At 46.5% G+C, this 72,089-nt stretch overlaps 1 protein-coding gene across 1 annotated transcript; it reads left to right on the forward strand.

The window, feature by feature from the left end:
- Positions 1 to 28,423: 28,423 nt before the first annotated feature.
- Positions 28,424 to 54,663, forward strand: LOC140403358 (probable G-protein coupled receptor 139). The gene is made up of 2 exons (XM_072491265.1): positions 28,424 to 28,708; positions 53,752 to 54,663. The coding sequence occupies exons 1-2, from the start codon at positions 28,528 to 28,530 to the stop codon at positions 54,648 to 54,650; spliced, it is 1,080 nt and encodes a 359-aa protein (XP_072347366.1). The 5' UTR covers positions 28,424 to 28,527; the 3' UTR covers positions 54,651 to 54,663.
- The last annotated feature ends 17,426 nt before the right edge of the window (positions 54,664 to 72,089 follow it).

The raw sequence follows: 72,089 nt of genomic DNA on the forward strand, positions 1-72,089 counted from the left end.
TTTAGGAAAGTGATCATGAAGGGATCACTGGAGTCGAAATCGGAGTCGCTGGGTGTGGGTCCGGTTGTATGGGGATAGTCGGGAGGCGTGCTGTGGCTATCGTCCGAGTCACAGTCGCTGTCTCTGCTGCTGCAGTCTGTGGGCGATCCGGGGCGGAGTGTAGATTTTGGGGGTGGAGTCGAGGGCGAGTCTGTGTCTGGGCTGGACGTGGAGGGGGTTGGTCTGGTAACGTTGGCTGTGGGTGGGGTGTGGTCTGCTGCGTCAAGCATGACGTGGTGGGCGTGGTTTGACTGTGTTCCATAAGCCTTTAACTGGTTTATATGAAACCACGCAGTCTTACCATTTGGGTATTTTATTTTGTATACCGATGGGCTTACTTTATCCGTACTGGAGTACGGACCTGAGTATTTTGGAGACAGGAGTGTGCTGGGGTTATATACAGACAATATCACTTGCTGTCCTATATCATACATCGTTGCATGCACTGCCTTATCAAAACAAGCCTTGCTCTGTTTCTTTTTGGTGCCCAATTTAACTGCGGCTGCTAACTGAGCCGTTTTTACATTAGCAACTAATTGCTCCACGGCTTTCTCGTGGGTGAGGGCCGTAACTTCAGGGCTAGTCAGGTCTAAACCTAACAAGTATTCTGTCCCTTTCATGGGGCGTCCGGTCATAAGAGTGTGTGGGGTGTAACCTGTGGAGGTGGAAACAGTGTTACGCAAAATCATCAGCGCAAAAGGGAGGACTGAGTCCCAAGTGGTGTTGTTCTGCTGGACCATTTTTCGGAGGGTGGTTTTTAGGGTCCGATTCATGCGCTCCACTATACCACTCGACTGTGGGTGGTACGCAATGTGGAATTTTTGGGTGATGCCAAATATCGTGAGGACGTTCTGCATGACCCGTCCTGTAAAGTGAGTACCTTGGTCCGATTCAATACTGCGGGGGAGTCCCCATCTTGTAAAGATGTGGTGGGTTAGGATTTTGGCTGTGGTTTTTGCGGTGTTGGTGCGGGCTGGAAATTCTTCCACCCACTTTGTAAAAGTGTCTATGACCACCAGAACGTATTGCGAGCCATTCCTGCAAGGGGGCAATGGACCTATAAAATCAATCTGGAGATTAGTCCAGGGGCCGTTAACGGGTCGGGTGTGGCTGAGTTGGGCCTTTTTGGCATATCTATCGGGGTTGTTCTGCGCACAGATGAGGCAATTCTCAATGTAATAGCTTACATCTTCCTTCAGATTTGGCCACCAACAAAGCTGTTTGAGGTGGGCTGTAGTGGGATCGATTCCCTGGTGTCCATGACCATCATGGAATAAACAAATTAATTGGTTCCTATCCTGCTCAGGAACTACATAAAGGGTGTCCTTTAACACCACACTGTCATGTGTGGTTATTGTCTTTCTGTACCTCCCGTATGAGGCTGGAAACTTCCCTTTCGCAATCTCAGTGAGAGCACTATCCTGCTTCTGGGCCTCTACTAGATCCTCGATCCTAGTCTGCGTGACCTGAACTGCACTCACTGGCGCACTCACTGGGGCGCTTTCGGGGGGTTTCCAAAAGTACCCATGCCTGGATCCTGCCTTAGCCAGCGCGTCGGCTTTTACATTTCCAGGGGGGGAGGAACGATGGTGGCTGCGGACTTTTATAACGCCAAAAGTCCTGCTCTGGGCTTTTTGCAAAATATGGCGGAGTAATGGGGCTGAGGGGAGGGGTTTCCCATCCGCGGAAACAAATCCTCTCATTTCCCACAGGGGCAGAAATTCAGTGAGGCTGTTGCACGCGTATAGACTGTCTGAGTATATGTCTGCTGGGCCGGGGAAGGAATCTGGGTGCTCTACTATGTACGCGATGGCCGCAAGCTCTGCTGCCTGCGCGCCTAAGTGTCCGGGTAATTTTAATGCTATCTCCTCGAGGGCGCGTCCCTGTGCGTCCTCAACTTAAATCCCACAACCTGTTATGCGTTGCCCATCTAAGACTGTGGAAGATCCATCCACATAGATCCTAATGGGGTCACACGTGTCCGGGTGAGGGGGGCTCCGAGATGGATTTGCTAATTTTCTGGGGGGTGTTTTAGCTACAAAGGGGTCTGTATTATGGTGGGGCGAGATGATTTCACACTCATGGGGGGTTCCGGGTGACTGTAAATTGTCCGCTAAGTATGTGTGAGTCTTTGTCCGTTTTACTGTGATGCCCTGTCCTTGCAAGAGAAGGGTCCACCTAGCAGCGCGGATTTGGCTGACGGTACCGTCCTTGAGTCGTCCGTCCAGTAAAAGTTGGGTGGGGGGGGTGTGGTCAAAATGGTGATGGGGTTCAGTCCGGTAATGTATGAGAAGTACTGGACTGCCCAGAAAACTGCGAGCAGGTGCCTCTCCCAGGCTGAGAATCCCTGCTCCACAGCATCTAAAATCCGGGAGGCATAAGCCACGGGTCTTAACTGGTCGTGCCGTTCCTGGAGGAGCACGGCTGAAAGGGTGCGGTCTGTGGTCGCTACCTCTATGGCGTAAGGGGAAAGCGGGTCTGGAACTTGTAGTGCTGGGGGGGCTATGAGTGCCTGTTTTAAAGAGACCACAGCATCCGTATGCTGCGGAAGCCATTCCCAGGGGGCTCCTTTCTTTAGGAGGTCTGAGAGGGGTGCTGCCTTGCTGGCGAAACCGTCAATGTGGTTTCGGCAGTAGCCAACCAGTCCTAAAAACGACCGGAGGGCTGAAATGTTCTGGGGAAGGGGCAATTTAGCGATCGAGTCAATTCTTTTATGCTCAATCTCGCATTTACCGTGTGTGATAATTGTACCCAAATATACCACCTTTTCTTCCAATATCTGGGCCTTTTTGGGGTTGACTTTACAGCCAATGGAATGTAACAATTCCAGGAGTTCGGACAGAAGCTCAATGTGCTCTTCCTTAGTGTCTGTCTGCAGTAGTAGATCGTCTACATACTGTACCAGACATTCGGGGCGAGAAAGATTTGCTGGTCCATTTGCCAGCTGTCGGTGGAAAATGGAGGGGGAGTTGTGGAAGCCTTGTGGCAGGCATGTCCACGTGTACTGCTGCGCTCGGAAAGTGAAGGCAAATTTATACTGGCACGCCTTTGCCCATGGAATGGACCAGAATCCATTACTGACGTCCAAAACCGTGAAATATCGGGCATGGAGTCCCTGTTTGAGCATGGTCTCGGGACTTGTTGCAACGGTGGGGGCTGCTGCGGGGGTGACTTTATTGAGTTCCCGATAATCAATGGTCAAGCGCCATGATCCGTCGGGCTTTCTTACTGGCCAAATCGGGGCATTATTAGTAGAGGCTATCGATCTTAGGACGCCCTGCTCTAATAAGCTCTCTATAACTTTTAGGATTTTTCCCTCTGCTTCTAGGGGGAATCCATACTGCTTTTGGGGTCTAGGGTCCGGTCCTGTTATTTGTACGGAGCCAGTCATCCGTCCACAGTCATACTTGTGGGTCGCGAATGCTGCCCTGTTCTTTTGCAGGACTGCCCTAACCTGTCAGTCCGTGCTGAGCGTGGTGGGGTTGAACCAAAACTCGCCTACTGCGCTAATCCTGTTCATATAGTCCCCTATGTTGAGCGTTGCAGGGGCTTTAGTGGATTTTGCCATCTTCCAGACACACTGGTTGACTGGATCGAAGGAGAGGTGGTGGGAATTCATAAAGTCGATTCCCAGAATGTGTTCTGCTGTGTGGGGCAGGTCGACTAAAACTATGGGGTGTTTTGTGGTTATGTTTCCTATCTGAATGGGTACAGGGGCTGTGATGTGTCCCTGCTGTGAGTGGCCTGTAAAGCCGCTGAGGGTGATAGTGGCTGTAGTGGGCCACGTGTCCTGAAAAAGGGTGGAGGAATTTATGGTGGTGCGGGACCCTCCTGTGTCCCAAAGAAACTCAATAGGCTGTCCCCGAATTTTCGCTGCGACTACGGGTCGTCCTGACCTATCCCAAAGGGTTGCGCAGACCCAACTGGGGGAGCCCGTACACCGTCAGTCCGTTTCGGTCAGGTCCGTCTGATCCGAACGGGCGCTAACGCTATGGATGGGCTCTGCCTTTTTCTTAATCAGAGTGCCCGTCTGCTGGGCTCTCTGTGGCTTTTTAGGAGCATTGCACTCTTTTGCAAAATGTCCCAAATGTCCGCAGTTGTAACATTCTTGTGATTTTGTTGGGGGGCTATTCTTTCCCTCATTTACCCTGGCAGGGTTGTGAGGTGTGGCTTTTACTGCCTGCATGTCTGCAGCGGCTTGCTTTTCCTCGGTGGTTTTAGCGGTGGATTTATTGTGAACAGACTGCTCCCAAACGCGGGACAATCTTTTAACCACCCACGTCTCGTTAAGAGCCTCCTCCGAGGGATCATATCTATTACAGGCATTCTGTCCTGCCTCTGTGACATGGGAGATAAGGGTGCGGGTCCATTTGGCCATATTGTCTGGGGACAAATGGGCACGGTCTACGTCTCCAAAAACGGCTTCGAAGTGAATCCACAGGCGTCCTGCAAACGCTGTGGGGTGCTCAGACTTCTTCTGCCTACACTTATTTAGACCATCTACGGGGTTACCCTGGTTATACCCGATCGCATCCAGGATCGCGGTATGCATTTCTGCAAGGGTGCCTCCTCCTACGTTCTGTGGGTCGGGAAGGGCTGCTGCTACCGATGGATCCAAACTTAGAACCATGAGCTTTACATGCTCTCTCTCATCCAGGCCGTACATGGTCGCCTGATGTTTGACGGTGGCAAAGAAATGGTGTGGGTCTGAAGCGGGGAGGAACGGTGTGATTTTTGCACACGCGTCCCGTAATTGGGTCACTAAGAGGGGGGTGGAATATAGGAATTCCGCCTCGTCTGATGTGGCTGTGCGGTGGGTTGTTACAGGGTTCATCGGAGCCTGTATTATCTGCTGTGTGGGGGGTGGGGCTGCTTTTCTCCTTTGGGGCTTTCCCTGCGCACATGTTCCCTGAACATATCTCTGCGCTGTTTCCTGTAATTCTTCCCAATCAGGGCCGTCTTCCTGGTCTAATTTTTCCCCAAAGGTTTCTTGAAATCCCTTTTGGACAGAAAGCAGTGATTGCAGGTCTGCAATTTGCTTTCGGCACTTTGCATGGTCTAAGGTGCTCTGTCTTTGTTCTATGGTTGCAGCGTGGAGCGCTCTCAAGGCTGCCTGGAGATCACTACATTGTTTCTGTGTCGTCTCCACCTGCTTCTCTGTTTCGTTCTTTACCAGGACTGCACGCTGCGTGTCCTGATAAGCCTTTTCATACTGGGACTGGAAACTTCTCAAATGCGCCAGACAAGACTGGTGACCCCGTTTGGCGTCAGCCACCTCTTCGTCCTTTGCTGCTAATTTCCGCCTTAATTCCAGATTCTCTTTCTCCACCTCGCATACATCGACTTTACTCATACGATGTATGCCCTCTTCTTCTTTGCGGAGCGTCCTGACGACCTCCTCTGTGCCTCGCAATTGTGCCAGACAGGACACAATTGCCATCGGCTTGCGAGCTTTTGCTAAGCTCTTTTTATGGATCTCACTCATGTTCTCCCACCAAGTATGCCCTATACTTCCGGGACCTGAGTCGTCATTATTACAGAAATCATTCCACATGGGCCATCCTTTGCCCTTGAGGTATTTCCGAATTTCCTCTTCCCAAGTGGGGCACTGTCCCACTCTCCTGCTGCTGGTCGCTGCGACCGCAAATTCCTCGGGGTTCATGAGGCGTTGCATTGCCTGCATGGCCATCTCTCCTATCCTCTTGCTTCGTTTAAATTTGGAACCGGGGGATAAGTTGGTGTTGTAGATGCGGGTACTGCTTGCGCTAATTTCCGAAAATACAGACTTCCGACAGTTTTGACGCGACAAAAATCTATCAGTTTTACCTTATAGCCCTGTTAGTTTTGCATGCATGCACACACTTCCGAATTGTGAATTATTAATCAGAACCGCTTGAACACTTGTGGTTTTTTGTTTCCAATTGGATTCTAATTCAAAATTTCTTGGGTTCTCCCGGAGTGGTTTTCCCTTTGCTCACGAGTCGCCAGGTATACCACCATGTGGTTCAAGCGCAAGTAATGATTAATATTGCAGCAAACCCTTAGTAAAAGTTAAATCAACGATCATTTATTATATACAGCAATAAATACTTATACAATAATCCTACCTCTAGACTATTACCTACCACTAAAGGCCAATACTTAACTTTGGTGATGGCCCACCAGGTCAGGGAAACGAATGATCTATCGAATTGGGCCTGGCCTGCGGGATTCAAAAAGGCTGGTATGAGTCGATAGTCTGGAGCACCTATCTGGTAGCGATTGCTGGAGTAACAAAGAACAAAGAACAAAGAAATGTACAGCACATGAACAGGCCCTTCGGCCCTCCAAGCCCGTGCCGACCATGCTGCCCGACTAAACTACAATCTTCTACACTTCCTGGGTCCGTATCCCTCTATTCCCATCCTATTAATGTATTTGTCAAGATGCCCCTTAAATTTCACTATCGTCCCTGCTTCCACCACCTCCTCCGGTAGCGAGTTCCAGGCACCCACTACCCTCTGCGTAAAAAACTTGCCTCGTACATCTACTCTAAACCTTGCCCCTCTCACCTTAAACCTATGCCCCCTAGTAATTGACCCCTCTACCCTGGTGAAAAGCCTCTGACTATCCACTCTGTCCATGCCCCTCATAATTTTGCATACCTCTATCAGGTCTCCCCTCAACCTCCTTCGTTCCAGTGAGAACAAACCGAGTTTATTCAACCGCTCCTCATAGCTACTGCCCTCCATACCAGGCAACATTCTGGTAAATCTCTTCTGCACCCTCTCTAAAGCCTCCACATCCTTCTGGTAGTCTGGCGACCAGAATTGGACACTATACTCCAAGTGTGGCCTAACTAAGGTTCTATACAGCTGCAACATGACTTGTCAATTCTTATACTCAATGCCCCGGCCAATGAAGGCAAGCATGCCCTATGCCTTCTTGACTACCTTCTCCACCTGTGTTGCCCCTTTCAATGACCTGTGGACCTGTACTCCTAGATCTCTTTGACTTTCAATACTCTTGAGGGTTCTACCATTCACTGTATATTCCCTACCTGCATTAGACCTTCCAAAATGCATTACCTCACATTTGTCCAGATTAAACTCCATCTGCCATCTCTCCGCCCAAGTCTCCAAACAATCTAAATCCTGCTGTATCCTCCGACAGTCCTCATCGCTATCCGCAATTCCACCAACCTTTGTGTCGTCTGCAAGCTTACCAATCAGACCAGTTACATTTTCCTCCAAATCATTTATATATACTACAAAGAGCAAAGGTCCCAGCACTGATCCCTGTGGAACACCACTGGTCACAGCCCTCCAATTAGAAAAGCATCCTTCCATTGCTACTCTCTGCCTTCTATGGCCTAGCCAGTTCTGTATCCACCTTGCCAGCTCACCCCTGATCCCGTGTGACTTCACCTTATGTACGAGTCTACCATGAGGGACCTTGTCAAAGGCCTTACTGAAGTCCATATAGACAACATCCACTGCCCTACCTGCATCAATCATCTCAGTGACCTCCTCGAAAAACTCTATCAAGTTAGTGAGACACGACCTTCCCTTCACAAAACCGTGCTGCCTCTCACTAATACGTCCTTTTGCTTTCAAATGGGAGTAGATCCTGTCTCGAAGAATTCTCTCCAGTAATTTCCCTACCACTGAAGTAAGGCTCACCGGCCTGTAGTTCCCGGGATTATCCTTGCTGCCCTTCTTAAACAGAGGAACAACATTGGCTATTCTCCAGTCTTCCGGGACATCCCCTGAAGACAGCGAGGATCCAAAGATTTCTGTCAAGGCCTCAGCAATTTCCTCTCCAGCCTCCTTCTGTATTCTGGGGTAGATCCCATCAGGCCCTGGGGACTTATCTACCTTAATATTTTTTAAGACACCCAACACCTCGTCTTTTTGGATCTCAATGTGACCCAGGCTATCTACACACCCTTCTCCAGGCTCAACATCTACCAATTTCTTCTCTTTGGTGAATACTGATGCAAAGTATTCATTTAGTACCTCGCCCATTTCCTCTGGCTCCACACATAGATTTCCTTGCATATCCTTCAGTGGGCCAACCCTTTCCCTGGCTACCCTCTTGCTTTTTATGTACGTGTAAAAAGCCTTGGGATTTTCCTTAACCCTATTTGCCAATGACTTTTCGTGACCCCCTTCTAGCCCTCCTGACTCCTTGCTTAAGTTCCTTCCTACTTTCCTTATATTCCACGCAGGCTTCGTCTGTTCCCAGCCTTTTAGCCCTGACAAATGCCTCCTTTTTCTTTTTGACGAGGCCTACAATATCTCTCGTCATCCAAGGTTCCCGAAAATTGCCGTATTTATCCTTCTTCCTCACAGGAACATGCCGGTCCTGAATTCCTTTCAACTGCCACTTGAAAGCCTCCCACATGTCAGATGTTGATTTGCCCTCAAACATCCGCCCCCAATCTATGTTCTTCAGTTCCCGCCTAATATTGCTATCATCCTAGGACCACTCTTATCCTTGTCCACCAGTACTTTAAAACTTACTGAATTGTGGTCACTGTTACCGAAATGCTCCCCTACTGAAACATCTACCACCTGGCCGGGCTCATTCCCCAATACCAGGTCCAGTACCGCCCCTTCCCTAGTTGGACTGTCTACATATTGTTTTAAGAAGCCCTCCTGGATGCTCCTTACAAGCTCCGCCCCGTCTAAGCCCCTGGCACTAAGTGAGTCCCAGTCAATATTGGGGAAGTTGAAGTCTCCCATCACCACAACCCTGTTGTTTTTACTCTTTTCCAGAATCTGTCTCCCTATCTGCTCCTCTATCTCCCGCTGGCTGTTGGGAGGCCTGTAGTAAACCCCCAACATTGTGACTGCACCCTTCTTATTCCTGATCTCTACCCATATAGCCTCACTGCCCTCTGAGGTGTCCTCCAGCAGTACAGCTGTGATATTCTCCCGAACCAGTAGCGCAACTCCGCCTCCCCTTTTACATCCCCCTCTATCCCGCCTGAAACATCTAAATCCTGGAACGTTTAGCTGCCAATCCTGCCCTTCCCTCAACCAGGCCTCTGTAATGGCTCTAAGTTCATCTGCCTTACCCATAATACTTCTTGCATTAAAACATATGCACTTCAGGCCACCAGACCCGCTGTGTTCAGCAACTTCTCCCTGTCTGCTCTGCCTCAGAGCCACACTGTCCCTATTCCCTAGTTCTCCCTCAATGCTCTCACCTTCTGACCTATTGCTCCCGTGTCCACCCCCCTGCCATACTAGTTTAAACCCTCCCGTGTGACACTAGCAAACCTCGTGGCCAGGATATTTATGCCTCTCCGGTTTAGATGCAACCCACCCTTCTTATACAGGTCACACCTGCCCCGGAAGAGCTCCCAGTGGTCCAGATAATGGAAACCCTCCCTCCTACACCAGCTGTTTAGCCACGTGTTTAGCTGCTCTATCTTCCTATTTCTAGCCTCACTGGCACGTGGCACAGGGAGTAATCCCGAGATTACAACCCTCGAGGTCCTGTCTTTTAACTTTCTGCCTAGCTCCCTGAACTCCTGCTGCAGGACCTCATGCCCCTTCCTGCCTATGTCGTTAGTACCAATATATACAACGACCTCTGCCTGTTTGCCCTCCCCCTTCAGGATGCCCTCTACCCGTTCGGAGACATCCTGGACCATGGCACCAGGGAAGCAACATACCATCCTGGAGTCTCTTTCACGTCCACAGAAGCGCCTATCTGTGCCCCTGACTATAGAGTCCCCTATTACTATTACTCTTCTGAGCTTTGACCCACCCTTCTGAACATCAGAGCCAGCCGTGGTGCCACTGCTCTGGCTGCTGCTGTTTTCCCCTGATAGGCTATCCCCCCGACAGTATCCAAAGGGGTATACCTGTTCGAGAGGGGGACAACCACTGGGGATTCCTGCACTGACTGCCTGCCCTTTCTGGTGGTCACCCATTTCTCTGCCTGCACCTTGGGTGTGACCACATTTACATAACTGCAATCTATGACGCTTTCCGCCACCTGCATGCTCCTAAGTGCATCCAATTGCTGCTCCAACCGAACCATGCGGTCTGTGAGGAGCTCCAGTTGGGTGCACTTTCTGCAGATGAAGCCATCCGGGATGCTGGAAGCCTCCCGGACCTGCCACATCTCACAGTCAGAGCACTGCACCCCTCTAACTGACATTGCGTCAATTAATTAAAATTAAAATTTAAATTTTTTATTTTTAAAAAATATATATATTTTTTTAAATGTCAAAGTTACTGTTAACTATCTGTTTCCTAGCACTAGATTTCTAATAGAAATGCGAAAGCTAAATATAGTACTCTCCGATCTCTGGCTTAGATATCCCTCTAAATTATAATTAAGTAATTATGTTTAATTAGTTACCAATGCTTAATTTTTTAAATTTAGTGTAGATTCCCAACCAGCCACTCAGGCCACAGCTTTTCTGTGATGTCACTTCAGTTTCCCCCCCGACACACACAATTTGAAAAAGGTATAAAAGTAAAAATGTGTAAAAATCACTTACTTACCTTCTTACCCTCTGAGTGTCTTAGATGTTCTCAGGTTCTCTCCCTGACAGAGACTGCTCCTCCTCCTCCGAATGGCTCCCGAAACTAGGCCGCGATCTTTTAAAATCTCCGCTCCGACTCGCAGCTCCCGCGGTTTTTAAATCTCCCACGCTGTTTTCACTGTCCCGGCTCACTCACCTCCCGCGCTGTTTTCCTTCCTTGTTTCTTCGTCGAAGGGTCTCGAAGGTTGCGAGTAGGAGAAGAAGGGTCGATCTGAACTTGGCCCCTATTTTTATCGTTCCCAGGGGCTTCCCGCCTCTTGGGGCAGACCTTGACCCTGGTTCCAAGTGATTGGACCTGGTCCCAATCACTTGGTTCGATATGCTCTAATAATGGGGTGATTCCTTGATCGGGGGGTGGTCATCCACCTTTCTTTGTCTCAGCCACTGCTGGCGCCGAAAAGTCTGGATCGGCTTTATGTTGCTAATGTGTAGCAATTGTTCCCGGGGATCGCCGATTAAACTGCAGATGGCTGGGTTGATGTGCTGCTAATGGTTGCAGTTATCGGTCTGGGCCGATTTCCCCAGAGCCGAATACACTGTTTTGCCTGCAGCTGTCCGTTTGAGTCCTGTTGGCTGATTTTCCCATCAGCCTCTTTCATTCGCCATTTTAGATCGGGGTTTGACCATTTTACTCGGGAATCAGCCATTTTAGGTGGCTTCATGAGGCTTCTGTGGTTCCAGAGTTCTATGGACACAAGCATAGTTTCTGTTATTATCTTGTTTCAGATCTCGTATGTCTGTCTGTCTGTCCTTTTGTTGCCAATTACCCGTTATAATTGGTCACCATCTGTGACTCCTTCATTTTGTTTTGTTTTTAAACCAAATATTTGGGACACGACATCCGAGAAAAATACTGACACAGCGCGAGCCGTCTCGCAGCCTGTGCGATCTACCATCCCAGTGTTTGAGGATGTAAATCGCAGCTGGAAGCAACCTAAGAGTCGCCATAAACAAACAAAAGAGTTTTGAACTAAAAGTGCCAAATGGGGAGCGTATGGGCCGCGGCGGGTAAGAATGGGTGGAATCCCCGGGTAGGACGGTGATCAGTGCCGTATGTGCTCTACCCAAGCGTAGCTGACCAGATGGGGGTCCTCAGACAGGGCGGGGACCAGTGCCGTTTCTCCACTGCCTGAGCGACCGGCAAGAATGGTAAGAATTTGCAGTCATCGTGGCGGTTGCATTTGTTGCTAACTTCTACCTTCGAAGCAGAAGAGCAGTTACGATCACTTGTCTGCGGACAAACTTGTTCCTCCAACTGCCATTGGGCATTAAAAAAGTGGTTGCGGGGGGCCATGAAACATTAAGTGAACCAATAACATTTAACATTCACAATAACAAACAAACATACATTACAAACATGGTGCTGGTTCCATCAGAAAGGACACCGTAACTCTCCATCGGTTCCTTTTTACCATCATCTGGACACCTCATTGGTCTCAAGCGAACAGAGTCGCAAAGAGATTTGTTTGGTGGGAGTCAGACTCTATGTCATCATCTTCTCCCGGTTGCCATACTGTTGACTGGAGTAGTCTTGCTAAAGCTGCTTGGGTGAATTGGGATCCATCTCATCGTTCCGGATGAGCCTGAACGAATTGTCTCGGTGCCAGTATTTTGTATCGAGGTTGGAGCTGCTAGGGGTTAATCCATAATCGTCGGGCGGTGGGTCTGGGTCAGGGGCTTTAATATACGTTACCTCGAAGGGGTCGCTGGAATCATGTTCGGAGTCGCTGGGAGTGGGGCCTGGTGCAGGGGTGTGATCGTAGCGTGGTGTGCTGGGGCTGTCGCTATCGCTGGCGCTGGCGCTACTGGTTGAAGGAAGGGAGAGGCGGAGTAGTACCTCTGGGGTTGTAGTCGTGTCTGAGGATGGGCTGGACTGGTTGGGGGAGGGGAGGAATACGTTGTGCGTGGGCGGGGCGTGCTCATCTGCTGCTACAAGCGAGATGTGGTGTGATTGGTTGTTCTACAAGCCATAAGCCTTAAGCTGGTTTATGTGGAACCATGCAGACTTGCCATCAGGATAGGTGATTTTGTACACAGAGGGGCTGACTTTGTCAGAGATGGTGTACGGTCTGGCAAATTTGGGGGAAAGGAATGATCTAGGGTTGTTTCGGGATAGCAGAACTTGCTGCCTTACTACAAACTCAATGGCATGTACTGTCTTATCAAAGCAAACTTTGCTTTGCTTCTTGCGGGTTCCAAGCCTGATGGCTGCTGCGAGCTGGGCAGCCTTCACATTCTCAATAATCTGTTGCACGGCTTTCTCATGCGCAAGTGCGGTGACTGCGGGGCTGGCCAAATCCAGTCCGAATCAATATTCTGTCCCTTTCATGGGGCGTCCGGTCATGAGGGTGTGGGGGGTGCATCCTGTGTTTCGAATGAGCATTAATGCAGATGGGAGAACTGTGTCCCAGGTGCTGTTGTGTTGCTGCACCATTTTTCTGAGGATCGCTTTTAAAGTTCTGTTCACCCTTTCTACTATGCCGCTTGATTGGGGGTGGTCTGCAAAACGGAATTTTTTTTTTAATGCTGAAAGTTGTAAGGACGTTTTTCATCACTCGTCCTGTAAAATGGGAGCCTTGATCGGACTCTATCATGTGTGGGAGGCCCCATCTTGTAATGATGTGCTGAGTGAGTATTTTGGCTGTCGTTTTGGCAATGTTTGTTCTGGATGGAAGCGCTTCCACTCATTTCGTGACGGTGTCGATGACCACCAACACATACTTAAAGCCATTTCTGCAGGGGGTAGGTGTCCTATATAGTCGATTTGCAAGTTCGTCCAGGGGCCATTAACGGGGCGGGTGTGGCTTAGCTGGGCTTTCTTTGTGTATCGGTCCGGATTGTTCTGGGCACAGATTAAGCAATTCTCAATGTAATGTGTAACATTAGTCTTTAAATCAGGTCACCAGCAGAGAGGTCTGAGGTGGGCTAGGGTGGCTTCAAGGCCTTGATGTCCATCGTTGTCATGGAACAGACAAATAATTTGATTCCTGTCCTGGCAGGAGACTACATGAATTCCATCTTTTAAAATCACACCGTCATGTGTGGTTAACACGTTTTTATGCTTATCTTAAGGTACTGGGAAATTGCCTTTTAAAACTTCGCTGAGCTGAGCTGTGTGTCTTCTTTTTGGGCCTTTGCTAAATCTTGAACGTTGGTCTGTGAGACCTGAACCGCGTGTACTGGGGCACGCTCGGGGGGGGGGGGAGAGGGGGGGTTCCAAAAGTGACCGTGTCTGGAACCTGCCTTCACTAGGGCGTCTGCCTTAACGTTACCCGGGGGCGGGGGGGGGGGGGGGGGGGGGACAATGATGGCTGCGAACTTTGATAATTCCATATTTTCTATCTTTGGCCGTTTTCAGAATTTGCCGGAGTAATTGGGCTGAGGGTAGGGGCTTTCCGTGTGCGGAAATGAATCCTCTAGTTTCCCACAGGGGTAGGAATTCAGGTAAACTGTTGCAAACATGTAAACTGTCCGAATATATGTTGGCTGGGTTCGGAAACGAGTCAGGGTGAGCTACAATGCACACTATGGCTGCCAGTTCTGCTGCCTGCGAGCCTAAATGTCCTGGCAATTTTAACAAAACCTCTTCTAGGGCGCGACCCTGCGCGTCCTCTACATAAATACCGCAACCGGTAATTCTTTTTCCGTTTAAAACTGTGGAGGAGCCATCCACATAGATTCTAAGGGGTGCGCATGTGTCTGTGGGCTGGGGTCTCTGGGGTGTAGTGCCTGCTTTCGGGGGAGCTGACTTCAGTACAAAGGGTCCTGTATTGTGCTTAGTGGAGATGATTTCACACTCATGTGTGGTGCCTGCATATTGTAAATTGTCAGCGAGAAAAGTGTGGGTTTTTGTCCTCTTAACTGTGATGTCCCGTCCCTGTAAGAGAAGGGTCCAACGGGCTGCGCGGATCTGGCTGACTGTGCCATCTTTAAGTCGACCATCTAGTTGTAGCTGTGTCGGGGTGTGTTCAGTGAGAAAGGTGATGGGGTTGAGTCCTGTAATGTCGGCGAAGTATTGTACTGCCCAAAAAACTGCGAGCAGATGCCGTTCGCAGGCAAAAAATCCTTGCTCGACAGGATCTTATACTCGTGAGGTGTATGCCACGGGGCCTAATCAATAATGTCGTTCCTGGAGGAGCACGGCCGAAAGTGTTCGGTCGGTAGTTGCAACCTCAATTGCATACGGGGAAAGTGGATCTGGGACCTGTAGTGCGGGGGCTGTGCTGAGTGCTCTTTTTAAAGCATCCATGGCATCCGTGTGCTGTGGAAGCCATTCCCAAGGTGCCTGCTTCTTGAGAAGTTCGGATAGGGGCGCTGCTTTTGTGGCGAAACCAACAATCTGGTTTCTGCAGGAGCCAACCAGTCCTAGAAATGACCGGAGGGCTGTGACGTTATGGGGCAGGGGTAATTTGACGATCGAGTCGATTCTTTTCTGCTCGATCTCACGTTTGTCATGTGTGATTACTGTACCTAAGTAAATCACTTTTTCCTGTCAAATCTGGGCCTTCTTGGGGTTCACTTTACAGCCAATTTGTTGTAGGAGTCCTAAACGTTCGACGAGAAGCAAACTATGCTTTCACTTTGTGCCCGTCTGTAGTAGCAGATCATCTACATATTGGACCAGACACTCGGGTCGGGAAAATTTTGCTAATCCATTTGCCAGCTGTTGGTGGAAAATGGAGGGGGAATTGTGGAAGCCTTGTGGAAGGCACGTCCACGTATATTGCTGTCCTTGGAATGTGAATGCGAATTTATATTGGCACGCTTTAGCCAATGGAATGGACCAAAAGCCATTGCTAATGTCCAAAACCGAAAAAAAACTTCACTGTAGTCCCTGTTTGAGCATGGTCTCGGGACTCATGGCTACAGTGGGGGCTCCTACTGGGGTTACTTTGTTCAATGCCCGATAATCAATGGTCAGGTGCCATGATGCATCGGGTTTCCTGATGGGCCAAATTGGGGCATTACTCGTGGAGGCTATTGAACATAGAACATAGAACATAGAAAATACAGCACAGAACAGGCCCTTCGGCCCACGATGCTGTGCCGAACCTTTGTCCTAGATTAATCATAGATTATCATTGAATTTACAGTGCAGAAGGAGGCCATTCGGCCCTTTGAGTCTGCACCGGCTCTTGGAAAGAGCACCCTACCCAAACTCAACACCTCCACCCAACACCAAGGGCAATTTGGACATTAAGGGCAATTTATCATTGGCCAATTCACCTAACCCGCACATCTTTGGACTGTGGGAGGAAACCGGAGCACCCGGAGGAAACCCACGCAGACACGGGGAGGACAGGCAGACTCCGCACAGACAGAGACCCAAGCCGGAATTGAACCTGGGACCCTGGAGCTGTGAAGCAATTGTGCTATCCACAATGCTACCGTGCTGCCCTTGAGAACAAATATATCTACACTATATCATTTTACCGTAATCCATGTACCTATCCAATAGCTGCTTGAAGGTCCCTAATGTTTCCGACTCAACTACTTCCACAGGCAGTGCATTCCATGCCCCCACTACACTCTGGGTAAAGAACCTACCTCTGATATCCCTCCTATATCTTCCACCTTTCACCTTAAATTTATGTCCCCTTGTAATGGTTTGTTCCACCCGGGGAAAAAGTCTCTGACTGTCTACTCTATCTATTCCCCTGATCATCTTATAAACCTCTATCAAGTCGCCCCTCATCCTTCTCCGTTCTAATGAGAAAAGGCCTAGCACCCTCAACCTTTCCTCGTAAGACCTACTCTCCATTCCAGGCAACATCCTGGTAAATCTTCTTTGCACCTTTTCCAAAGCTTCCACATCCTTCCTAAAATGAGGCGACCAAAACTGTACACAGTCCTCCAAATGTGGCCTTACCAAAGTTTTGTACAGCTGCATCATCACCTCACGGCTCTTAAATTCAATCCCTCTGTTAATGAACGCGAGCACACCATAGGCCTTCTTCACAGCTCTATCCACTTGAGTGGCAACTTTCAAATATGTATGAACATAGACCCCAAGATCTCTCTGCTCCTCCACATTGCCAGGAACTCTACCGTGAACCCTGTATTCCGCATTCATATTTGTCCTTCCGAAATGGACAACCTCACACTTTTCAGGGTTAAACTCCATCTGCCACTTCTCAGCCCAGCTCTGCATCCTATCTATGTCTCTTTGCAGCCGACAACAGCCCTCCTTACTATCCACAACTCCACCAATCTTCGTATCGTCTGCAAATTTACTGACCCACCCTTCAACTCCCTCATCCAAGTCATTAATGAAAATCTTACTTCGGTGGTTGGCAAAGTAATGGAAAGGGTACTGAAGGATAGGATTTCTGAGCATCTGGAAAGACACTGCTTGATTCGGGATAGTCAGCACGGATTTGTGAGGGGTAGGTCTTGCCTTACAAGTCTTATTGAATTCTTTGAGGAGGTGACCAAGCATGTGGATGAAGGTAAAGCAGTGGATGTAGTGTACATGGATTTTAGTAAGGCATTTGATAAAGTTCCCCATGGTAGGCTTATGCAGAAAGTAAGGAGGCATGGGATAGTGGGAAATTTGGCCAGTTGGATAATGAACTGGCTAACCGATAGAAGTCAGAGAGTGGTGGTGGATGGCAAATATTCAGCCTGGATCCCAGTTACCAGTGGCGTACCGCAGGGATCAGTTCTGGGTCCTCTGCTGTTTGATCGGAGTACGCCTTGATCAAGGAAACTCTTTATAACTTTTGAGATTTCTCCCTCTGCCTCTTGGGGAAAACCGTACTGCTTTTGGGGTCTAGGGCCGGGACCTGTAATATTCACTAAGCCAGCGATCTTGCCACAGTCGTGCTTGTGCTGTGCAAATGCTGCTTTGTGTCTTTGTAAGACTTCCCTAACTTGTTTGTCCTGACTAATGGCTCGAGGGTCAAACCAGAAGTCTCCTACTGTGCTGATCCTATTTTCATACTCTCCAACTGTGAGCGTGGTGGGGGCTCGTGCTGCCTTTGCCATTTTCCACACACATTTATTAACTGGATTGAATGAGAGGTTCTGGGAGCTCATAAAGTCAATTCCTAAAATGTGTTTGCCTGTCTGGGGTAGATCGACCAGAACTACGGTGTGTTTAGTTTTAATGTTCCCTATCTGGATTGCTACAGGGGCTGTGATGTGTCCCTGCTGTAAATGCCCTGTAAAACCGCTGAGTGTAATGGTGTCGGTGGTGGGCCACGTGTCTCGCTGAAACATCGTGGAGGAATTGAGCATGGTGCGGGACCCTCCTGTGTCCCAAAGGAATTTGACGGGGTGTCCCCGGACTGTGCCTGCCACTACCGGTCTACCGAATCTGTCCCAAAGGGCGTCGCAGACCCAAGTTGGGGAGTCCGAACAACATCAGCCAGTGCTGTTCATATCTGTGTTATCCGCACGGGAGCTAATACTGTGGATTGGCTTTGCCCTATTCTTATTTACGTTGCCTCTATGTTGATTTCTCTGCTGTTCTTGGAGGCTTGACATTCTCATGCATCGTGTCCTAATTGGCCGCAATTATAACACTCCTGGGATTTGGGTTGCTGCGGGCTGTTCCTTCCCTCATTTACCCATGCGGGGTTCTGGTGCGTCCTAACTGGATGCATGTCTGCCTGTTCTTCCTCTGCTTTAACAAACACTGTTTTGCCTTGGATGGACTGTTCACAACCCATTTCTCGTTGTGGGCCTCATCTGAGGGGTCGTTTAAAACCCATTTCTCGTTGTGGGCCTCATCTGAGGGGTCGTAATGTGTGCAAGCTCTCTGTCCTGCCTCTGTTTCTTAAGAGACTAGGATGCGGGTCCATTTGGCCATATTATCTGGGGACAAACGGGCGCGGGGTAACTCTCCAAACACTGCTGGAAAGTATCCACAAGCATCCTGCAAATGCTTCTTTTGCCTACACTTCTTTAAGCCTCCTACAGGGTCTCCTTTGTTATAGCCGATCGCATCTAGGATCGCTGTGTGCATTTCTTGGAGTGTGCCTCCTCCTACATTCTGTGGGTCGGGAAGGGCTGCCACGACAGAAGGGTCGAGGCTTAAAACTGTGAGCTTCACTTGCTCCTTTTCACCAAGGCCGTACATGGTCGTCTGTTGTTTTACCCTTGCAAAGAACTGGTGGGGGTCTGATGTGGGTAGGAATGGTGTTATTTTATCACACGCATCCCGTAATTAAGTGACGGTTAACGGGGTGGTGTATAGGAAATCTGGGTCTCGTTCTGTTGTGGCCCCGCGCTGTGGGGTTACAGGGTTCATAGGGGTGTGTTCTGTCTGTGCAGTTGGGGGTTGGGGCGCTTTTCTCTTTTGGGGCCATGTACATATCTGTGCGCATTCTCATTCAATTCCTGCCAGTCGGGGCCATTTTCTTGGTCTAACTGGGGTCCAAACATGCTCTGGAACCCATTCTGAACAGAAAGCAGAGATTGCAATTCTGTAATTTGCTCGTGGCACTTTGCGTGGTCTACTGAGCTCTGCCTTTGTTCCGTCGTGGAAGTGTGGAGTTCTCGTAGGGCTGCTTTTAGGTCGTTACACTGTTTCTGCAACTGCTCAACCTGTTGTTCAGTTTCCTGTCTTACCAACACCGCGCGTTGCGTATCTTGGTAGGCTTTGTCATATTGGGTCTGAAAACTGCTCAAATGGGCAAGACAAGATTGGTGTGCCCGCTGGACATCAGCCACCTCCTTGTCCCTCGCTGCTAACTGCCGTCTCAGTTCCCTGTTCTCTCTCTCATATCCACTCACACCTCCTTCACTATTTTTCTCTCTCTCCTCAATCTCTCTACGGAGCATCCTCACGACTTCCTCTGTGCCTCACAATTCTGCCAAGCAGGACACAATTGCCATTGACTTGCGAGCTCTCCCTAAGCTCTTCCTATGGATCTCTGTCAGGTTCTATTATTATATTATTATATTATTAGTATTATTATATTATTATATTATTATATTATTATATTATTATATTATTAGCATTGTGCAGGTCAAGGATCGGAGGTGGAGGAGCAGTCTCTGTCAGCGAGAGAACCTGAGAACATCTAAGACACTCAGAAGGTAAGTAAGTGATTTTTACTTTTAGACCTTTTTTCAAATTGTGTGTGTCGGGGGGAAACTGAAGTGACATCACAGAAAAGCTGTGACCTGAGTGGCTGGTTGGGATTCTAACCTAAATTTTAAAAAAATTTTTTGAGTATTTGGGAACTAATTAAACATAATAACTTAATTATAATTTAGAGGATATCTAAGCCAGAGATCGGAGAATATTATAGTTAGCTATCGCATTTCTATTAGAAATCTAGTGCTAGGAAACAGATAGTTGACAGTAACTTTGCAATTTTAAAAAAAAGTATTGAAAAAAAAGACAAATTTTAATTTTAATTAATTGACGCAATGTCAGTTAGAGGGGTGCTGTGCTCTGACTGTGAGATGTGGCAGGTCCGGGAGGCTTCCAGCGTCCCGGGTGGCTTCATCTGCAGAAAGTGCACCCAACTGCAGCTCCTCACAGACCGCATGGTTCGGCTGGAGCAGCAATTGGATGCACTTAGGAGCATGCAGGTGGCGGAAAGCGTCATAGATCGCAGTTATGTAAATGTGGTCACACCCAAGGTGCAGGCAGAGAAATGGGTGACCACCAGAAAGGGCAGGCAGTCAGTGCAGGAATCCCCTGTGGTTGTCCCCCTCTCGAACAGGTATACCCCTTTGGATACTGTCGGGGGGGATAGCCTATCAGGGGAAAACAGCAGCAGCCAGAGCAGTGGCACCACGGCTGGCTCTGATGTTCAGAAGGGAGGGTCAAAGCGCAGAAGAGTAATAGTAATAGGGGACTCTATAGTCAGGGGCACAGATAGGCGCTGCTGTGGACGTGAAAGAGACTCCAGGATGGTATGTTGCCTCCCTGGTGCCAGGGTCCAGGATGTCTCCGAACGGGTAGAGGGCATCCTGAAGGGGGAGGGCAAACAGGCAGAGGTCGTTGTACATATTGGTACTAACGACATAGGCAGGAAGGGGCATGAGGTCCTGCAGCAGGAGTTCAGGGAGCTAGGCAGAAAGTTAAAAGACAAGACCTCGAGGGTTGTAATCTCGGGATTACTCCCTGTGCCACGTGCCAGTGAGGCTAGAAATAGGAAGATAGAGCAGACAAACACGTGGCTGAACAGCTGGTGTAGGAGGGAGGGTTTCCGTTATCTGGACCACTGGGAGCTCTTCCGGGGCAGGTGTGACCTGTATAAGATGGACGGGTTGCATCTAAACCGGAGAGGCATAAATACCCTGGCCGCGAGGTTTGCTAGTGTCACACGGGAGGGTTTAAACTAGTATGGCAGGGGGGTGGGCACGGGAGCAATAGGTCAGAAGGTGAGAGCATTGAGGGAGAACTAGGGAATAGGGACAGTGTGGCTCTGAGGCAGAGCAGACGGGGAGAAGTTGCTGAACACAGCGGGTCTGGTGGCCTGAAGTGCATATGTTTTAATGCAAGGAGCATTACGGGTAAGGCAGATGAACTTAGAGCTTGGATTACTACTTGGAACTATGATGTTGTTGCCATTACAGAGACCTGGTTGAGGGAAGGGCAGGATTGGCAGCTAAACGTTCCAGGATTTAGATGTTTCAGGCGGGATAGAGGGGGATGTAAAAGGGGAGGCGGAGTTGCGCTACTTGTTCGGGAGAATATCACAGCTATACTGCGAGAGGACACCTCAGAGGGCAGTGAGGCTATATGGGTAGAGATCAGGAATAAGAAGGGTGCAGTCACAATGTTGGGGGTATACTACAGGCCTCCCAACAGCCAGCGGGAGATAGAGGAGCAGATAGGTAGACAGATTTTGGAAAAGAGTAAAAACAACAGGGTTGTGGTGATGGGAGACTTCAACTTCCCCAATATTGACTGGGACTCACTTAGTGCCAGGGGCTTAGACGGGGCGGAGTTTGTAAGGAGCATCCAGGAGGGTTTCTTAAAACAATATGTAAACAGTCCAACTAGGGAAGGGGCGGTACTGGACCTGGTATTGGGGAATGAGCCCGGCCAGGTGGTAGATGTTTCAGTAGGGGAGCATTTCGGTAACAGTGACCACAATTCAGTAAGTTTTAAAGTACTGGTGGACAAGGATAAGAGTGGTCCGAGGATGAATGTGCTAAATTGGGGGAAGGCTAATTATAACAATATTAGGCGGGAACTGAAGAACATAGATTGGGGGCGGATGTTTGAGGGCAAATCAACATCTGACATGTGGGAGGCTTTCAAGTGTCAGTTGAAAGGAATACAGGACAGGCATGTTCCTGTGAGGAAGAAAGATAAATACGGCAATTTTCGGGAACCTTGGATGACGAGTGATATTGTAGGCCTCGTCAAAAAGAAAAAGGAGGCATTTGTCAGGGCTAAAAGGCTGGGAACAAAAGAAGCCTGTGTGGCATATAAGGAAAGTAGGAAGGAACTTAAGCAAGGAGTCAGGAGGGCTAGAAGGGGTCATGAAAAGTCATTGGCAAATAGTGTTAAGGAAAATCCCAAGGCTTTTTACACGTACATAAAAAGCAAGAGGGTAGCCAGGGAAAGGGTTGGCCCACTGAAGGATAGGCAAGGGAATCTGTGTGTGGAGCCAGAGGAAATGGGCGAGGTACTAAATGAAGACTTTGCATCAGTATTCACCAAAGAGAAGGAATTGGTAGATGTTGAGTCTGGAGAAGGGGGTGTAGATAGCCTGGGTCACATTGTGATCCAAAAAGACGAGGTGTTGGGTGTCTTAAAAAATATTAAGGTAGATAAGTCCCCAGGGCCGGATGGGATCTACCCCAGAATACTGAAGGAGGCTGGAGAGGAAATTGCTGAGGCCCTGACAGAAATCTTTGGATCCTCGCTGTCTTCAGGGGATGTCCCGGAGGACTGGGGAATAGCCAATGTTGTTCCTCTGTTTAAGAAGGGTGGCAGGGATAATCCCGGGAACTACAGGCCGGTGAGCCTTACTTCAGTGGTAGGGAAATTACTGGAGAGAATTCTTCGAGACAGGATCTACTCCCATTTGGAAGCAAATGGACGTATTAGTGAGAGGCAGCACGGTTTTGTGAAGGGGAGGTCGTGTCTCACTAACTTGATAGAGTTTTTCGAGGAGGTCACTAAGATGATTGATGCAGGTAGGGCAGTAGATGTTGTCTATATGGACTTCAGTAAGGTCTTTGACAAGGTCCCTCATGGTAGACTAGTACAAAAGGTGAAGTCACACGGGATCAGGGGTGAACTGGCAAGGTGGATACAGAACTGGCTAGGCCATAGAAGGCAGAGGGTAGCAATGGAGGGATGCTTTTCTAATTGGAGGGCTGTGACCAGTGGTGTTCCACAGGGATCAGTGCTGGTACCTTTGCTCTTTGTAGTATATATAAATGATTTGGAGGAAAATGTAACTGGTCTGATTAGTAAGTTTGCAGACGACACAAAGGTTGGTGGAATTGCGGATAGCGATGAGGACTGTCTGAGGATACAGCAGGATTTAGATTGTCTGGAGACTTGGGCGGAGAGATGGCAGATGGAGTTTAATCCGGACAAATGTGAGGTAATGCATTTTGGAAGGGCTAATGCAGGTAGGGAATATACAGTGAATGGTAGAACCCTCAAGAGTATTGAAATTCAAAGAGATCTAGGAGTACAGGTCCACAGATCACTGAAAGGGGCTACACAGGTGGAGAAGGTAGTCAAGAAGGCATACGGCATGCTTGCCTTCATTGGCCGGGGCATTGAGTATAAGAATTGGCAAGTCATGTTGCAGCTGTATAGAACCTTAGTTAGGCTACACTTGGAGTATAGTGTTCAATTCTGGTCGCCACACTACCAGAAGGATGTGGAGGCTTTCGAGAGGGTGCAGAAGAGATTTACCAGAATGTTGCCTGGTATGGAGGGCATAAGCTATGAGGAGCGATTGAATAAACTCGGTTTGTTCTCACTGGAACGAATGAGGTTGAGGGGCGACCTGATAGAGGTATACAAAATTATGAGGGGCATAGACAGAGTGGATAGTCAGAGGCTTTTCCCCAGGGTAGAGGGGTCAATTACTAGGGGGCATAGGTTTAAGGTGAGAGGGGCAAAGTTTAGAGTAGATGTACGAGGCAAGTTTTTTACACAGAGGGTAGTGGGTGCCTGGAACTCACTACCGGAGGAGGTAGTGGAAGCAGGGACGATAGGGACATTTGAGGGGCATCTTGACAAATATGTGAATAGGATGGGAATAGAAGGATACGGACCCAGGAAGTGTAGAAGATTGTAGTTTAGTCGGGCAGTATGGTCGGCACGGGCTTGGAGGGCCGAAGGGCCTGTTCCTGTGCTGTACATTTCTTTGTTCTTTGTTTGTTCTTTGTTCTTCCACCAAGTATGCCCAATACTTCCGGGACCTGTTTCATCATTCGTGCCGAATTCGCTCCAAAGGGGCCATCCTTTCTCATTGAGGTATTTCAGGGAGATTTAGCAGTTTGGATCAGACATTGGCGAGCTGGAAGAAGACAAAGGGCGGTGGTTGATGGGAAATGTTCAGACTGGAGTCCAGTTACTAGTGGTGTACCACAAGGATCTGTTTTGGGACAACTGCTGTTTGTCATTTTTATAAATGACCTGGAGGAGGGTGTAGAAGGATGGGTGAGTAAATTTGCAGATGACACTAAAGTCAGTGGAGTTGTGGAGAGTGCGGAAGGATGTTACAAGTTACAGAGGGACATAGATAAGCTGCAGAGCTGGGCGGAGAGGTGGCAAATGGAGTTTAATGCAGAAAAGTGTGAGGTGATTCATTTTGGAAGGAATAACAGGAAGACAGAGTACTGGGCTAATGGTAAGATTCTTGGCAGTGTGGATGAGCAGAGGGATCTCGGTGTCCATATACATAGATCCCTGAAAGTTGCCACCCAGGTTGAGAGAGTTGTTAAGAAGGCGTACGGTGTGTTAGCTTTTATTGGTAGAGGGATTGAGTTTCGGAGCCATGAGGTCATGTTGCAGCTGTACAAAACTCTGGTGCGGCCGCATTTGGAGCATTGCGTGCAATTCTGGTCGCCGCTTTATAGGAAGGATGTGGAAGCATTGGAAAGGGTGCATAGGAGATTTACCAGAATGTTGCCTGGTATGGAGGGAAGATCTTATGAGGAATGGCTGAGGAACTTGAGGCTGTTTTCGTTAGAGAGAAGAAGGTTAAGAGGTGACTTAATTGAGGCATACAAGATGATCAGAGGATTGGATAGGTGGACAGTGAGAGCCTTTTTCCTCAGATGGTGATGTCTAGCATGAGGGGACATAGCTTTAAATTGAGGGGAGATAGATATAAGACAGATGTCAGAGGTAGGTTCTTTACTCAGAGAGGAGTAAGGGCGTGGAATGCCCTGCCTGCAACAGTAGTGGACTCGCCAACACTAAGGACATTCAAATGGTCATTGGTTAGACATATGGACGATAAGGGAATAGTGTAGATGAGTTTTAGAGTGGTTTCACAGGTCGGCGCAACATCGAGGGCCGAAGGGCCTGTACGGCGCTGTAATGTTCTATGTTCTATGTTCATGATTTCCTCTTCCCATACGGGACACTGTCCTACTCTACTGGTCGCTGCGACCTCAAATTCCTGGGGGTTCATAGGGTGTTCCATTGCCTTCATTGCCATTTCTCTCGCTATCTCTGGGGTCTCGACCAAATTTGGAACAGGGGATGATAAAGTGGTGATGTAAACACGGGTACAGCTTACGCTAATTTCCGGCCAACAAAACTCCTGACAGTTTTACGCAACAAAATCTCTCAGGTTTACCTTGTTTCCCTGTTAGTACACATGCAAATAACACACTTCCGAATCTTGGAGGTTTGATCGGTATTGTTCTTACACTTGTGGTTTTTATGTTTCCAATTGGATTCTAATTCAAATTTGGGTTCTCTCGGAGTGACTCGGCCACTTCTCGGTTGAGTCCCGTCAGATGTCGCCAGTAATGTTGCTCTGTTTCTCTGGTTCTAAATATGGCGGTCAATATGGTCGCCTTCCTTAATCCTAATTATTTTTGCTTTAGAGTCGCCAGGTATCTTTCGATACCGCCACCAAGGTTCAAACCCGAATAGTCTTAGTTAGTTCAAAGTCAATGCTATTTATTTACACACACAGTAATATCTACTCATGCACAAAATACTACAGACTAAACTATCTCTAACGTTAACGCCTATACTTTGCTTCGGGTGCCCACTCAGTCAGAGGAACAATGGCTGTTGTTCGGATCTGAGGCTGTTGGGTTTGAAGGAGAACAGGAGAACAGCTAAGGTCGTCCGTCTGGTAGCGAGCGTTGACCTTGGACTTACTTGCTTCTGGTGCAGCTGGTGGGCGGGTCTCTCCGCTGTGAGAGCCGAGTCCAAGAGAGCGATTCTCTCTCGGGGCCTTCTTCTTTTACCCGAAGGGGCTTTGCGTGCTTTTGGGCGGGTCTTGAACTTGGCCCCAATCAATTGGGCCGTTTCTTGGTCACTCGTATTGATCTTGACCAATAAAGGGGTGGGTGCCCTGTTGGCTGGGCGTGTCCTAGGTGGTCGTTGGCCTTGCTTTGTTTACGCTTCCGGTCTGGGGAACTGGCGCCGCGATGTCTGGAGCTTGATCGGTTGCATGAGTGTCTTTCCTTTGCTCCCGGAGATGGGCCATCAATATGTTAATTGCCCTACAGTTTCAGTCCCGTCTGGGAGCTGTTTCTTCAATATGCATACAGGCTCTGTGCCTGCCTGCTTTCTCAACATTGTCCATAGTTCCCTACAGTCTTTGCGATCATCCATTTTGTATTCTGGAAGTGGCCATCCCAGATGGCTACAGAATAATGAGCGGAACGAGGAGTGTTTTTATGTCAATAAAATAATGCCATCAAAATAATGGATTAACGTCCCATGCAATCAGGAAGATAATCTGAAAGAGAACCAATCATTCTTGGTGACTAATATACCATGCTCCAGAGTTTGATTCAGACCGTGGTGAAATTGAATCCTTTGCAGTCAAATAAAATTGCGGAGATTGGATATAGCTCCACAACGTTTATTATTATGAATCAGGAATGAAGGCAGCGACTGTGTCGCTAAATGAAGGATGATGTTAAGACATGTAATAAAACATCAGAAACTTAAGGGGAGCTGGTCAAAATGGTTAATGTTAAATGTGTATGCAGCAAATCTGATTCAGCAATGGTGTCAGACCACACGGCAGTATCTGAGCGTCAGTTTCATGTGGAGCATCGTGCTAATGTTGCAAATTTCGAAAGAAATATTCAGGGGAAGTGTACGTTGCTGGCTACGCAAGCATTTATTACCCAGCCATTGTTGCCATTCAGAAGGTGGTGATAAGCCACTTTATTGAGCGGATGCCGTCGCTGCGATGCCAGATTCAGTGACGGAGCGACGATATGGTACAAGTTCAGGATGGTGAGTGCAGAAGATACAGGTGGAGTTGTTTCCATGTATCTGCTGCCATTATCCATCGATATTGCTGTGGTCGTAGGTTTGGTGTTGATGGCTAAGGGTCACTGGTGAGTTCCTACAGTGCATTTTGTAGTTCGTGCTAGGATTTTTAACCTTTGCCCTGCTACACAGCAACATAGGGATTAGGAGCAGTTGTAGGCCCACGTACCTGCTCCGCCATTGAATCAGATCATGCTGATGATCTGGTATCCACGGTGTTAATATGACTTGTCAATGGTAACCCCCAGTATGTAGATAGCAGGAGATTTAGCAACGGAAGTGCCACTGAATGTCACGGGGAGAAGTTCATGGACATTCCTGTTGACAGTGATAATTGTGTGGCGCGGAAGTTACTTGCCACTTGTCAGCCCAAGCTTGGATATTGTGCAGGTCTTGCTGCATGTATTATTGGACTGGTTTAGTGTCAGACCCTCCCACATGATCAGACCCTCCAATATGTTCAGAGCTTCCAATATTTCCAATATTGCTGAAGTGCAAAGGGACTTGGGAGTCCTAGTCCAGGATTCTCTAAAGGTAAACTTGCAGGTTGAGTCCGTGATTAAGAAAGCAAATGCAATGTTGTCATTCATCTCAAGAGGCTTGGAATATAAAAGCAGGGATGTACTTCTGAAGGTTTAAAAAGCATTAGTTAGGCCCCATTTAGAATACTGTGAGCAATTTTGGGCCCCACGCCTCAGGAAGGACATACTGGCACTGGAGCGGGTCTAGCGGAGATTCACACGGATGATCCCAGGAATGGTAGGCCTAACATACGATGAACGTCTGAGGATCCTGGGATTATATTCATTGGAGTTTAGGAGGTTAAGGGGCGATCTAATAGAAACTTACAAGATAATGAATGGCTTCGATAGGGTGGATGTAGGGAAGTTGTTTCCATTAGCAGGGGAGACTAGGACCCGGGGTCACAGCCTTAGAATAAAAGGGAGTCACTTTAGAACAGAGATGAGGAGAAATTTCTTCAGCCAGAGAGTGGTGGGTCTGTGGAATTCATTGCCACAGAGGGCGGTGGAGGCCGGGACGTTGAGTGTCTTTAAGACAGAAGTTGATAAATTCTTGATTTCTCGAGGAATTAAGGGCTATGGAGAGAGAGCGGGTAAATGGAGTTGAAATCAGCCATGATTGAATGGTGGAGTGGACTCGATGGGCCGAATGGCCTTACTTCCGCTCCTATGTCTTATGGTCTGATGGTCTTATTTCCAACATTGCAACTCTCAGAGACCCCGAGGCATGCCGGCCAGACCGAGCAAATGTTCCACTTAACGTGCTATAAAAAAATGTTGGATTGGAAGGGGTTAACTGGCCCTGTGTGTTCAGTGACTGTGATTAATATCATTCCCCGTGGATCCTAAATGTGTCACTGGAGGGTTGTCCTGCTCTATGAATAAGCGATTCGTTTTTTTGTGTTATCCCATAGTGTCAGCGGGAGCTAACATAGGGCAGAGGTTCCAGAGCGAAGGAGAGGACAGATCAGAAGTAGCGAGCGAGAGATTGGAATATTAGAACAATGGAAAACAACCTGAGGAAAATATCTTTCAATGTTCCAACACTGGAGAGGAGTTTGTCGGAGTGGATTGACGGGGTCGCTGCAGATTATTGGTGGATAACAACATTTGTTCGGATCAGATACGCTCTTTACATTATTCAATGCTTTTACTATCCAATCCTCGCTATTGCTGGCATCCCTGGTAAGTCTCCCTGTCCAGTCTTTAATTTTAGATAACATGTTTAACTGTATTACTGTGTTTGCATTTAGTCTGCCCTGTTCGTTGAGTGGTTTTGTTCCTGTTTAGTCTCTGTAACCAGTTATGAACTCGACAAATCCTGTTAAATGTTTCAATAACTCACTGTCTCCTCGATACATGCTGGGATTGCCGAGACATCTCGATGTTCAGCCATTATGCCTGCACTTCTCATTTTATTGTGTTACTCTCCGTGTTCTTTGCATATGGGAACATTGGATGGCGTTGTCTTCAGTTGCATTCAGAAAAACAGTGCACTGTCCACAGACACCATTATACACCGGACCAATCTCTGTGTTTGACGCAGACAGTTTCAACCTCCGCTGTCACATTGAACCCACATTCTTTCCATCCCAATCGTGCCTTCAATTTCCTCCAGTATACCATCCTCTGATCACCATCTTCTGTGCAATCCGTCATCTGCGTTTTAATTGAAACGAGTCCTAACTATTCCGATAATTTGCATGCTTCCTTGTGTCCTGTCACGGATTTACGGAGTCATTTGACTAGTGCGCCATGTGACCTATAGTGTAATTTCTTTGCAAATAAATGATTGAGGCAGAAGCCATTTTCTTCACACATGGAACACCAATCCTCTTCTGACCAGCCTCCCTGCTAGAAAATTTCACAAGCACAGCGTTTGCAAAATCCTGCTGTCCATGTGTGAACACATTACGCCCATTGGTCAGATCTATAGCTTTAGTGACATTTAAGGGGCATCTTGACAAATACATGAATAGGATGGGAATAGAGGGATACGGACCCAGGAAGTGTGGAAGATTTTAGTTTAGATGGGCAGCATGGTCGGCACATGTTTGGAGGGCTGAAGGACCTGTTCCTGTGCTGTGCTTTTCTTTGATGTGGAGATGCCAGCGTTGGACTGGGGTGAGCACAGTAAGAAGTCTGACAACACCAGGTTAAAGTCTAACAGGTTTGTTTCGAATCACTAGCTCTCGGAAGGAGCTAGCCTGAGCACTAGTCTGAGGAAGGAGCAGCGCTCCGAAAGCTAGTGTTTGAAACAAACCTGTTAGACTTTAACCTGGTGTTGTAAGACTTCTTACTGTACTTTTCTTTGTTCTTTGTTGTTCGATATTAACCCCGCCGCCAACTGTCTCCGGGTCTGTACTTGACGTGGCATTTCACTAATGAAATGGAGCTATGGTAAGATGGATCCAGAAATTGTGTGAGCCGCACCCGCAGCCACTGCCAGTGTGGGGAGCGCAATTCCCCTTCATGTGCAGATAACATGTTGCACCGCACATCTGCTCGCAATGCGAGGCAGTGCTTGATTGTGAATTCAGTGGCTGTTTGAACCCATCACACAATGGGTGAATATTAACACTCCTATTCCTGCGTTTAAATGCCTCCTATTGTATCACCCTTCAAATTACATTTTCCCATGTTTCCGCAAATTGTCCACCAGTTAATTATGTATTTAATTCTGTGTATAAAATTAATGCATTCCGCTTCATATCCTATCCTGGATTTGGTTTTGTGTTCCATGTTGTCACTTCCTAGTGTGGCAGTTCCGTTAGTGGCACCTCCCACCTTGGCTTTCCACGATGGAGAAGGGCTTTAAGCAGCTTTGACACGTGTCTCTGAAACATGGTCTGTGCATATCCACTGAACGCCCCTGTTCGTCCCGCTCAGCTTAGCACGCCTTAAGCAACAAGGTGAACCCCCATCTAGTGGTATTCAAAATGGGCTAGACATCTAACTGCTAGTTGAGAGACTTTTAGCTTACTTTTCTAATTGGAAAGTTTCTGTTACTGGATTTACGGAACTTGTGTTGTGAGCTGCCGCCTACATTCATGGAGGGCGGAGGATTTTGTGACGCAACTCTGGATGGGGAATGAAGACTGTATTTGTCGTCAAACTGGGTCTGTAACATGAAGCAGAGGCTGCAGACAGGCGAAGCTCATAAAGAGGCAGTAGGAGGGGGGCTCTCTCCGAACTACCCCAGGCTTTGCAATAATTCTTTACCAGCCCATACCGAACACAGATGCAGAGTGAGAGGTGACGCTGATTTAACAAGAAGGTGGCCAGGGAACCTGTGTGCCATTCACCGCGACTTGTAACCTCACACCGACGTGAGGTTGTCAGTGGCCGTTAATGTCACAATTGTATTGAACTTCTATGGATCTGAGAACCTCTATTTGGGAGCCGCTGGCATATCCATTATCCACGAGTGTGCTGTTGATCGATGCATCTACGCGGTGATGGAGATATCCATCAGGGCAGCGCTGTAGCATTGTGGACAGCACAATTGCTTCACAGCTCCATGGTCCCAGGTTCGATTCCGGCTTGGGTCACTGTCTGTGCAGAGTCTGCACATCCTCCCCGTGAGTGCGTGGGTTTCCTCCGGGTGCTCCGGTTTCCTCCCACAGTCCAAAGATGTGCAGGTTAGGTGGATTGGCCATGATAAATTGCCCTTAGTGTCCAAAATTGCCCTTAGTGTTGGGTGGGGTTACTGGGTTATGGGGATAGCGTGGAGGTGTTGACCTTGGGTCGGGTGCTCTTTCCAAGTTCCGGTGCAGACTCGATGGGCCGAATGGCCTCCTTCTGCACTGTAAATTCTATGATCATCTATGATCTCTGCCTGGTGAGGCAAAAATATCGTTTTCTCCCTCAGCAGGGAGAAACAAGATGCACGATCCCATGGTATTTCTGCACAGAGGATTCCCGATGATGAACGTCTCTCTTTGGCCAGGCATATCAATGGGTATGTCTGCCATACAAAGCAGCTAAGGGAAATCCATTGCATGCATTTCTGTGCATTTCTGTGAGTTTCAGTATGCGATTGTACCTATAGTGTGTTTATGTCGATGCTTCTATGTTTGCGAGAGAGCGAAATTGTGTCTCCGTTTCTGCGAGTGTGTGAGTGAGTGCTTGTGTGTTTCCAAGTGCTTGATTATGTTGTAAGTAGTTGCATAAGTGTGTTAGTCAGTGTGCATATCAGTGTGATACAATGAATATATTTCTCATTCCCTGTCAGTGTATGTTTCCACGTGTGTGCGTCTCTGTGTGTGGAGGTGGAGGGTTGATTTTATTGGATGTTCTGTGCCTGTATCTTGTTTGCATGTATATCAGATAAAGAGGGTCTGTGAGTGCAGTTTTGAGAGTTAATGTGTGCCTGCCTGTATGTGTCTGTGAAGGATACAGATTATTTGTGTCAGGAAGGGCAGTTGTGTGAGTGAGTCTGTGTGTTCCACGTACGTCTGTGTGTGTGTCGTGTCTGTGTTTGCGTGGATTTCTGTGCTTGTGAATATGTGATTCTCTGCCTTGGTGTACAGTTGCATGTGGCCGAGACGATGTATTTCTCTGTGTAAGCATATTGCATTACCTGTGATTGCGTATGCACATAGGGTGTGAGATTCTGTGACTGTGTTATCGTACTTATGTCTGTGTGTGTATGGTTTCCCACGTGATTGTGATTTTCTGTTTGTGTGTGTGCCTTTGTCAGAAAGTGCATGTGTGTGTGTGTGTGTGCACGTGTACGGGTGTATATGCGTCCGCATACATGCACCTGTTTATGTGTTAGTGTGTACATATGTCAATTTGATATAAATCGGACGTCTCTCTATTTCATGATACGTCGATGTGTGCGTATTTTTGAGCGAATGTAAATGTGAGTCCGTGTGTGCATGCCTGTATGCTCATGTGAGCATGTGTGTGCGCGGGTTTGTGATTGTGTGTGTATGTGTAAGTTACAATGCGCGTTTCTCTGCTTGTCTGTGAGTATGTGCGAGTATATACGTAATGCGTAAATGTGTCCGTTTTGCCAGGAAAACAGCGATAGGTTTTAGGAATGTATAGCTTGATATAAGATATGGATTTAAGTTGTTTTAATTAGTTGGTTTTGTAGAAGGAAGAATAAAAATATAGTTAGCTTCATGTTAGAAAAATATTTTTCAATGCCTGGAGGTTTTGGTTAGTGCAAACTGTGTTTGTATTGGACGCAGAGACGGTTCCCGAGCGGAAACTGAATGTAACTTTGAGGATGTAACAGTCATTGCTTTGCACGCAGTAACTGACTCGGGATGGTGTTTCAACTGATTTTTTTAGGAGCTGTAGATGGGAAGTTAGAGAGGGAATGTCGTTCGCAATTTGGCTGGAAACAAAACCACACCGTGGTGAAGAAAACAAGCTCAGAAAGCTAAATGACGGCGATCAAGGAAACGAGGGAAATTACGAAAATGTCTCAGGAGTTTGAAGTGAAAAGCAACAGACGAAACAGAAACTAGAACTAGATCCTGTTCAGGAAAAAGCGTAGCGAGCTGGGCAGGCAATTGGGTTGTGAGAGGCCGGAATGATATCTCAGGCATGCTGATGCTTTGTGAGAACTTATTGCATTTAATTAAACTTTATTTGAAATAATTATGGAGATCCGTGGCTCGATCTTCTACTTTTTGCAAAAGCATTTCAGACACAGGGCGCCTAAAAGGGGTGGTGAAAATCCTGGTCACGGATTCCTTCTTTGAAAAGTGGAGCAGGAACGCTGTTGGACCGCACAGATGGAAAAACTGGAGCGGGTTGGTAATGCAAATGACTCATGGGGAGTATTTGTTTAAAAGATGGTTCGAAAGCCTGTGACTTTGGTTGGAGAGCTGGCAAACAGTCACGCGACAATCACCTGGAGGTATTGAGAGGAGAAAAACTACGGAAGATCAATTGAGTGGCGCCTGCAATTTAGTTCCACAACAGAGTGCTTAATCAACACCATTTGTTAGTTAAAGAGACTGTGATTTTACTGAAAGCCTTTTGGCATACGATACATTTGTAACCTGTGTTATCTTTAATACCTGCATATATTTATATATATATATATATATACTTGTGAAGAAATGGGGGAATTATAGTCAAACTTTTCATGTGAGATAAAGACTTTTTTGTTGTAAAAAGCTAATCGCTAGCCAAGCGACTCAGTTCCTCCACATTAACTTCAGAAATGTAAAAAATATAGTATTTTGTGCCCTGGTTCTATTTGGGTGTCGTCCCGTCCAGTAGGATATCAGGTTCACAGAATCACAGAATAATACAGCGCAGAAGAGGTCCGTCGGGCTATCGAGTCGGCACCGACGCATAAAAAACAGGTGACCTTTTTTCCTAATCCTATTCACCAGCATTCGGCCCATAGCTTTGAATGTTGTGACGTGCCAAGTGTTCATCCTGATACTCTTCAAAGGATGTGAGGCAACCCGCCTCTCACGCCCCCAGGAAATGCAATCCAGACCATCACCCTCTGGGTAAAAGGTTTTTCCTCAAATTCCCCTTAAATCTCCTGCGCCTCACCTTGAACTTGTGTCCCCCTCATAACTAACCCTTCAACTAAAGGATCAGCTGCCCCAGGCAAACTGACTGTGCTCCTCGTAATCTTGTCCACCTCGATCATGTCGCCCCTCAGTCTTCTCTGTTCCTGTGAAAACCCAAGCAGATCCTATCTTCAAAACGTAAATGTCCCAACCCAGGCAACATCCTGGTGCATTGCCTCTGCACCCCCTCCAGTGCAATCACATCCTTCCTATAATGTGGCAACCAGAATTGCACACAGCGCTCCAGCTGTAGCTCACCAAAGTTCGATACAACTCCAACATTACCTCCATGCTTTTGTAACCTATGAACCGATTGTTAAAGGCAAATGGCCCTTTTGCCTTTCCCGCCCTAGTAACCTGCCGTTCGACCTTCAGAAATCTATTGACAAACACTCCAAGGCCTCTTTGTTCCCTGAACCTCCCAGCGTCAGGCCATTCATTGAATACTTCCATGTCCCATTACTCTTTCCAAAGTGCATCGCTCACACTTTTCAGGGTTAAATTCGATCTGCCACTTTTTTTTTGCCTATATGACCATCCCGACTATATGTTGCTGTAACCCAAGACACTCAACGTTACTGTTAACCACCTGGCCAATCTTTGTGTCATCCACAAACTTACGTATCCTACACCCCGCATAGTCATCTATGGCGCTTACATAAGTTACAAACAATAGGGGACCCAGCACAGATCCCAGTAGTGACTGCCAGTCACCAAAGCAGCCATCTGTGATTACCCCCTGTGTCCCATGGCTAAGACAATTTTGAATCCACCTTGTCAAGTTACCCTATATTTCTTGTGAATTTGCCTTCTATGTAAGTCTTCAGGTGGGATGTTGACGAAGGCTTTGCTAAAATCCATGTAAACGGCTTCAAACACACTACCTGCATCTGCACACCTGGTTACATGTTCTAAAATATCAATCAGCTTTGTTGGGCATCTTCTTCCTGACAAAAGCATGCACCTTGCGAATCCAAATGGCTATGGATTCTCTCCTTCAGAAGTTTCTTCAATAGTTTCCTTACCACAGGTCTGCATTTGCCTGGCTTATCTCTACAGCCTTCCTTAAATAGTGGGACCACATTAGTGTTCTCCAGTCCTCTGGCACCTCCCACATGGCGAGAGAGAAATTAAAAATTCGCGGCACATCCCCTGCAAGCTCATTCCTCGCCTCCCACAGCATCCTGGGACACAATTCATCCGGATCCAGAGATTGTTCCACTTCTAAGCCTGCCAACACCTCCAATACCTTGTCCCTCGCCATACAAAATGCTCAAAACCTCACAGTTTCTCTGCCTGAGTTCCATCTATGCCTGCTCATCCTCTTGGGTGAAGACAGATCTGAAATATCAGTTTAAAACCCTATCAAAGTTCTTTGGTTCCATCCACAGATTTCCCCCTTCGTCCCTCATGGCTCTGACTCTTTGTCTGGTTATTCTCTTCCCAGTGATATTATTGGAGAATATTTTGGGATTTTACCTTCTTTTACCAGCCAGAGCTTTCTCATATCCCCTTTTTGTCACCTAATTGCTTTCTTAAGCTCCATCATGCACTTTCCGCAATCCACTCATGCCTCTGTTGATTTGCTCCCCTTTCACTTGCTAAAAGCCTTACTTTTCCTTCCATACATCTTGAATATCTCTGCTCATTCATGGTTCTCTGGGCTTGTTATTCACTTCTATTTCCAGAGAGGGAACATGTTGGGATTGTAACCTCCCCACTTGCTTTTTGAACTGCTCTTCTGTAGACTTTCCCATAAGTAACTCTTGGTTCACAACAATGTGTTCTTTATGTGTGTGCAATATCTGTCGTGTTTGCCTGTGGTATATACATAGGAGAGAAAATGTGTCAGTGAGTACCTTAATTGAAAGTGTGGCAGACAATCTATCTGTTTGCCCTTGTCTCTGCATCTCTGGGCATGCGCACGTGTTCGACTTGTGTTTTTGATGATTGTGAGCACGTTTGTGAACGTGTACCTGTGTGTCAGAGAGAGACAGAGTTTGTATGTGTGAGAGGGAATGTTGTGTGTCTGTATGTGAATGTCTGAGTCTATTTCAGTGCTGGTGTGTGATGATGTTTGTCCTTCTACTTGTTACTGTCAGTGTAATTATACGTGGCCGTTTTGTGTATTTGTTTATGTGCACATGAGCGTTTGTGTGCATTAAATAGAGAAAATGTATGTGTCGGGAAAGTGCGTGTGTCTGCGTTTCTGTTTTTGTTTCAATATGATCGTGATTCTTTTGTGTGTATTTGAATCTGTGCGCGCATATGCATGTGTCATTATGTGTGCATTTATGTGTGTATGTGCGCGCCTGCATTGGTTTCTATCCGTGTGTACCGATGTTTCGCTGGGTGGGTTTGAATTGTTTGTTTATTTGTGTGAGTGTTTATGCGTGCATGTGAGGGTGTGTGGATGTGTTCCTGTGTTTGGCGGTGTGTGTCATTGTGTGCTTGTATGTGTCTGTGTTTGATCCTGGATGCATTATTTTGTTTGTGTGCATATATTTCTTTGTTTTTGAATGTGTCTGAATGTTTGTTTCGGTCAGGATGAATTTGCTTATGTGTTTCTTTAATCCATATGAGTGTGCATTTTTGTTTCGTTACATACCTGTGTGTTTGCATCCGATTTTTCTGTCTCTGTTCTTATTTCCGTGTTTCTACATCATGCATATGATTTGGTGTTTCTGTGCATGAGAATATGTGCACTGCATGTGAGTATATTTGAACTTGTTTGTGGCTCTTTGCGTGAGGATGGCTGTTCATACTCGTGAGTGTGCTTATTTGTGCATGAGTGAGTATGTGTATTTTGGGGCGAATTTGAGGGTGTACTTCCTTGTGTCCTTGTGATTGAGTATTTCTGTGTGCATGTGTAATGTCCAGCGTAATTAAGTGTGTTATTAATTTCCGCTTATGAGTGTGATGTTACATGTGCATTCCTGTACTTACGTCTGTATGTTTGTGGGGATGGGGCGGGGGGTGGTTTGTTGGGAGAGGGGGGGTTGCATCTCTGTTTCTATGTATGCGAGTGCGTGGGAGCACATGAAATTGGATGTGAGTATGTGTGAATATTTTCCCGCGGGTGTGTGCGCATGTATTCCTGTATCGGTATTTGTGAGTCTGTCTACATGTCTTTGTATGTTTTTGAATACATCTGAGTAACTTTCTTTCTGCATGAATGCGTATGTTTGATGGTGTGCATCTTTCGGTGCATGTGTGAACATAAGAACATAAGAACTAGGAGCAGGAGTAGGCCACCTGGCCCCTCGAGCCTGCTCCGCCATTCAATGAGATCATGGCAGATCTTTTGTGGATTCAGCTCCAGTTTCCGGCCCAAACACCCTAACCCTTATTCCCTTTATTCTTCAAAAAACTATCTTTATCTTAAAACCATTTAATGAAGTAGCCTCTACTGCTTCACTGGGCAAGGAATTCCATAGATTCACAACCCTTTGGGTGAAGAAGTTCCTCCTAAACTCAGTCCAAAATCTACTTCCCCTCATTTTGAGGCTATGCCCCCTAGTTCTGCTTTCACCGCCAATGGAAACAACCTGCCCGCATCTATCCTATCTAATCCCTTCATAATTTTATATGTTTCTATAAGATCCCCCGCACCCTTCCAAATTCCAACGAGTACAGTCCCAGTCTACTCAACCTCTCCTCATAATCCAACCCCTTCAGCTCTGGGATTAACCTAGTGAATCTCCTCTGCACACCCTCCTGCGCCAGTATGTCCTTTCTCAGGTAAGGAGACCAAAACTGAACACAATACTCCAGGTGTGGCCTCACAATCATCTTATGCAATTGCAGCATAACCTCCCTAGTCTTAAACTCCATCCCTCTAGCAATGAAGGAGAAAACTCCATTTGCCTTTTTAATCACCTGTTGCACCTGTAAACCAACGTTTTGCAACTCATCCACTAGCACACCCAGGTCTCTCTACACAGCAGCATGTTTTAATATTTTATCATTTAAATAATAATCCCTTTTGCTGTTATTCCTACCAAAATGGATAACCTCACATTTGTCAACATTGTATTCCATCTGCCAGACCCTAGCCCATTCACTTAGCCTATCCAAATCCCTCTGCAGACTTCCAGTATCCTCTGCACTTGTTGCTTTACCACTCATCTTAGTGTCGTCTGCAAACTTGGACACATTGCCCTTGGTCCCCAACTCCAAATCATCTATGTAAATTGTGAACAGCTGTGGGCCCAACACTGATCCCTGAGGGACACCACTAGCTACTGATTGCCAACCAGAGAAACACCCATTAATCCCCACTCTTTACTTTCTATTAATTAACCAATCCTCTATCCATGCTACTACTTTCCCCTTAATGCCATGCATCCTTATCTTATGCAGCAAACTTTTGTGTGGCACCTTGTCAAACACTTTCTGGAAAGCCAGATATACCACATTTATTGGCTCCCCGTTATCTACTGCACTGGTAATGTCCTCAAATAATTCCACTAAATAAGTTAGGCATGACCTGCCCTTCATGAACCCATGCTGCGTCTGCTCAATTGGACAATTTCCATCCAGATGCCTCGCTATTTCTTCCTTGATGATAGATCCCAGCATCCTCCCTACTACCGAAGTTAAGCTAACTGGCCTTTAATTATCAGCTTTCTGCCTACCTCCTTTTTTAAACCGTGGTGTCACATTTGCTAATTTCCAATCTGCCGGGACCACCCCAGAGTCTAGTGAATTTTGGTAAATTATCACTAGCGCATTTGCAATTTCCCTAGCCATCTCTTTTAGCACTCTGGGATGCATTCCATCTGGGCCAGGAGACTTGTCTACCTTTAGCCCCATTTGCTTGCCCATCACTACCTCCTTCGTAATAACAATAATCTCAAGGTCCTCACCTGTCATAGCCTCATTTCCATCAGTCACTGGTATGTTATTTGTGTCTTCCACTGTGAAGACCGACCCAAAAAACCTGTTCAGTTCCTCAGCCATTTCCTCATCTCCCATTATTACATCACCCGTCTCGTCCTCTAAAGGACCAATATTTACATTAGCCAATCTTTTTTGTTTTATATATTTGTCAAAACTTTTACTATCTGTTTTTATATTCTGAGCAAGTTTACTCTCATAGTCTATCTTACTCTTCGGTATAGCTTTTTTAGTAGCTTTCTACTGCCCCCTAAAGATTTCCCAGTCCTCTCATCTCCCACTAACTTTGCCACTTTGTATGCTTTTTCCTTCAATTTGATACTCTCCCTTATTTCCTTAGATATCCACGGTTGATTTCCCTCTTTCTACCGTCCTTCCTTTTTGTTGGTATAAACCTTTGCTGAGCACTGTGAATCGGTTGGAAGGTTCTCCACTGTTCCTCAACTATTTTGCCATAAAGTCGTTGCTCCCAGTCTACCTTAGCCAGCTCTTCTCTCATCCCATTGTAATCTCCTTTGTTTAAGCACAAAACATTAGTGTTTGATTTTACCTTCTCACCCTCCATCTGTATTTTAAATTCCACCATATTGTGATCGCTCCTTCCGAGAGGATCCCTAAGTATGAGATCATTAATCAATCCTGTCTCATTACACAGGACCAGATCTAGGACCGCTTGTTCCCTTGTAGGTTCCATTACATACTGTTCTAGGAAACTATCGCGGATACATTCTATAAACTCCTCCTCAAAGCTGCCTTGACCGACCTGTTAAAACCAATCGACATGTAGATTAAAATCCCCCATGATAACTGCTGTACCATTTCTACATGCATCCGTTAATTCTTTGTTTATTGCCTGCCCCACCATAATGTTACTATTTGGTGGCCTATAGACTACTCCTATCAGTGACTTTTTCACCTTACTATTCCTGATTTCCACCTAAATGGATTCAACCTTATCCTCCATAGCACCGATGTCATCCCTTACTGTTGCCCGTATGTCATCCTTAAATAACAGAGCTACACCACCTCCCTTACCATCCACTCTGTCCTTCCGTATAGTTTGAGACCCTTGGATATTTAACTCCCAGTCGTGACCATCCTTTAACCATGTTTCACTAATGGCCACTAAATCACCGTCATTCACGATGATTTGCGCCATCAATTCATTTACCTTATTTCAGGTACTGCGAGCATTCAGGTAAAGTATACTTATGTTGGCTTTTATACCTCTATTTTGAATCTTAACACCTTGAGCAGTAACCTCTCCTAAGTTATTTTTCCTCTTAACTTTTCTCCTAATTAGGGCAGCATGGTGGCCTAGTGGTTAGCGCAGCTGTCTCACGGCGCCGAGGTCCCAGGTTTGATCCCGGCTCTGGGTCACTGTCCGTGTGGAGTTTGCACATTCTCCACATGTCTGCGTGGGTTTCGCCCCCCACAACCCAAAAATGTACAGAGTGGATTGGCCACACTAAATTGCCCCTTAATTGGAAAAAGTAATTGATTAATCTAAATTTATTTTTAAAAAAACTTTTCTCCTAATTTCCTTGTCATTAAACCCATATCTTCATGTAACCACCTGCCGCATCGCTTTTCATTTATGTTTTTTCTTCCCGTTTTATTCCTTTTAGTATTACTGGTCCTATTCACTGAGCTCCCCTCAGTCACTGTACCTTGTACTGTTGCCCTTTTTGATTTTTGACTATGGCTTCTCTGCCTTACACTTTCCCCCTTACTGCCTTTTATTTCTGTCCCTGTTTTACTACCTTCCAACTTCCTGCATCGGTTCCCATCCCCCTGCCACATTAGTTTAAACACTCCCTAACCGCTCTAGCAAATAGCCCCCTAGGCCATCAGTTCCAGTCCTGCCGAGGTGTAACTCGTCCAGTTTGTACAGGTCCCACCTCCCCCAGAACCAATTCCCAATGCCCCAGGAATCTGAAACCCTCCCCCTGACACCACCCCTTCAGCCACGTATTCATCCTATATATCCTGTCATTTCTACTCTGACTAGCACGTGTGCACGTGTGTTTGACTTCATTTCGCTGTGCTTGTGGTTGCCTTTCTGTCTCTTTGTGTTTATTTCAGCATTCATATGCAAGTGTCTTGTGGATGAGTGTATTTGAATGTTTATATGAATAGCTCTCTGTGTTTTTTTGTGTGTGAACATATAAGTATTTGTACCTGTGTCTAATTTTCTGCATCTTAATGAATGTACACATAGACACACAAGTGTACATCCACATGTACACAAGCAGGATCCCTCACACATAGACAGCCGAGCACACTCCCTGACACACCCCATCTCCCTCTCTCTCTGATACACATAAAAACGCACTCAGGTAGACACATGATAGAACCACACACACACAAACGCATGCAACGAGAATGACAGTAAAATGCAGAATCATCTCACACATACCAAACACACAAAATCTCTCACAAACACACACACAAACTCACACATGAACATGCACTATTTTTGACATAAGAATACATACATTCATGCACCCTGATTCACTCTTCCTGACACACACGCTCAATCACACACACTTGCACACAGTGATCCACAGGCACGCATGAATTCTCTCTCTCAAATGCATGCATACATCCAGACGCAGACGCAAATTCAGAATCAGACACATGCAGCAAAATACGTAAGCAGGCATAAACACAAACATGCGCGCATCCACATGCAAAAACTTTTTTTTTTCTTTTCAAAACTTTTTTTACAGTACCCAATTATTTTTTTCCAATTAAGGGACAATTTAGCGCGGCCAATCATAGAATCATAGAATCATAGAAGTTTACAGCATGGAAACAGGCCCTTCGGCCCAACCAGTCCATGCCGCCCAGTTTTTTACCATTAAGCTAGTCCCAGTTGCCCGCACTTGGCCCATAACCCTCTATACCCATCTTACCCATGTAACCATCTAAATGCTTTTTGAAAGACACAATTGTACCCGCTTCTACTACTACCTCTGGCAGCCCATTCCAGACACTCACTACCCTCTGAGTGAAGAAATTGCCCCTCTGGGCCCTTCTGAATCTCTCCCCTCTCACCTTAAACCTATGCCCTCTAGTTTTAGACTCCCCTACCTTTGGGAAAAGATGTTGACTATCTACCTTATCTATGCCCCTCATTATTTTATAGACCTCTATAAGATCACCCCTAAGCCTCCTACGCTACAGGGAAAAAAGTCCCAGTCTATCCAGCCTCTCCTTATAACTCAAACCATCAAGTCCCGGCAACATCCTAGTAAATCTTTTCTGCACTCTTTCTAGTTTAATAATATCCTTTCTATAATAGGGTGACCAGAACTGCACACAGTATTCCAAGTGTGGCCGTACCAATGTCTTGTACAACTTCAACAAGACGTCCCAACTCCTATATTCAATGTTCTGACCAATGAAACCAAGCATGCCGAATGCCTTCTTCACCACCCTGTCCACCTGCGACTCCACCTTCAAGGAGCTATGAACCTGTACTCCGAGATCTCTTTGTTCTATAACTCTCCCCAACGCCATACCATTAACTGAGTAGGTCCTGGCCTGATTCGATCTGCCAAAATGCATCACCTCACATTTATCTAAATTAAACTCCATCTGCCATTCGTCGGCCCACTGGCCTAATTGATCAAGATCCCGTTGCAATCCTAGATAACCTTCTTCACTATCCACTGTGCCACCAATCTTGGTGTCATCTGCAAACTTACTAACCATGCCTCCTAAATTCTCATCCAAATCATTAATATAAATCACAAATAACAGTGGACCCAGCACCGATCCCTGAGGCACACCACTGGTCACAGGCCTCCAGTTTGAAAAACAACCCTCTACAACCACCCTCTGCCTTCTGTCGTCCAGCCAATTTTGAATCCAATTGGCAACCTCACCCTGGATCCCGTGAGCTTTAACCTTCTGCAACAACCTACCATGCGGTACCTTGTCAAAGGCTTTGCTAAAGTCCATGTAGACAACGTCTACTGCACTACCCTCATCTACCTTCTTGGTCACTCCCTCAAAAAACTCAATCAAATTCGTGAGACATGATTTTCCACGCACAAAGCCATGCTGACTGCCCCGAATCAGTCCTTGCCTCTCTAAATGCTTGTAGATCCTGTCTCTCAGAATACCTTCTAGCAACTTACCTACTACAGACGTTAGGCTCACCGGTCTGTAGTTCCCAGGCTTTTCCCTGCTGCCCTTCTTAAACAAGGGCACAACATTCGCCACTCTCCAATCTTCAGGCACCTCACCTGTGGCTGCCGATGATTCAAATATCTCGGTTAGGGGACCCGCAATTTCCTCCCTAGCCTCCCACAACATCCTGGGATACATTTCATCAGGTCCCGGGGATTTATCTACCTTGATGCGCTTTAAGACTTCCAGCACCTCCTCCTCTGTAATATGCACACTTCTCAAGACATCACTATTTATTTCCCTTAGTTTCCTAACATCCATGCCTTTCTCCACCGTGAATACCGATGAGAAATATTCATTCAGGATCTCACCCAACTCTTGTGGCTCTGCACATAGATGCCCTTGTTGATCCTTAAGAGGCCCTACTCTGTCCCTAGTTACTCTTTTCCCCTTTATGTATCTGTAGAATCTCTTTGGATTCTCCCTTGCATTATTTGCCAAAGCAATTTCATGTCCCCTTTTTGCCCTCCTGATTTCCCTCTTAACTCTATTTCGACAATCTCTATACTCTTCAAGGGATCTACTTGATCCCAGTTGCTTATGTACGTCATATGCCTCCTTCTTCTTTTTGACCAGAGTCTCAATATCTCGAGTCATCCAGGGTTCCCTACTTCTACCAGCCTTGCCCTTCACTCTAAAGGGAATGTGCTTACCCTGCACCCTGGTTAACACATTTTTAAAAGCCTCCCATTTACCAGCCGTCCCTTTGTCTGCCAATAGTCTCCCCCAATCTACATCTGCAAGTTCCTGTCTGATACCATCAAAATTGGCCTTGCCCCAATTAAGAATTTTAACTCTTGGGCCAGACCTATCATTCTCCATAGCTATCTTAAAACTAATGGAATTATGGTCACTTGTCCCAAAGTGATCCCTCACTAGCACTTCTATCACTTGCCCTTCCTTATTTCCCAAGACGAGGTCAAGTTTTGCCCCCTCTCTAGTCGGTCCATCCACATACTGAATGAGAAATTCCTCCTGAATACACTCAACAAATTTCCCTCCATCCAAGCCCCTAATGCTATGGCTGTCCCAGTCAATGTTGGGAAAGTTAAAGTCCCCTACTACTACCACCCTATTATTCTTGCAGCTATCTGTAATCTCCTTACATATTTGCTCCTCAATTTCCCGCTGACTATTTGGGGGCCTGTAGTACAGTCCTACCAAGGTGATCTCTCCCTTCTTATTTTTCAGTTCCACCCATATAGACTCAGTGGGCGGACCCTCGGATATATCCCTCTAAGTACTGCCGTGATGTTCTCCCTAATCAAAAACGCCACTCCCCCTCCTCTCTTACCTCCTGTTCTATCCTTTCTATAGCATCTGTACCCCGGAACATTGAGCTGCCAGTCCTGCCCCTCCCTTAGCCATGTTTCAGTCATAGCTATAATATCCCAGTCCCATGTGCCCGTCCATGCCCTGAGTTCATCCGCTTTGCCCGTCAGGCCCCTTGCATTGAAATAAATGCAGTTTAATGTAGACCTTCCTTGCTCTCTGCCCTGCTTTCTCTGGTCATGCTTTACACACTCTCCCTTCCTGCCTTTTGTTTCTGTCCCCACTGACTTCCTACTTCGGTTCCCATCCCCCTGGCACATTAGTTTAAACCCTCCCCAACTGCACTAGCAAACACCCCCCCGAGAACATTGGTTCCGGTCCCACCCAGATGCAGACCGTCCGATTTGTACAGGTCCCACCTCCCCCAGAATCGGTCCCAATGTCCCAGGAATTTGAAACCCTCCCTCTTGCACCATCTCTCAAGCCACGTATTCATCCTAGCTATCCTGTCATTCCTACTCTGACTATCACGTGGCACTGGTAGCAATCCTGAGATTACTACCTTTGAGGTCCTACTTTTTAGTTTAACTCCTAACTCCCTAAATTCAGCTTGTAGGACCTCATCCCGTTTTTTACCTATATCGTTGGTGCCTATATGCACCACGACAGCTGGCTGTTCACCCTCCCCCTCCAGAATGCCCTGCAGCCGCTCCGAGACATCCTTGACCCTTGCACCAGGGAGGCAACATACCAACCTGGATTCTCGTTTGCGTCCGCAGAAACGCCTGTCTATTCCCCTTACAATTGAATCCCCTATCACTATAGCTCTGCCACTCTTTTTCCCGCCCTTCTGTGCAGCAGAGCCAGCCACGGTGCCATGAACCTGGCTGCTGCCACCTTCCCCTGGTGAGCCATCTCCCCCAACAGTTTCCAAAACGGTAAATCTGTTTTGGAGGGAGATGACCGCAGGGGATCCCTGCACTGCCTTCCTACTCTTCCTCTGTCTGTTGGTCACCCTTTCCCTATCTGCCTCAGTAATTTTAATCTGCGGTGTGACCAACTCACTGAATGTGCTTTCCACAACTTCCTCAGCATCGCGGATGCTCCAAAGTGAGTCCATCCGCAGCTCCAGAGCCGTCAAGCGGTCTAACAGGAGCTGCAGTTGGACACACTTCTTGCAGATGAAGAGTCAGGGACACCAGAAGGGTCCCTGACTTGCCACATCTCACAAGAGGAGCATGACACGGGTCTGAGCTCTCCTGCCATGACTTAAACCTGAAGTTAAATTTGAACTACACTACACAGCTAGGAGAAAGTCAAAGAGAGAGAAATCACTTACCAGTTACAAGCCAATCACTTACCTGCTGGCTGTGATGCAATTGCTCCAGAGACTCCCTCACAGGTCTGCTTCTCTGCACCTCCTTCAGGTGAGCACCAAATTCCCTTAACTAGTTAATTACTTTACTTAATTAACTTGATTTTTTTTTTTTTTTTTTGTCACTCCCCTCTTACCCGAACTCAGCCTTACCCAAACTCAGATACACTCTGTTTGCCTTCAGCACTCAGCCTTACCCAAACTCAGATACACTCTGTTTGCCTTCAGCACTCCATTTCTAAAGGCACTTCAGCCACACCCTTTGTATCCTTCCTGATTTACAGTCAGCCAATAGGCCTGCTCCCAAAACTGATCTCTCTCCCAAACAGCTGACCTGCAAGGTAAGGAAGTGGTTAATCAGTACTTATCTCACCCACAGCGCGCCCTTTTAAACTGTCCCCTCTGCCTCGCAGCTCCCGCGCTTTTTGAAACTCCCGCGCTGTTTCCAAGGTCCTGGCTCCCTCTCTCTCCCGAACAGCTGACCTGCAAGGTAAGGAAGTGGTTAAGCAGTACTTACCTCACCCACAGCGCGCCCTTTTAAACTGTCCCCTCTGCCTCGCAGCTCCCGCGCTTTTTGAAACTCCCGCGCTGTTTCCAAGGTCCTGGCTCCCTCTCTCTCCCGAACAGCTGACCTGCAAGGTAAGGAAGTGGTTAAGCAGTACTTACCTCACCCACAGCGCGCCCTTTTAAACTGTCCCCTCTGCCTCGCAGCTCCCGCGCTTTTTGAAACTCCCGCGCTGTTTCCAAGGTCCTGGCTCCCTCTCTCTCCCGAACAGCTGACCTGCAAGGTAAGGAAGTGGTTAAGCAGTACTTACCTCACCCACAGCGCGCCCTTTTAAACTGTCCCCTCTGCCTCGCAGCTCCCGCGCTTTTTGAAACTCCCGCGCTGTTTCCAAGGTCCTGGCTCCCTCTCTCTCCCGAACAGCTGACCTGCAAGGTAAGGAAGTGGTTAAGCAGTACTTACCTCACCCACAGCGCGCCCTTTTAAACTGTCCCCTCTGCCTCGCAGCTCCCGCGCTTTTTGAAACTCCCGCGCTGTTTCCAAGGTCCTGGCTCCCTCTCTCTCCCGAACAGCTGACCTGCAAGGTAAGGAAGTGGTTAAGCAGTACTTACCTCACCCACAGCGCGCCCTTTTAAACTGTCCCCTCTGCCTCGCAGCTCCCGCGCTTTTTGAAACTCCCGCGCTGTTTCCAAGGTCCTGGCTCCCTTAATCCCTGGCAATCCACCTAGCCTCCACATCTTTGGGTTATGTTGGTGAAGCCCATGCAGACACGGGGAGAATGTGCAAACTCCACACAGACAGTGACCCAGGGCCAGGATTCGAACCCAGGTCCTCAGCGCCGTGAGGCATCAGTGCTAACCACTGCGCCACCGTGCCGCCCGCCACTGAAAAACATGACTGCAGCAGGTACACACGAAGCCAGAGATCTAAACCATATTGCACCAATTGCACATAATACGATATATCTGACATTGCTAGAATAATTACAGGCTCCTTATGGAGCATTTTCCAAGTCCAGGAACACTACTAACTCGAAGGACAATGGCAGAAGATACCTGAGAAGAGCAACACCTGGAAGTTCACACCAAGTCATTCACCATCCTGATTTGGAAATATGTTGTGGTTCCTTCACTATCGCTGGATAAAAATTCAGGAATTCTCTCCGTTACAGTGCTGCGGATATGCTTACATGTACTACATGGACTGTAGTGGATCAAGATGGTAGCTTACCACCACTTCCTCAAGCGTCAATTAAGGATGTGCAACATATTCTGGCCTCGCATCGAAACCCACATCCCGTAAAAATGAATTTTAAAAACACACACATGCAAATTATTGCACATACACTGACTCGTAAACTCCCTGGCAAGCAGAATATCCGACACACACACTTTCTGAAAGCACGCAAACAAATTTACTCAGAATCACAAACTGACAGAAAAGTAAACACACAGACATAGACACAAAAACACATCCACATCAGCACGCAAACATGCACATAATAACCGAGAAATAAGCATATCACCCACAGAATCACTCACATACACGCACACAGACTGCCCGGCTGAGGAATATAAACAAAGGATGAGAACCCCACGCACATTCTTACATACATTCTCACAATATCCCTGACAAAGACAATCTGCCAGTTGATCAAACACACACACATACACGAACGTTCACACACCTGTTAACACCAGACACTTGTACCCCCTGAAACAGGCACACAAACAAACAAGAACTGAATTACGCACGCACAGCAAAACACATGTGGGGAGTGATGCCAAACGATTCCACACATACTCCACAGCCAAACACGCACGCAACCACTTTCACTGCAATTGAGTCTCAGTCAAAAAATCACGCAAAATCATAGACACATGCAGGGAATAATCCACTCTCACACACACACATAAATTCACAGGCACACAATCCCTCACACACGTGCAGCTGCACACAGCGTTTAGACACATGGAAAGATGAAGTCATGCTCTCACAGAATTAGACAAATACTCACGACAGGTCACAGCCTCAAGCAATGCAGAGAAAAACATTTATCAACGTACACATGCAGTGCCAGTTGTTCAATGTCTGCGTGCTAATGTGCATATTCTGTGTGTAGTTTTCCATTCTGTGAGCGTTGATCTGAACATGTGTGTTGGTGGTTGTGTGTGTATTTGGTTTGGTATTAATATTTTTGTTTAAACATGCCTGTGCCTGTCTGTGATGACCCATCGGGATAAGTGTGCGTACGAATGTCTTGATACGTATCTGTTGTGTGTATTTGAGTGTGTCTGAGTATCAGAAGTGGGAGGGGGAACAGCCAGAGGTTGTAGTTGACATAGATACTTACGAAGTAGGCAGGAAGAGTGATGAGGTCCGGCAGAAGGAGTTCAGGGGGTTGGACAGTAGACTAAAGAGCAGGGTTGTAATCTCAGGATTACTCCGTGTCACGTGCCAGTGAGGCTAGAAATAAGAGGATAGTGCAGCTAAACACGTGGCTAAACTGGTATTGTAGGAGGGAGGGTTTCAGATGCTGGACCATTGGGATCTCGTTCGGGGCAGGTGGTCCCTGAACAAAATGGACGGGTTGCATCTAAACTGGAAGGGCACCAAAATCCTGGCTGGGATGTTTTCTAGAGTCACTCTGTTCGGATTTAAACTCGTATGGAAGGGGTTTGGGAACCAGAGCGTTTGCTTAGAAGGTGCAATAACTGAAGGGTAAATAGAGTACAAAAATAAGAGAAGAAAATTACCCCCAGGCAGAGCAAAAAAGGAAGAAGGCAGGAGAATGGGGATGAGAAAAATATAAGCCTTGATTGAATGGTGGACAGACTCAGTTGACCAAGTGGTCTAATTCTGCTCCTACGCCTTCTCTTATGGTCTTATCATAGAATCATAGAATTTACAGAGCAGAAGAGGCCATTCGGCCCATCGAGTCTGCACCGACCCTAACAAAGAGCATCCAACTGAAGCCCACGTATCTACCCTTTCCCCGGAACCCAGTAACCCCCACTTAACGTTTTTGGACACGAAGGGCAATTTATCACGGCCAATCCTCCCAACCCGCACATCTTTAGATTGTGAGAGGAAACTGGAGCACCCGGACGAAGCACTCGCAGACACGGGGAGAGCGTGCAGACTCCGCGCAGACAGTGACCCAAGCCGGGAATCGTAGCTGGGACCCTGGATCTGTGAAGCAACAGTGCTAACCACTGTGCTACCATGCTGCTCCGTGCTATCTTCTTTAAATAACTGTAAATGTGTGTTTGGTCGTTCGCGTTGCTGTGTCTTATGAATATTCATGTCAGTTATGTAGGTGGATTGATCGCACTAAAATGCCCCTTGGAAAAAATGAATTGGGTACTCTAAATTTTTTTTTAAAATCACGTCAGTTAGTTTGAGTATGTGTGTGTGTTTGTTTGTCTTTCCGTGCATGTTTCTGCATGGTTTTAGCGTGCGTGTGTGTTTGTGTGTGAGAGAGAGAGATTCCCACAGTTTCTCTGTTCTGGAACTCTGTACGCGCATTAGGTTCAGCGCTTGTGTCTCTGCGGGTCTGTCGGGCAAAACGGTAAACCGGCTTTTTTAGGCTCTCCCTGTCACTTCCGGACCCTCTTTTTTTCACCCGGTTCATTGTCGTGATATAGTCCCGTGCAACCTGTTGGGAGAATGGAATTGAGATTCTAAAATTGTTTACATCGGGAAATCCATCTGTGAATGGATGGACAATAGAAAAGTGACAACATGCTCACTGGGGAGGAAGCTAGATTAAAACCAATACACACTTGATCTTCGATATGAAATATTGGACATTTTGCAACATTCTATAATTGCCAAATTTTTGATGACTGTCCAGAACTCAGTTAATTTGAGAGAAGAGATCGTGGTCCGAATAGAAAAATACTGTTTAGAAATCCCCTCACTCAGCACAATGAGGTTATGAATTATCCGACTGAGTATGTGTATTTACGATAGAGGAAAAAACACAATTTAGACTAAACTCTAGAAATATGAAAGCTCTTTGTCTTTGAGAATAGGGGATTACATCTTCCCTCCTGCAAAGTTTTCAACCAGTACCGTACAAAATCAGAGGGGTGACCTGTTTAAGTGCTTCACTACTATTGATAATAATAATAATCACTTATTGTCACAAGTAGGCTTCAATGAAGTTACTGTGAAAAGCACCGAGTCGCCACATTCCGGCGCCTGTTCGGGGAGGCCGGTACGGGAATTGAACCCGGGCTGCTGCCTTGTTCCGCATTACAAGCCAGCTGTTTATCCCACTGTGCTAAGCCAGCCCCTCCTTCAGTACAGGTTATCTATCAATAATTTTTGTTATCTTTGCAAATTTATGTTTCAGGAGAAAGCTTTGCGATTAGCATTTCTAGTTTTGCAATGATAACATGGATATTTTTCATTTGCTTATATCAATTAGAAAGACATCTGTTCTTTGCATGTTCTTGAACCGTTCCGCGCTTGGGGTGGGCTAAAACATTCTTCTTCAGGAATACATCTTAGAGAGGTGGAAGAAACGAGAAATTTTGATACATCTCTCCACTGCTGGTGAAACCCTCTTGTTCCTTTCTGTCACCCTCGGCTCCCTCATCCCTCTGGCGCCCCCCCATTGCCCCCTCAGCTCCACCGACACTTCTGCATCCCATCCCTCCCCGGAACAAAGTTGTATAATTTAATATTTACTTACTTCCATTGTTCTCAGTCCTTCCCTTTTGTTATTTATGGTTCCTCTCCTCACAATATATCACAGGATGCAGTAACCAATTTGAAACTATCAATGTCTCATCAATTAAAATGGCAGCGATTATGTTTACTTTAGTGATGGAAAGGGATAGGTATGTACCGCAGGGCAAGAGTTATATCTGGGGGAAAGGCACTTATGATGCGTTGAGGCAAGACTTAGGATGCATCGGATGGAGAGGAAAACTGCAGGAGATGGGCACAATGGAAATGTGGAGCTTGTTCAAGGAACAGCTACTGCGTGTCCTTGATAAGTATGTGCCTGTCAGGCAGGGAGGAAGTGGTCGAGCAAGGGAACCGTGGTTTGATAAAGCAGTCAAAACACTTGTCAAGAGGAAGAAGGAGGCTTATGTAAAGATGAGACATGAAGGTTCAGTTAGGGCGCTCGAGAGTTATAAGTTAGCTAGGAAGGACCTAAAGAGAGAGCTAAAAAGAGCCAGGAGGGGACATGAGAAGTCTTTGGCAGGTAGGATCAAGGATAACCCTAAAGCTTCCTATAGATATGTCAGGAATAAAAGAATGACTAGAGTAAGAGCAGGGCCAGTCAACGACAGTAGTGGGAAGTTGTGCGTGGAGTCCGAGGAGATAGGAGAGGTGCTAAATAAATATTTTTCATCAGTATTCACACAGGAAAAAGACAATGTTGGCGAGGAGAATACTGAGATTCAGGCTACTAGACTAGAAGGGCTTGAGGTTCATAAGGAGGAGGTGTTAGCAATTCTGGAAAGTGTGAAAATAGATAAGTCCCCTGGGCCGGATGGGATTTATCCGAGGATTCTCTGGGAAGCTAGGGAGGAGATTGCTGAGCCTTTGGCTTTGATCTTTAAGTCAACTTTGTCTACAGGAATAGTGCCAGAAGACTGAGGATAGCCAATGTTGTCCCCTTGTTCAAGAAGGGGAGTAGAGAAAACCCCGGTAACTATAGACCAGTGAGCCTTACTTCTGTTGTGGGCAAGGGAAAGGTTTATAAGAGATAGGATGTATAATCATCTGGAAAGGAATAATTTGATTAGAGATAGTCAACACGGTTTTGTGAAGGGTAGGTTGTGCCTCACAAACCTTATTGAGTTCTTTGAGAAGGTGACCAAACAGGTGGATGAGGGTAAAGCAGTTGATGTGGTGTATATGAATTTCAGTAAAGCATTTGATAAGGTTCCCCACGGTAGGCTATTGCAGAAAATACGGAGGCATGGGATTCAGAGTGATTTAGCAGTTTGGATCAGAAATTGACTCGCTGGAAGAAGACAAAGGGTGGTGGTTGATGGGAAATGTTCATACTGGAGTCCAGTTAATAGTGGTGTACCACAAGGATCTGTTAAAAATGACCTGGACGAGGGTGTTGAAGGATGGGTGAGCATATTTGCAGATGATACTAAAGTCGGTGGAGTTGCGGACAGTGCGGAAGGATGTTACAAGTTACAGAGGGACATAGATAAGCTGCAGCGCTGCACTGAGAGGTGGCAAATGGAGTTTAATGCAGAAAAGTGTGAGGTGATTCCTTTTGGAAGGAATAACAGGAAGACAGAGTACTGGGCTAATGGTAAGATTCTTGGTAGTGTGGATGAGCAGGGAGATCTCGGTGTCCATGTCCATAGATCCCAGAAAGTTGCCACTCAGGTTGAGAGGGTTTCATAGATTATAGATTATCATAGAATTTACAATGCAGAAGGAGGCCATTCGGCCCATCGAGTCTGCACCGGCTCTTGGAAAGAGCACCCTACACAAGGTCAACGCCGCCACCCTATCCCCATAACCCAGTAACCCCACCCAACACTAAGGGCTATTTTGGACACTAAGGGCAATTTATCATGGCCAATCCACCTAACCTGCACATCTTTGGACTGTGGGAGGAAACCGGAGCACCCGGAGGAAACCCACGCAGACACGGGGAGGATGTGCAGACTCCGCCCAGACAGTGACCCAAGCTGGAATCAAACCTGGGACCCTGGAGCTGTGAAGCAATTGTGCTATCCACAAGGCTACCGTGCTGCCCGTTGTTAAGAAGGCGTACGGTGTGTTAGCTTTTATTGGTAGAGGGATTGAGTTTCAGAGCCATGAGGTCATGTTGCAGCTGTACAAATCTCTGGTGCGGCCGCATTTGGAGTATTGCATGCAATTCTGGTTGCCGCATTATGGGATGGATGTGGAAGCATTGGAAAGGGTGCAGAGGAGATTTACCAGAATGTTGCCTGGTATGGAGGGAAGATCTTATGAGGGAAGGCTGAGGGACTTGAGGCTGTTTTCGTTAGAGAGAAGAAGGTTAAGAGGTGACTTAATTGAGGCATATAAGATGATCAGAGGATTAGATAGGGTGGACAGTGAGAGCCTTTTTCCTCGGGTGGTGATGTCTAGCACGAGGGGACATAGCTTTAAATTGAGGGGAGATAGATATAAGACAGATGTCAGAGGTAGCTTCTTTACTCAGAGAGTAGTAAGGGCTTGGAATGCCCTGCTTGCAGCAGTAGTGGACTCGCCAACACTAAGGGCATTCAAATGGTCATTTAGATAGACATATGGATGATAAGGGAATAGTGTAGATGGGCTTCAGAGTGGTTTCACAGGTCGGCGCAACATCAAGGGCCGAAGGGTTTGTAATGTTCTATTTTCTATGTTCTATGTTCTACCACAGAAGGTTGCATTATTTAATTCTGCTTTTTTTCTTTCTTCCTTTCAGTGAACCTAATCACGATTGCGATACTGAGCAGAAAAAACTGTGGTCTCTCAAAATGTGTCATTTTTTACCTGGTGGCCATGGCAATAGCGGATCTACTGGTTGTTATTCTCGACTTAGTTATGAGACACATTCCGATTGTTTATCGGGAATACTTCCGTTTCCTATATTCTGTTCGCGTGTGTAATATCCACGCCGTCCTGCTTTATGCAGCCACTGACTGTTCTGTTTGGTTCACCGTCACTTTCACCTTTGATCGTTTTGTCGCAATCTGTTGTCCAAAGCTGAAAAGTAAATATTGTACTGAGAAAACGGCAGCTGTTGTTTTGGGAACAGTGACTGTGCTCGGCAGTTTAAAGAACTTGTTCTGGTATTTTATGTTAACAGGATGGTATTGGCTCGAGAACTTCCCCTGGTTTTGTGGATACACAGTTGATGCTGTGTTATCTCCGTTCTGGGTGACAATTGAGTTTCTACACAACATCCTAACTCCGTGTGTTCCATTTTTGCTGATTCTGCTGCTCAATGTTTTCACCATCCGACACATTTTAGTGTCTAGCAGAGCCCGCAAGCGACTTCTGGATCACAGTAGCGGGGAGAGTCTCAACGATCCAGAAATGGAGAGTCGAAGGAAATCGATCATCCTACTCTTTGTTATCTCAGCTAATTTTGTCCTGTTATGGTCAACGTTAATGGTTTATTCTATATGGGTTCGGATGGATTATTTTGGGTTTGAGTTGATTAATTTAGATTGGTTTGTTCTGGAATTGGGCTTTATGCTACAGCTACTGAGTTGCTGCACAAACACTGCAATTTACGCCATGACACAGACCCTGTTCAGAGAGCATTTGAAAAATGTGCTTAAGTATCCCTTTACTCAATTTATTCAATTCATTAAATAATGAGAATAACATATTTACTGAGATTTTCCTTTCTTATTTCACATTTCAGAGAGCAGTTGAAGAATGTACTAAATTATAACTTTATCCAATCATCCATAAGAAGAACTCAATCACTGAGAGTATAAATAAGTTATCTATTTATTTCCTATTTCCAGCTAGAAAAACCTCTCTCATCCCATTGGCAGCTGCAATGACCCCACAATGCTTGGAAAAATGTGACACCTCCGGGCATATCTTTCCTGCCATTGGCAGGCCTGTATCAGGTGATTGTACGACATCATAACACTGCACATGTCACGTCCTCCCATCAAGGTATTTCCACAGACTCAATGGAAACGTAAACCCACCATCAAAGATATCTCTTTCCCAGCTTTTCGTCATTCAAAGCCCCACTAAATTCACAACTCGCACAATTTATCATAGAACTTACAGTGCAGAAGGAGGCCATTCGGCCCATCGAGTCTGCACCGGCTCTTGGAACGAGCACCCTACCCAAGGTCAACACCGCCACCCTATCCCCATAACCCCTTAACCCAGTAACCCCACCCAACACTAAGGGCAATTTTGGATACTAAGGGCAATTTATCATGGCCAATCCACCCACCTAACTCATCACAGTGTCCCACTGTCATTGTTACGCTCATCTATTCAGCATACAGATCCCTCACATTGCGAGTGTAGAAGCATCCAGAGCTTCACATAATTCCACAGGCATTGTTAGTATGTCTGTTCAGCATCCATATCTGTCACCAACGATCGTCAGAAACACCCAACTCCTCACAACACTCCATTTCCATTATTTATTGTGTATTTCCATAATCCGATCCCTCACACTGACTTTACTGACACAGCCATCTCGATAAAACACTCCACTGCCATTGTTCAATTTGTCTTGATTTGGAGGAAAATGTAACTGGTCTGATGAGTAAGTTTGCAGACGACACAATGGTTAGTGGAATTGCGGATAGCGATGAGGACTGTCAGAGGATACAGCAGGATTTTGATTGTTTGGAGACTTGGGCGGAGAGATTGCAGCTGGAGTCTAATCCAGACAAATAGGGCAGCACGGTAGCATTGTGGATAGCATACTTGCTTCACAGCTCCAGGGTCCCAGGTTCGATTTCGGCTTGTGTCACTGTCTGTGTGGAGTCTGCACATCCTCCCCGTGTGTGCGTGGGTTTCCTCTGGGTGCTCCAGTTTCCTCCCACAGTCCAAAGATGTGCAGGTTAGGTGGATTGGCCATGATAAATTGCCCTTAGTGTCCAAAATTGCCCTTAGTATTGGGTGAGGTTACTGGGTTATGGGGATAGAATGGAGGTGTTGACCTTGGGTAGGGTGCTCTTTCCAAGAGCCGTTGCAGACTCGATGGACCGAATGGCCTCCTTCTGCACTGTAAATTCTATGATAATCTATGAAATGTGAGGTAATGCATTTTGGAGGTCTAATGCAGGTAGGGAATATACATTGAATGGTAGAACCCTCAAGAGTATTGACAGTCAGAGAGATCTTGGATTACAGGTCCACAGGTCACTGAAAGGGGCAACACAGGTGGAGAAGGTAGTCAAGAAGGCATACGGCATGCTTGCCTTCATTGTCCGGCGCATTGAGTATAAAACCTGTCCAGCATGTTGCAGCTGTATAGAACCTGAGTTAGGCCACACTTGGAGTTCAGTGTTCAATTCTGGTCGCCACACTACCAGAAGGATGTGGAGGCTTTAGAGAGGGTGCAGAAGAGATTTACCAGGATGTTGCCTGGTATGGAGGGCATTAGCTATGAGAAGCGGTTGAATAAACTCGGTTTGTTCTCACTGGAGCGACGGAGGTTTAGGGCAACCTGATAAAGGTCTACAAAATTATGAGGGGCATTGAGAGAGTGGATAGTCAGATGCTTTTTCCCAAGGTAGAGTGGTCGGCACAGGCTTGGAAGGCTGTTCCTGTGGTGTACTTTTCTTTGTTCTTTGTTCTTTCCATGATAAGATCCCTCTCGCTAATTGTACAGAAACGCAGAACTCCTCACAACACAACGTTCCATTGCCCTTGTTCAGTGTGTCTGCTTATCATGCAAATCGATCACACTGTCAGTACAGAAATACCCCAAAACCTGGGAGTAATCCATTGCCATTGATTAGTGTCTCAGTCGCAACTTGATCTTCTCACTGAGTGTAGAGAACACATACCTTCTTCCAGCACATGACCGTTATGGTCCAGTCTATCTGAGAAGCATCCCTTTATCACATATTGGATGGATGGTAACACCAGCCCCACTCAATTCTCATTGTGCAGTGTATCTGTACAGGAACTAGATCCTTCTCACGGAGTTAACATTAACACCCAACTGCTCACAACTCAACAAATGCCATTGTTCATTGTGTGTGTTTCGCATGAAGATACTCAACACTGCGCAGACAGAAACACCAAACTCACAGAGTAATTCACTGCAGTTGCTCAGTGTGTCTGTTTATCATCTAGATTCCTGACATTTACTACACAGAAACAGCCAACTTCACACTGCACTCATCTGTGATACTTCAGTAGAACCTTTCGTCAGCCAGTTCCCCAACACTGAGTGAACAGGGCATTCAGAAGATTGAGGGTGAGGTGATCGGTCAGAAGTCGTGGTTCACATTGGTACCAACAGCATGGGTAGAAAGACGGATAAGGTACGGGAACAAGAATTCAGGGAGGTAGACAACAGATTGAAAAGCAGGAAGTCAATGGTTGCATTATATGGACTACATCATGTTAGTGAGTAGCAGAATTGGAGACGAGAGCAGATAAATGCATGGCGGAAAGTGCAAGAGGCAGTACTTTAGATTCTTTAATCACAGGTTCCATTTCTGGCGAAGCTCTAATGTGTAAAATTCGGACCAATCCCACTTGAACAGGAACAGGTCTAAAATATTCGCGAGGTTCTTTGGTTGTGCTGTTGAAGGGGTGGGTGGTTCAACTAATTTTGTAGGTGGATGTGATAGGAATGGAGGTACAATCAGTGACCATGCACAGCCAAATATGGAAAAAAACCAAGTCAGTCTGAAAAATAGACATGTTACCATAGAATTACCAGAAGGCGGCCATTCAGCCCATTGAGACGACAACGGCCCTTGGAAAGAGGATGCTACTTGAGCCCCACGCCTCCACACAATCCCCCTTTATCCCCGTAACCCCACCTAACCTTTTGCCTGAGGGCAATTTAGCATGGCCAATCCACCTAACCTGCACATCTTTGGACTGTGGGAGGAAACCGGAGCACCCGGAGGAAACCCACGCACACACGGGGGAGAACACAGACAATGACCCAAGCAGGGAATCGAACCTGCAGCTGTGAAGCAACTGTGCCAACCACTCTACTACCATGCTGCCCTGTTAATGCACAGCTAAATCGGGCGACACTGGATGATGTATATTGAATGCAAGAAGCCTTACGTTACGGCAGGTGAAGCGAAATCGTTGCTTAACAGGTGCGAGCATGATGCTATTGCTATCGCAGAGATATGGCTAAGGGAGGAGCAGCACTTGCAGCTCAATATTCCGGGGAATACAGTGTTCAGGCGAGAAGGGGGAGTTTACAATAGAGCTGGTGTCGCAATATCAAGGAGTAAATTACGGTACTGAGAAAGGGGGATATCTTAGCAAGATCATCGATTGAAGTCATATGGTTAGAACGTAAAAACAAAAATGGGGCTGTCTCTTTGCTGGGAGTTTACTATCGGCAAACAGACAGCCAAGGAACGACAGAAGACAAGATATGTGGGCGAATCACAGGGAAGTGTAAAATCAACAGTGTAATAATAGTGTGTTTTTTCCACCCTTTAAATATTAATTGGGATCGGCAAAGTGTGAAAGACGCACACGGAGTGGAGTACATAATTTTGTTCAAGAGAGCATTTTGAGCCAACCGCTGGAAAGTCAGACAAGAGAGGGAACACAAGTCAGGAGTATGATGGAATACTCTCCACTTCTTTCGATTCGGTCAGCTCCAACGATCGATAGAAGCTCGACGCCATCTAGAACGGAAACAAACAGAATGTTTTATTGACACCTCATCCAAAAATATTGGCACAAGTCACCACCGATGTACATTGGCTGCCGGGGTGCACCATCTTCCAGCTAAGGGCAAGACATTTCACCAAGCTTCCTTCGGCAGCAATATACAAGCCAAACAAAACTGCCATCGAGATGGATAATGGCAGGGGACACATGGGAAAACCAACAGCTAAATGTGCCATTAAAAAATCATAACTCGGAAATATTTCCCCATGTCCTCACTGTTTCCAGCCCAATATCCACTATATTGGGATATTCCTCACTACCAGCACTATACCTACACCGCAGGGACTGCAGAGGTTCAAGGAGGCATATCATTAAACGTTCTTCAAGACCAAGGGGAGATGGACAATAAACGTTTGCCTAGCCGGTAACACCCACACTTATTGACAGAATGGAATAAAATGCTTTGCAATCCAAATTTTACGTTTATCAGTGAAATTATATTCTGAGCACTAGGTATGTCCTTCCGTGTTAACTTGTCAATGCCCACTCCCGTACGAGGCATTTAGTGTAAACAATTTTAAGTTTATTGTGATGCACCATGTTGGTAACTCACAAACCGTCCTTACGGATTGTACAGGTGATTGGTGCCCTCTGTCATGTTCACATCTTATTGCTGCTGCTTTGTGTCGATTGCAGTTTCTCTCCTGTTATTTTGTTTGTGTATTGAGGATCACAGGATTCTTGTTATTATACCCGTCTTGGATGTTGCCTTGTGCTTTACTCGTTGATTGGATAGTTTACCCTCGAGTCTGCAGAAATCTCAAATTTGCCAACTGTTTTGGTGTGTATTAATTTATTACTGTAGCTTACTTAACCATTATTTCATTAGTGGCCATTAGTATATTGTAAACGTACGTGCCCCCATTCATGACGTTTTTGCTCATTCAGCAGGGCACTCTTTGAGTAATATTCTTTATATGTGTTTTCGCCTTAGAAAAGTTTAGCAAACGAAAATCATGTTGCAAGCATCAAATAGCTGAAGATCCCAGAATTTTCTGAGTTAAACCGGGGCAGCATGGTAGCATTGTGGATAGCACAATTACTTCACAGCTCCAGGGTCCCAGGTTCGATTCCGGCTTGGATCACTGTCTGTGCGGAGTCTGTACATCCTCCCCGTGTGTGCGTGGGTTTCCTCCGGGTACTCCGGTTTCCTCCCACAGTCCAAAGATGTGCAGGTTAGGTGGATTGGCCATGATAAATTGCCCTTAGTGTCCAAAATTGCCCTCAGTGTTGGGTGGGGTTACTGGGTTATGGGGATAGGGTGGAGGTGTTGACCTTGGGTAGGGTGCTCTTTCCAAGAGCCAGTGCAGACTCGATGGGCCAAATGGCCTCCTTCTGCACTGTAAATTCTATGATCTATGATAACAGATTGGCTATTCCTGCCACTGTTCTCCATACAATATGATTTTCTTGGACTTCTTTATCTAAAAACTAAAAATTACTTCTCAGTTTTCTCTGAATTCTTAATTCTTTATTATCCCAAAGCAAGCTTATCAAATTGTGCTTCTGTTATCTGCTTCACTCTAATGAGTATCCTATTTTATCCACTATAATGCCCAGCAGCAAAAATAACGACATTATAGCCTAATTAAACATGCAAATTGGTTCATTCGCAGATTGTATATGATGTACTGTTTAGGAAGTGAGCTGCAATATGATTTTTCGTATCTGTTACTGGGCGAGAATACATCAGGCCCATTGCAGTGCCCTCTGTGCAAGTTATTTGGTCCAAATAAATTAATAATTTCCAGTTTCTGAACTCCAAATTACCAACAAACTAAGAATTACTGATTGTGTCACTGACATAAATTTACCAACCTATCCACATGCACTTTCCATATGATTTGCGCTCTGCGCACGTAGCTCCCCACTCCACACATATCACGTGGACTGCGCTGACAGCTCCCTTTCCTGGACCTGTACACCACTGTGTGCATATTGCTTCCATCTGCCACTTGACAATGGGAGCGGGGGCTAATACGCAGCAGTTAATAGAGGAGCGGCAATGCAAGAAAGTAATGGGGTGGTGGAATGAGGAAGCGGAAGAGAGAAACGGAATGGGGGGGAAAATTGGATGAGATGATTGGATGACATGAATTAGGGATGGCAATGTTGGAGAGGAAGTGGTGGAAAGCAATGAGGGAGTGGAATGGATCGGGGAATAGAACACAGAACATAGAGCAGTACAGCACAGAACAGGCCCTTCGGCCCTCGATATTGTGCGGAGCATTGTCCGAAACCAAGATCACGCTATCCCACTCCCTGTCATTCTGGTGTGCTCCATGTGCCGATCCAATAACCACTTGAAAGTTCCTAAAGTGTCCGACTCCACTATCACAGCAGGCAGTCCATTCCACACCCTAACCACTCTCTGAGTAAAGAACCTACCTCGGACATCCCTCCTATATCTCCCACCCTGAATGGAGGACAGAAATGGCGGAGGCGGAATGTGAAAGGGCATTGGAGGAAAATGTTGCCGAAGATGGAATGTGGGAGTGGGAATGCAATAAAAAAATGGAAAAGGCATCAGGAGTGGGGGGATGAGAGAGGGACAATGTCAAAATGCAAGTTGACAATGAAATTGGTCGGGGCAAATGGAACAGCGGAATGGGTATAATCTTTCGGGAGCAGAAAGAGGCGATGGAATGGAGAGAGATACCGAGGAAATGAAATGCACTTGTTAATGGAGGGAACCAATCTAGGAGTGTTAATGAGAAGTACGATGTGAAAATTATTCAGAGGGATTTTGAGGAAGAGGGCATGTGTAATAAGGGAAATCAATGGGCGATGGTGAATGCGAGAGAGGAAGAGGAGGTAATGAATGCAGAGGATGATTGTAGAAATGAAATGGGCCAGCTGGTATATCAAGGAATAAAGGAATGATGGCGAATAGGGCAGGAGCACAAAGGGTAATGATTGGGAAGCTGTAACAGGGAGGGCAAAAGAGGGAAGTGGAATGGCAAAGGATGCCAGATTGTGGAAATGAATGAAGAGAATCGGTCAAGGAATCGGGGGAGGAATAGAGAAGGGGGACACAAAGAGATGGAAGGGAGGAGATGGATGACTACGGTAATTAATGAGTAGTAAAGGAGGAAAGGAATGGCAGAGGGGAGGATTACAGAAAGGAAGGGAAGATGGTTTGGGTCAAGGGACGAAAAGTTTGGGGAGGGAATGGATACAAATAATGGAAGAGGGGGAGTAGGGAATGGGTAAATGAATGGGAGGTTGTTGGGAAGAAAGGAATGGGTAGGTTAGTGCCTATTTGTCACAGGGGAGGGGTTGCAGGGAATAGATTTGGTGAATAGGAAGGGGTAAACAGGGTGAACTGCGGAAGGACAATAGCCAACTTCAAAATAGATGGGGATTTGGAGGAATAATGGGGAAATGGGTTCTGCAAAGGTGATAGAAGGAACTTCTCGCTTTGCATCTCTCTTTCTCTGTATCCACCTATTTGTCTTACTCTCTCCATGTATGTCTATCCCTGTATCTCTCTATCTATTGTTATGGGCCAGGGTTTAGAGAACCCCAAAGTATATCATGGAATTCACCTGACCCACAACTTTTAATAGATTATGGTTATGCGGACCACACGCATCCACTTTACAGATATGATACAGCAGAGAACTAAAAGTATTTTTAAACAAAATCAATGTTTATTCTATGAATCCAGTTAACATTTTATAAACTCACTGTAAGCAGTTCATCAACGACCAACCCTGACCACCCCCCAAAAGATACAGTACTCTATAGATATTCCTGAATAACTTCCCAAACAGCATCCATAAGTTAAACCCTTTTTAAATAAAGAGAACAGGTTGAAATTCTCTTCAGAAACAGGTTTTACTTTGAAATCATCAAGTGATTTGGAGACAGTCTTTAGATTGGGGAGCGATTATACAGCTTCCTGTTTGAATGCAACTCGCCAATTCTGAAAACGAAACTAAACACACTGCAGCTGCCAGCACAAAACGAAAGTAAAAGCCAGACAGACAGTCCCGCTCCACCCACGCACTGACATCACTGCAGCTATTTGATAAACACCCATTTCTTACAGGTACACCCACCTGACAGTATCTCGCCCTGTATCTCTCTCTCTGTATCTCTCTCTTTGTAACTTCCTCGCTGTTCAAAAAGGGAGATGACCAGCAGCTAAGTATTTCAGGATATCGGTGTTTTAGGCGAGGTGGGGGAGTTGCAATCCAGGTTAGAAAACACATTACAACTGTACAGAGGGAGAACATCATGGAAGAATCAAATAACGCAGCACTGTGGGTAGAGCTCAGAAACAGGCAGTCACTGTGATGTTACGCCTCCCAATAGCCCACGGGAAGTTGAAGAGCAGATATGTAAGTAGATTCTGGACAGATGTAGAAATAATAGGCTTGTTGTAATGGGAGACATTAATTTTCCTCATATTGACTGGAAATACCTTGGGGCGAGGGATTTGGATGGTGAGGAATTTGACAAGTGTGTCCAAGAAGTTATTTTGGAGCAACGTGTGGATAGTCCGACTAGAGAGGGGCTACACTGGACCTAGTACTAAGGAACGGGCCCAGCCAGGTCATCAATGTTGCAGTGGAAGAACATATGGCGAACAGTGACCCCAATTCCGTAAAGTTTTGGATACTCTTGGAAAAGGAAGAGTGTTGTCCTGGGGTTCAGGTGCGAAATTGTGGGAAAGCTGACTGCAACCCGATGAGGCAGGAGTTGGAGGCTGCTGTTTGGGATGGGCTGTTTGAGGGTAAATCCACATTTGGTATATAGGTCTCTTTTAAGGAGCAGGTGATGGGATGGCAGGACAGGCATGTGCTGGAAAAAAGGAAAGGCAGGATTCGGGAACCATGGATGACCAAGGACACTGAGCATCTTGTCAAAAAGGAAAAAGATGCATATGTGAGGTAGGGGCAACTAAAAACAGATAAAGTACTTGAGGAATTCAAGGAATGCAGAAAAGAGCTCAAGCAGGGAGTGAGGAAGGCAAAAATAAATCACAAAATATAATTGGCAGACAGGATGCAGGAGAATCCCAAGGCATTTTATACGTATATTAGGAACATTCACTCAAGGACAAAGGAGGCAAATTATGTCTAGAACCAGAGGAAGTAGGTCCTGGGGCTGGTTTAGCACAGGGCTAAATCGCTGGCTTTTGAAGCAGACCAAGGCAGGCCAGCAGCACAGTTCAATTCCCGTACCAGCCTCCCCGAACAGGCGCCAGAATGTGGCGACTAGGGGTGTTTCACAGTAACTTAATTTGAAGCCTACTTGTGACAATAAGCGATTTTCATTTCATTTAATGAGTATTTTGCACCGGTAGCCACAAAGTAGTGGGATACGTTGATTGGTGGTGTCTCAGAGGCATGTGTTATTACGAGGGAGGAAGTGTAAGGTGTGTGAAAACGCATTAAGGTAGACAAGTCCCCAGGGCCAGATGGCATCTATCCCAGATTTCTGAGGGAGACAAGTCATGCAATCGCTGGGCCTCTCACAGAAATCTTTGTGTCCTCATTGGCCACAGATGAGATCCCAAAGGGTTGGAGGATAGCCAATGTTATACCATTATTTAAGAAGGGTTGCAAGGATAATCCAGGCAATTATAGGCCAGTGAGCTTGACGTCAGTGATAGTGAAATTGTTGGTAAAGATTCTCAGAGATAGGATCTATGCGCATTTGGAAGTGAATGGTCTTATTAGCTACAGACAGCATGGTTTTGTACGAGGGAGGTCATGTCTCACTAACATATATGAATTAATTGAGGAGGAGACAAAAATCATTCACGAGGGAAGGACTGTGGATGTTGTCTACATGAACATAGAACATACAGTGCAGAATGAGACCATTCGGCCCATCGAGTGTGCACTGACACACTTAAACCTTCACTTCCACCCTACCCCTGTAAACCAAAAAACCCTTCTAACATTTTTAAATATTAAGGGCAATTTAGCATGGCCAATCCACCTAACCAGCACGTCTTTAGATTGTGGGAGGAAAACGGAGCACCCGGAGGAAACCCACGCAAACACAGGGAGAATGTGTAGACTCCGCACAGACAGTGACCCAGCGGGGAATCGAACCTGGGACGCTGGCGCTGTGAAGCCACATTGCTAGCCACTTGTGCTACCCTGCTGCACAATGATGAACTTTAGCAAAGCATTTGATCAGTCCCTTTATGGCTAGCTGGTGCAAAAGAATAGATCACATGGGGTAATGGGTGAACCAGCTGGATGGATCCAGAACTGGCTTGGCTACAGAAGGCAGAGGGTAGCAGTACAAGGGTGTTTTTCTGAATGAAGGTCTGTAACTACTGGTGTTCATAGAACATAGAACATCGAAAATACAGCACAGAACAGGCCCTTCGGCCCACGATGTTGTGCCGAACCTTTGTCCTAGATTAATCATAGATTATCATTGAATTTACAGTGCAGAAGGAGGCCATTCGGCCCTTTGAGTCTGCACCAGCTCTTGGAAAGAGCACCCTACCCAAACTCAACACCTCCACCCAACACCAAGTGCAATTTGGACATTAAAGGCAATTTATCATTGGCCAATTCACCTAACCCGCACATCTTTGGACTGTGGGACGAAACCGGAGCACCCGGAGGAAACCCACGCAGACACGGGGAGGACGTGCAGACTCCGCACAGACAATGACCCAAGCCGGAATCGAACCTGGGACCATGGAGCTGTGAAGCAATTGTGCTATCCACAATGCTACCGTGCTGCCCTTAAGAACAAATAAATCTACACTATATCATTTTCCCGTAATCCATGTACCTATCCAATAGCTGCTTGAAGGTCCCTAATGTTTCCGACTCAACTATTTCCACAGGCAGTGCATTCCATGCCCCCACTACTCTCTGGGTAAAGAACCTACCTCTGATATCCCTCCTATATCTTCCACCTTTCACCTTAAATTTATGTCCCCTTGTAATGGTTTGTTCCACCCGGGGAAAAAGTCTCTGACTGTCTACTCTAGCTATTCCCCTGATCATCTTATAAACCTCAGGGATCAGGCACTGGTACCTCAGCTCTGTGTAATATTAATAAATGACTTAGAAGAAAAGATTGTGGGTCTGCTTAGGAAGTTTCCGAATGATACTAAAATTGCACGAGTTGCGGATAGCGATGAAGATTGTCAGAGAGTACAACAGGATACAGATAGGCTGCAAAATTGGGCAGAAAAATGGCAGATGGAATTTAACCCGGACGAATGCGAGGTGATGCATTTTGGTAGATCCAATTCAGGTGGGAGGTATAAAATAAATGGTAGAACCATCAAGAGCATACAGACACAAAGAGATCTGGGCGTGCAGCTCCAGAGATCCTTAAAAGTGGCAGCACAGGTCGAAATGGTGGTAAAGGAACCATACGGCATGCTTGCCTTCATAGGATGAGGTATCGAGTATAAATGCTCGCTATTATGTTACAGTTATATAGAACATTGGTTCGGCCACATTTGAAATACTGTGTCCAATTCTGGTCACCGCACTACCCAGAAGGACGTGGAGGCTTTGGAGCAAGTACAGAAAAGGTTCACCAGGATGTTGCCTGGTATTAGCTATAAGGAGAGATTGAATAAACTGGGATTGTTCTCCCTAGAGAGACTGAGGCTGAGGGGCGACCTGATGAAAGTTTATAAAACTATTAGGGGTATAGATAGGGTGAAATTAAAATTACAAGGGGGCACAAGTTCAAGGTGAGGGTGACAGGTTCAGTGGAGATTGCGGGGAAAGGTTTTTACACAGAGGCTGGCAATGGCCTCGACTGCACGGCCAAGTGAGGTAGTTCAGGCAGATACGATAGCGACCTTTAAGACTTATCTGGACAGGCACATGAACAGACGCCCGATTGGTGCACGCTTGAAGGGCTAAAGGGCCTGTTCCTGTGCTGTATTGTTATTCGTTCTTGGTCTTATCTCTCTCTCTGTATCTCTCTATCTGAATGTATCTCTATCTCTACATCTCTCTCTATGTATCTCGCTTTGTGTATCTCTGTCTCTTTCTCTCTCCTATCTCTCTCTATCTCTCTCTCTCTCTCTCTTTCTCTCTCTCTCTAGGTATCTCCCTCTCTCTGTATCTCTATATATCTCTCTGTATTTTTTTCTCGCTGTATCCCCCCCTCTCTCTCTCTATCTTTCTCTGTTTATCTCTCTGTACCTCTCTCCTTGCATCTAAAGAGGAAGAACAAAGAAAGGTACAGCACAGGAGCAGGCCGTTCTGCCCTCCAAGCCTGTGCCATCCATGCTGCCCGTCAAAACTAAAATCTTCTACACTTCCGGGGTCCGTATTCCTCTCTTCCCATCCTATTCCTGTATTTGTCAAGATGCCCCTTAAACGTCACTATCGTCCCTGCTTCCACCACCTCCTCCGGTAGCGAGTTCCAGGCACTCACTACCCTCTGTGTAAAAAACTTACCTCGTACATCTCCTCTAAACCTTATCCCTCGCACCTTTAACGTATTGCTCCTAGTAATTGACTCCTCAACCCTATGGAAAAGCCTCTGTCTATCCACTCTGTCTATGCCCCTCATAATTTTGTAGACCTCTATCAGTCGCCCCTCAACCTCCTTCGTTCCAGTTAGAACAAACCGAGTTTATTCAGCCTCTCCTCATAGCTAATGCCCTCCATACTAGGTAACATCCTGGTAAATCACTTCTGCACCCTCTCTAAAGCCTCCACATCCTTCTGGTAGTGTGGCGACAGAATTGAACACTATACTCAGAGTGTGGCCTAACTAAGATTCTATACAGCTGCAACATGATTTGCCAATTTTTATTCTCAATGCACTGGCCAATGAAGGCAAGCATGCCGTATGCCTTCTTGGCTACCTTCTCCACCTGTGTTGCCCCTTTCAGGGACCCGTGGACCTGTACACCAATATCTCTGACTGTGAATGCTCTTGAGGGTTCTACCATTCACTGTATATTCCCTACCTGCATTAGACCTTCCAAAGTGCATTACCTCACATTTGCCCGGATTAAACTCCATCTGCCATCTCTCCGCCCAAGTCTCCAAACGATCTAAATCCTGCTGTATCCTCTGACAGTCGTCATCGCTATCCGCAATTCCACCAACCTTTGTGTCATCCGTAAACTTACTAAGGGCAGCACGTTAGCATGGTGGATAGCACAAATGCTTCACAGTTCCAGGGTCCCAGGTTCGATTCCGTCTTGGGTCACTGTCTATGCGGACTCTGCACATCCTCCCTGTGTGTGCGTGGGTTTCCTCCGGGTGCTCCGGTTTCCTCACACAGTCCAAAGATGTGCAGGTTAGGTGGATTGGCCATGATTAATTGCCCTTAGTGTCCAAAATTACCCTTAGTGTTTGGTGGGGTTACTGGGTTATGGGGTTAGGGTGGAGGTGTTGACCTTGGGTAGGGTGCTCTTTCCAAGAGTCGGTGCAGACTCGATGGGCCAAATGGCCTCCTTCTGCACTGTAAATTCTATGTTAATCAGACCAGTTACATTTTCCTCCAAATCATTTATATATACTATGAACAGCCAAGGTCCCAGCACTAATCCCTGCAGAACACCACTAGTCACAGCCCTCCAATCAGAAAAGCACCCTTCAATTGCTACTCTCTGCCTTCTATGACCTAGCCAGTTCTGTATCCATGTTCCCAGCTCACCTCTGATCCCATGTGTCTTCACCTTTTGTACCAGTCTGCCATGAGGGACCTTGTCAAAGGCCTTACTGAAGTCCATATAGACAACATCCACTGCCTTATGTGCATCTATCATCTTTGTGACCACCTCGAAAAACTGGATCAAGTTCGTGAGATACGACCTCCCCTTCACAAAACCGTGCTGCCTCTCGCTATTATGACCACTTGCTTCCAAGTGATCCTGTCTCGAAGGATTCTCTCCAGTAATTTCCCTACCACTGACGTAAGGCTCATCGGCCTGTAGTTCCCTAGATTAAACAAAGGAACAACATTGGGCTATTCTCCAGCCCTCCGGGACATCACCCACAGTCAGAGGAACAATGGCCGTTGCTCGGTTCTGAGGCTGCTGGGTTGAGCTGTTTACAGGGTAGCAACGAGGAGCGTCTATCTCGTAGCGTGCGTTGACTTGGAACTTACTTGCCTCTGCTGTAGCTGCTAGGCTGGTCTCGCTCTCCGCTGAGAGCCAAAGCCAAAGGAGGAAGATTCTCGCTTGGGTGATACCTTTTATACTGCAAAGGGCTTCGCGCTCTTTTGGGCGGGCTTTGAACTTGGCCTCAACTAATTGGGTCTTTCCCAATCATCGGTATCGATTTTCCTCTAATAGAGGGGAGGTTCCCTGATCGCTGGGCGTGTCCTGGTGACTGTCAGTCTGCTTTGTCTTAGCTTCTTCTGGCGCTGGGGAGTCTGTCCGAACATTGTGTATCTAAATGTTTCCCTTTTGTCCCCGGAGATGGCTCATTAGTATGTAAATCGTTTGGTAGTTTCTGTCCTGTCTGAGCATCAAAGGTTCGAATCAACAGACAGAGCTTGCACCTGCTTGATTCTCAGCATTGTCCAATTTTCCCTGCAGTCTTTGCAAGTGTCCATTTTGTAATCGGGATGTGGCCATCCCAGATGGCTACAGGAGGAAACTATTCACCCAAAGAGTTGTGAATCTATGGAATTCCTTGCCCAGTGAAGCAGTTGAGGCTCCTTCATTAAATGTTTTTAAGATAAAGATAGATAGTTTTTTGAAGAATAAAGGGATTAAGGGTTAGGGTGTTCAGGCCAGAAAGTGGAGCTGAGTCCACAAAAGATCAGCCATGATCTCATTGAATGGTGGAGCAGGCTCGAGGGGCCAGATGGCCTACTCCTGCTCCTAGCTCTTATGTTCTTATGGATGACAAGAGAAGTGGAGCTTCTCGCCAAGAGGAAGAAGGAAGCTGACGTAAGGTTGAGGAAGCAAGGATCTGGCACGGCTCTAGAGCGTTACAAGGTAGCCAGGAAGGAACTCAAATATGGGTTGAGGAGAGCTAGAAGGGGGCATGAAAAAGCCCTGGCTTGGAAGGATTAGGGAAAACCCCAAGGCGTTCTACACTTCTGTGAGACATAAGAGGAGAAATAGGGGCAACACAGTAGCACAAGTGGCTAGCACTGTTGCTTCACAGCGCCTGGGTCCAGGTTCAATTCCCCGCTGGGTGACTGTCTGTGAGGAGTCTGCACATTACATAGAACATAGAACATAGAACGATACAGCGAAGTACAGGCCCTTCGGCCCACGATGTTGCACCGACATGGGAAGTCAAAAAACAAAAGCCACCTAACCTACATTATGCCATTATCATCCATATGCTGATCCAATAAACTTTTAAATGCCCTCAATGTTGGCAAGTTCACTACTGTTGCAGGTAGGGCATTCCACGGCCTCACCACTCTTTGCGTAAAGAACCTACCTCTGACCTCTGTCCTATATCTATTACACCTCAGTTTAAGGCTATGTCCCCTCGTGCTAGCCATTTCCATCCACGGGAGAAGGCTCTCACTGTCCACCCTATCTAACCACCTGATCATTTTGTATGCCTCTATTAAGTCTCCTCTTAACCTTCTTCTCTCTAACGAAAACAACCTCAAGTCCATCAGCCTTTCTTCATAAGATTTTCCCTCCATACCAGGCAACATCCTGGTAAATCTCCTCTGCACCCGTTCCAAAGCCTCCACGTCCTTCCTATAATGAGGTGACCAGAACTGTACGCAATACTCCAAATGCGGCCGTACCAGAGTTTTGTACAGCTGCAACATGACCTCATGACTCCGGAACTCAATCCCTCTACCAATAAAGGCCAACACTCCATAGGCCTTCTTCACAACCCTATCAACCTGGGTGGCAACTTTCAGGGATCTATGTACATGGACACCGAGATCCCTCTGCTCATCCACACTTCCAAGAATGTTACCATTAGCCAAATATTCCGCATTCCTGTTATTCCTTCCAAAGTGAATCACCTCACACTTCTCTACATTAAACTCCATTTGCCACCTCTCAGCCCAGCACTGCAGCTTATCTATGTCCCTCTGTAACCTGCAACATCCTTCCGCACTGTCGACAATACCACCGACTTTAGTGTCGTCTGCAAATTTACTCACCCACCCTTCTGCGCCCTCCTCTAGGTCATTTATAAAAATGACAAACAGCAACAGCCCCAGGACAGATCCTTGTGGTACGCCACTTGTAACTGAACTCCATTCTGAACATTTCCCATCAACCACCACCCTCTGTCTTCTTTCAGCTAGCCAATTTCTGATCCACATCTCGAAATCACCCTCAATCTCCAGCCTCCGTATTTTCTGCAATAGCCTACCGTGGGGAACCTCATCAAACGCTTTACTGAAATCCATATACACCACATCAACTGCTCTACCCTCGTCTGCCTGTTCAGTCACCTTCTCAAAGAACTCAATAAGGTTTGTGAGGCATGACCTACCCTTCACAAAGCCATTCACAAAGATTGATCTTTGATCAATCTACCTAACCTGCACATCTTTGATCAATCTACCTAACCTGCACATCTTTGATCAATCTACCTAACCTGCACATCTTTGATCAATCTACCTAACCTGCACATCTTTGATCAATCTACCTAACCTGCACATCTTTGATCAATCTACCTAACCTGCACATCTTTGATCAATCTACCTAACCTGCACATCTTTGATCAATCTACCTAACCTGCACATCTTTGATCAATCTACCTAACCTGCACATCTTTGGCCAATCTACCTAACCAGCACATCTTTGGCCAATCTACCTAACCTGCACATCTTTGGCCAATCCACCAAACCTCTACTCCACTTCTTGAACAAAGGGACCACATTTGCTATCCTCCAGTCCTCTGGTACTATTCCTGTAGCCAATGATGACATAAAAATCAAAGCCAAAGGCTTAGCAATCTCTTCCCTGGCTTCGCAGAGAATCCTAGGATAAATCCCATCGGGCCCAGGGGACTTAGCTATTTTCAGCCTGTCCAGAATTGCCAACACCTCTTCCCTACATACCTCAATGCCATCTATTCTAATAGCCTGGGTCTCAGCATTCTCCTCCACAACATTATCTTTTTCCTGAGTGAATACTGATGAAAAATATTCATTTAGTATCTCGCCTATCTCTTCAGACTCCACACACAACTTCCCATCCCTGACCTTGACTGGCCCTACTCTTACCCTAGTCATTCTTTTATTCCTGACATACCTGTAGAAAGCTTTTGGGTTTTCCTTGATCCTACCTGCGAAATACTTCTCATGTCCCCTCCTTGCTCGTCTTAGCTCTCTCTTTAGATCCTTCCTCGCTACCTTGTAACTATCAAGCGCCCCAACTGAAACTTCACACCTCATCTTCACATAGGCCTCCTTCTTCCTCTTAACAAGAGATTGCACTTCTTTGGTAAACCACGATTCCCTCGCTCAACGCCTTCC

The sequence above is a fragment of the Scyliorhinus torazame genome, chromosome 27 (assembly GCF_047496885.1).
Source record: "Scyliorhinus torazame isolate Kashiwa2021f chromosome 27, sScyTor2.1, whole genome shotgun sequence".
Classification (NCBI taxonomy): Eukaryota; Metazoa; Chordata; class Chondrichthyes; order Carcharhiniformes; family Scyliorhinidae; genus Scyliorhinus; species Scyliorhinus torazame.

What these genes read in the sequence shown, in the direction of transcription:
- LOC140403358 (XM_072491265.1), top strand. Translation starts at nt 28,528, where the DNA reads ATGGAAAACAACCTGAGGAAAATATCTTTCAATGTTCCAACACTGGAG. An exon ending in CGCTATTGCTGGCATCCCTG is followed by an intron (nt 28,709 to 53,751) that starts GTAAGTCTCCCT and finishes TCTTCCTTTCAG; the next exon opens with TGAACCTAATCACGATTGCG.